The sequence below is a fragment of the Schistocerca americana genome, chromosome X, assembly GCF_021461395.2.
Source record: "Schistocerca americana isolate TAMUIC-IGC-003095 chromosome X, iqSchAmer2.1, whole genome shotgun sequence".
Classification (NCBI taxonomy): domain Eukaryota; kingdom Metazoa; phylum Arthropoda; class Insecta; order Orthoptera; family Acrididae; genus Schistocerca; species Schistocerca americana.
In genome coordinates, this window is record NC_060130.1 from 800,069,673 (window position 1) to 800,141,761 (window position 72,089).

Consider the following 72,089-nt stretch of genomic DNA (forward strand, 5'->3'; position numbering starts at 1 on the left):
GGATTCACTGGTGTTACTGAAACAGCGCCCACCCTGTCCCATACCTTCTGTTGCTGCGCGAGTCACCATCATACGTTTTCACTCTCACTCGCTGCCGCGTAGTTCCCACCGAGAGCAGACTCTCTCCGCACCTCTTGACTGAGGTCAGTATTGGCGAGAGGAAACACGCGGCTGACGTACGGGGCAGACTGACACGGGGCACCAGCAGCAGCAGCAGCAGCCTCGGCGCTGCAGAGGTGGGCGTATTGGTGTCGCGCGGTGACTCAGCCGTGTCCTTGGGCGCCGGGCGGATACTTAAGGCGCGGTTCGCCGCCAGCCGCCGCTGCCTGCACCATGCCGTCCGCGCTGTCGTTCTCGCTGCTGCTTCTGACGCTGGCCGCTGCCGCCGCCGCCGCTGCCGCCACCGCCGCGCCACAGCTCGACTTCCACGACGCTGTCGTTGGTACGTAGCGCCTCCAGTTGGTGTCCTTCCGCGTCTAGCCTGCTCCTTCCCCATCATTTCTGTTTTGAGAATGAAAACATGGTCCAAATAGGCAGTAGTCGGTACAATTAGCCAGTTTCAACCGTGGATCATTTTCAACGCGTGTTTTAAGCTTCACTCTGACCCACGGTTGAAATTGTCTAATTGCACGGATAATCAACAGATTACAGCATACTTGGACTGTATTTTCATTCTCAAAATACATGGTAGCTGACGCCCCCACAGAAATAAAATTTTAAAAATCATTTCTATTTGTTTACCACGAGCGCGAGGAAAAAATTTCTCTCCGTGGCACAGGGATAGCGACGATTTCACTAGAATTATCAGTTTTGTGTTACGTTGGTACATGTTGAGCAACAACGTAACACGAGTGTAAACATCATGTGGCGTAGTTTTGTTTATGTGGTTTCCTAAGACAAAAATGGTTCAAATGGCTCTGAGCACTATGGAACTTAACTTCTAAGGTCATCAGTCCCCTAGAACTTAGAACTACTTAAACCTAAGGACGTCACACATCCATGCCCGAGGCAGGGTTCGAACCTGCGACCGTAGCGGTCGCGCGGTTCCAGACTGTAGCGCCTAGAACCACTCGGCCACTCTGGCCGGCCGAGCGCGAAGTAACTACGTATATCGGAATTATGGCTCAAATACCCACGCGGGATCGATTTCTGGTGCTGATAGCTGAGAACGGTGCTTTTTTCTCCTTTAAATATGAGGTCAAGATCGTGATGTTTCCCTGTTAGTGAGAAGGCATCGCCGGCCGCTGTGGCCGAGCGGATCTAGACGCTTCAGTCTGGAACCACGCTGCTGCTACGGCCGCAGGTTCGAATCCTGCCTCGGGCATCGATGTGTGTGATATCCTTAAGTTAGGTAGGTTCAAATAGTTCTAAGTCTAGGGGACTGATGTTGAGTCCCATAGTCCTTAGAGCCATTTTTTGAGAAGGCATCATTTGAAGCGAAGGTGGCGCTCAGCTTAGGTCAAGGCGGTACGTTGGGGTCGCTACTATTTACGATATACAGGGTGGTCAGAAACAGTCTGTAAAGCTTGTAATGGTGTTGCAGGGTAGGCTATGGTGAGAAATAATTCTTAAGAAAAAAATTCGATGCATTGCGTCGTTTCCGAGTAAACAAACATTGAAGTTAGCCCAATAAGCCGTTGCGAGCACAAATTCAAGCGGCTTGCCAGATACAACTAGTGTCAGTTGTTCTCATAGCATAGATGATAGAGCGCGAGACTGCTCAGCTTTTGAGCCGGGTTCGATCCTTACTACCGTCCCATGTCCAAATTTTGTATCAGAACGCGTTTGGCGATACCGTCTCTGGCAGGCCACTTGAATTTGCGGGTGAAACGGTCCGATTGCCTAATTTCAATGCTAATTAACTCGGAAAGGGAGCAAAGTGTCGAATTCTTTCCTTAACGATTATTTCTCAGCACAACCTTCCCTGCAACACCCCTACAAACGTTTCAGACTGTTTCTGACCACCCTTTATGTGAACGACCTGGCGGGTACCGTCAGCAGTCCCCTGAGGCTGTTTCCAAACGACGCGGTTGTGTATAGGATGTCGACATGATTCGAAATTTGTTACAAAATGCCCAGAGACTTGCAGATGATCAGCGCCTGGTACATAGATTAGGAGCTATAAACAGATGCAATGTAATGCGCGTAAATAGACGAAGGAATCAGATTTCATTTGACTACGCGATCGGCAATCGGTTGCTGGAACCATTGATAAACGTCAAGTATCTGGGAATTTCTGTCCGAAACGATTTCAAAATGGTTCAAATGGCTCTGAGCACTATGGGACTTAACATGGCTCTGAGCACTATGGGACTTAACATCTATGGTCATCAGTCCCCTAGAACTTAGAACTACTTAAACCTAACTAACCTAAGGACATCACACACATCCATGCCCGAGGCAGGATTCGAACCTGCGACCGTAGCGGTCGCGCGGTTCCAGACTGTAGCGCCTAGAACCGCTCGGCCACTCCGGCCGGCTGACATTAATGAGTCACAAATTATCGCCAAGATAACTGTTTCCATTAGAGGTCATTCTGTGATAAAAGACTGCCTTCGCGTGCAGGATACACCGGCAAGGTGAAAGTGGAGGCAAAAACATCGCTGAGTGGTCTCGTCAGAACATGCTGGTTAGGAAAATAGAGAATCACTCTCTCGGAATTAGAAGTCTGAAATAGGACCAGAGGGGAACAGCCTCACGAAAACAAGAGCTTCCATAATCGATATAATCAGCATGACCCTGTAGTTTAGGTGTCATATCTGTAGATGTTCACCTGAACGCTGAAGCCTTATGGAAGGTTTTCGGTTTGTGATGAGCAGTCATTATCATCATCTTATTGCTCGCTAGCCTCGATTGGTTTATCAGTAATAACGATGATATGTGGAAATTATGATTGCCACCAAGCGCGAGGTCATCCATGATGCCATTCAGACAACTCTTGTTATGGCCAGGTGAAACCTCGGCCTTCTGGATATAATTGTGGATTCTTTGACTGCTCTGGGAGGTGGCTCATCTGAACCACAGCATATGAAATATTAGTTCACTTTATTACATGATTGATAAAAAGATTTACATAACTTGATACACTACTGGCCATTAAAATTGCTACACCAGGAAGAAATGCAGGTGATAAACGGGTACTCATTGGACAAATACAGGGTGTTTCAAAAATGACCGGTATATTTGAAACGGCAATAAAAACTAAACGAGCAGCGATAGAAATACACCGTTTGTTGCAATATGCTTGGGACAACTGTACATTTTCAGGCAGACAAACTTTCGAAATTACAGTAGTTACAATTTTCAACAACAGATGGCGCTGCAAGTGATGTGAAAGATATAGAAGACAACGCAGTCTGTGGGTGCGCCATTCTGTACGTCGTCTTTCTGCTGTAAGCGTGTGCTGTTCACAACGTGCAAGTGTGCTGTAGACAACATGGTTTATTTCTTAGAACAGAGGATTTTTCTGGTGTTGGAATTCCACCGCCTAGAACACAGTGTTGTTGCAACAAGACGAAGTTTTCAACGGAGGTTTAATGTAACCAAAGGACCGAAAAGCGATACAATAAAGGATCTGTTTGAAAAATTTCAACGGACTGGGAACGTGACGGATGAACGTGCTGGAAAGGTAGGGCGACCGCGTACGGCAACCACAGAGGGCAACGCGCAGCTAGTGCAGCAGGTGATCCAACAGCGGCCTCGGGTTTCCGTTCCCCGTGTTGCAGCTGCGGTCCAAATGACGCCAACGTCCACGTATCGTCTCATGCGCCAGAGTTTACACCTCTATCCATACAAAATTCAAACGCGGCAACCCCTCAGCGCCGCTACCATTGCTGCACGAGAGACATTCGCTAACGATATAGTGCACAGGATTGATGACGGCGATATGCATGTGGGCAGCATTTGGTTTACTGACGAAGCTTATTTTTACCTGGACAGCTTCGTCAATAAACAGAACTGGCGCATATGGGGAACCGAAAAGCCCCATGTTGCAGTCCGATCGTCCCTGCATCCTCAAAAAGTACTGGTCTGGGCCGCCATTTCTTCCAAAGGAATCATTGGCCCATTTTTCAGATCCGAAACGATTACTGCATCACGCTATCTGGACATTCTTCGTGAATTTGTGGCGGTACAAACTGCCTTAGACGACACTGCGAACACCTCGTGGTTTATGCAGGATGGTGCCCGGCCACATCGCACGGCCGACGTCTTTAATTTCCTGAATGAATATTTCGATGATCGTGTGATTGCTTTGGGCTATCCGAAACATACAGGAGGCGGCGTGGATCGGCCTCCCTATTCGCCAGACATGAACCCCTGTGACTTCTTTCTGTGGGGACACTTGAAAGACCAGGTGTACCGCCAGAATCCAGAAACAATTGAACAGCTGAAGCAGTACATCTCATCTGCATGTGAAGCCATTCCGCCAGACACGTTGTCAAAGGTTTCGGGTAATTTCATTCAGAGACTACGCCATATTATTGCTACGCATGGTGGATATGTGGAAAATATCGTACTATAGAGTTTCCCAGACCGCAGCGCCATCTGTTGTTGAAAATTGTAACTACTGTAATTTCGAAAGTTTGTCTGCCTGAAAATGTACTGTTGTCCCAAGCATATTGCAACAAACGGTGTATTTCTATCGCTGCTCGTTTAGTTTTTATTGCCGTTTCAAATATACCGGTCATTTTTGAAACACCCTGTATATTATACTAGAACTGACATATGATTAAATTTTCACGCAATTTGTGTGCATAGATCCTGAGAAATCAGTACCAAGAACAACCACCTCTGGCCGTAATAACGGCTTTGATACGCCAGGGCATTGAGTCAAACAGAGCTTGGATGGCGTGTACAGGTACAGCTGCCCATGCAGCTTCAACACGATGCCACAGTTCGTCAAGAGTAGAGACTGACGTATTGTGACGAGCCAGTTGCTCGGTCACCATTGACCAGACATTTTCAATTGGTGAGAGATCTGGAGAATGTGCTGGCCAGGGCAGCAGTCGAACATTTTCTGTATTCAGAAAGGCCCGTACAGGACCTGGGACATGCTGTCGTGCATTATCCTGCTGAAATAAAAAGGGTTTCGCAGGGATCGAATGAAGGGTAGAGCCACGGGTCGTAACACATCTGAAATGTAACGTCCACTGTACAAAGTGCCGTCAACGGAACAAGAGGTGACCGAGACGTGTAACCTATGGCATCCCATACCATCACGCCGGGTAATACGCCAGTATGGCGATGACGAATGCACGCTTCCAATGTGTGTTCACCGCGATGTCGCCAAACACGGATGCGACCTTCATGATGCTGTAAACAGAACCGGGATTCATCCGAAAAAATGACGTTTTGCCATTCGTGCACCCAGGTTCGTCGATGAGTACACCATCGCAGGCGCTCCTGTCTGTGACGCAGCGTCAAGGGTAACCGCAGCCATGGTCTCCGAGTTGATAGTCCATGCTGCTGCAAACGTCGTCGAACTGTTCGTGCAGATGGTTGTTGTATTGCAAACGTCCCCATCTGTTGACTCAGGGGTCGAGACGTGGCTGCACGACCCGTTACAGCCATGCGGATAGGATGCCTGTCATCTCGACTGCTAGTGATACGAGGCCGTTGGGATCCAGCACGGCGTTCCGTATTACCCTCCTGAACCCATATTCTGCTAACAGTCATTGGATCTCGACCAACGCGAGCAGCAATGTCGCGATACGATAAACCGCAATCGCGATAGGCTAGAATCCGACCTTTATCAAAGTCGGAAACGTGATGGTAGGCATTTCTCCTCCTTACACGAGACATCACAACAACGTTTCGCCAGGCAACGCCGATCAACTGCTGTTTGTGAATGAGAAATCGGTTGGAAACTTCCCACATGTCAGCACGTTGTAGGTGTCGCCACCGGCGCCAACCTTGCGTGAATGCTCTGAAAAGCTAATCATTTGCATACCACAGCATCTTGTTCCTGTCGGTTAAATTTCGCGTCTGTAGCACGTCATCTTCGTGGTGTAGCAATTTTAATGGGCAGTAGTGTACTATTCTTTGCCGCAGGAGTGCTTGATAATTTACGCCTGTCATTGACTACTAAAGCATCACTTGATGCACTAATCAACAAAGTATTCTCTTGAAGTACATTTCCCTCTGAGACTTGAATAACTCTTTGGTCCTACTCGATGATGAACTGCTTCAGCTGGGGCAACGAGCCGGCCGCTGTGGCCGAGCGATTCTAGGCGCTTCAGTCTGGAACCGCGTGACCGCTACCGTCGCAGGTTCGAATCCTGCCTCGGGCATGGATGTGTGTGATGTCATTAGGTTAGTTAGGTTTAAGTAGTTCTAAGTTCTAGGGGACTGATGACCTCAGATGTTAAGTCCCATAGTGCTCAGAGCCATTTGAACCATTTGGGGCCACGAACTAGGGCGGAGAACTTCCACACTCAGCTCTATATTGACCTCCGTGCGAGGGTGCTGTTGACTGAGAGACAGGACGTGTCTTCTTCAGGGACTCCCTTTTGTCGTTGCGGATTGCAGCGAGACATGGCTAATGTCTGTGGTATGAAGTGTGTTACTGACTCTGGAGTGACGCCGCGATTTTTGGACGGTACCACATTCCTCTGCACCGTAGTCGTGTAGGGCCTACGCACGTGACGGCGGCGGGTGGAGAGGGGATTACTGAATGCGGACGCAGATGATGAAGCGGGGAGGGTAGCTGCTGGTCGGTATTCACAGCGCGGCCGACCTGAAACACCGGCCGTAAAACCAGTCGAAGGGTGCATGTACGTATCCAGAAACGCAGACGCTGTGGTCGACTGGACGGTAAGAGGATCATTTGGACCAGGCTAATAACCTTCCGGGGCGGATCGTCTACGGACATCGGTTCGGGCAGCTGGGAGGAAGTCGGCGCCAGTGACGACAGCGGCTGCGGTGTCGTCGACGGCGATGGAGTACTGGAAAGTCGGAAGTCCTGTTTGGTGAAGGATCATCGGCCTTTGCCTGCTTTGTTCAAGACTGTGAAGCCTGTACCACCTCGGAAAAATTGCAACGTTGTGTTCTGACATTGTCTAATTATCAATATGAGTTGTTGTCAGGCCCACAGCCCAACATTCGAACTCTGACCTGTTGTCCTGGTTGTCGGTCGGTGCCGACACAGCATTTTGTTCGTGTGAGGAATCATGTTTTCAAATCGATTCTCAGGATTTTGAAACTCTTCAAAATTTTCCCTTCGATTTGCGGCGTATTGCCACTACCACAGCTTCTGACGCAGCTTTGCAGGTTGTTTTGCGATGTGTGTGCCATGGGTGGCTACGCTGGGCACCACAGTGGAAGGTGTCCACCGCGACTAGCGGAGAGACGGCTGCGACTGCACGTGAGGACTCAGCGACGTGCTCGTCTGTGGACAACCATTCTGCGGCAGAAGCACTGACAAACTTGTTCGAGCGGCGCAGCTGGTTTTGGTGGCGCCGCAGTAGCCCGGTAGAACCGTGCACGACATAAGATGCGCGTCCGGTTGCTCTGCTGTTTTTTTCCAAAGACTTGGTAAAACACTTCATCCTGCAGCTTTGTCCGACGTTGCGAAACAAATAATTGTTTCCGCAGCGGCAGCAGAAGATGCAACAGGGTGCGGTGCCTTCTACCGTGTAACAATTCTGCCGGCGACTTCCCGTCACGCGGGAAGGAGCGGTAGCAGGATAGAAAAATTTTCATTGCCTGTTCCCGTGTATAGAAGGAACGGAGTTTCTCCGGGTGACTTTTGAATGTCCGAACGAACCGTTCAGCCTCACCGTATGACTGTGGGTGGAAAGGAGCAGTGGTCACATAGCGCATGCCATTGGCCGTACAAAAGTATTGGAAATCAGTTGACGAGAATTGTGATCCATTATCAGAGATAATGACCTCTAGAAGACCTTCAAGACGAAAAATAGAAGCCAAATCGGATATCGTACTTGCAGTAGTGGTGGGTGTTATTGAGACAACGAAAGGAAACTTACTGTAAGCTTCTACCACTTAATAACAATCATCGTGTGTTCCAGAACGCACCGCGAAATCAATATGAATGCGTTGCCACGGACGTGGCCACTCGGAAAATGCGTTGCGGCGGAACTGACTGATTTTCCGCTCAAACTTTGCTACGAGCGGTCATGTGTTCAGTCTGGGCGTCCAAGTACAATGACAACGGGCGAGCTGCTTTGTGCGAACTACGCCCAATGGCCTTTGTGTAATAAAGACAAGACTTCCCGCTGTGGGGATCGAGGAATCACAGCACGCGCATCGTCGTTTTCTGTGTGCAACAGCAGAATTCCTGATCACGTGGAAAGCGCGTGACGATGCAAGAAGTAGCGACGCGCCCCTGGCTAGGGAATTTCTTCCAAACAGCGTAGCCACCCATGGCGCACTAATCGCAAAACGACCTGCAAAGCTGCGTCAGAAGCTGTGGTAGTGGCAATACGCCGCAAATCAAAAGGAAAGGTTTGAAGAGTTCCAAAATCCTGAGAATCGATTTGAAACGTGATTCCTCACACGAACCAAACGTTGTGTCGGCACCGACCGACAACCAAGACAACATGTCAGAGTTCTAATGTTGGGCTGTGGGCCTGACAACAACTCATATTGATAACTAGACAATGTCAGAGCTCAACTTTGCAATTTTTCCGAGGTGGTACAGGATTCACAGTCCTGAACAAAGCCGTCAAAGGCCGATGATTTGTCACCAAATAGAACTTCGGACTTTCCAATACTGGTGGAATTTCGTAACACCGTAGGTAATGGAGAGAGCCACTTTTATAGCTGACTGTAGTTACACTGCGCTTTGTTGAGCATTTTTAAGGCAGAAACAATAGGTCTCTCAGAAGAACCAATCTTATGGGAGACCACTGCCCTGATCCTATAAGCAGGTGCATTCATAGCTAACATGATAGGCTTAGCTGGATCAAAATGAATCAGACATCTACGACTTGACAATGCGTCTTTCATGTGTTGAAATGCATTCTGACATTCTTTGGACAACTCAAAACGAACATTTTTCCAGTGTAGCCGGTTAAGCGGAACAGCAATTTGCACAGCATTAGCAATAAATTTGATACAATAGGTAAACTTCCCCATGACTGTTTGGAGCTCCTTAATGTTGTGGGACACCGACAGGTCTTTAATAGCAGCCAAGTGCGAAGTAGTAGGAAGTATACCCTGAGCATTTATTACGTCACCCAAACAGTTCAGTTCTTCCTGGAAGAAGGAGCACTTTTCCTTGTTGCAGATTAAGCCACCAGCAGAAAGAACTTGAAACTAAATTTACTAAATGTTTAGCAGATCTATAACCCGTGACGACAATATCGTATAAATAGTTTGTACAAGAAGGTACTTTTGCAGTTAATTGTTCCAGGGACTGTTGACAAATTGCAAGGACTGAAGCACTTCGAAACAGAAGTCTTTGAAACTGGCACAAACCTAAGCGAGTATTTAGTACGATGTATTGCATCGACTGTTCATCCAGCGGTAATTGTACTTACGCCTCTCGGAAATCAGTTTTCGAAAAGTATTTGCCCTGTCTCAGTCTGCCCATCAATTCCTCCGGACGTAGAAGACGGAAAGAATCCACTGTTGTTTATAGGTTTACTGTTGTCTTAAAGTCCGCACACAAACGTTTCCCACCTGAAAGCTTCTGCAGAATGACCAAGGGTGATACTCATTGACTTGCAGAAACGCGTTGGAAAACCCCATTATCTTGTCATCTTTGCAATTCCTGAGCAATTGGCCAACGTATTGCGTTGGGGACAGGTCGTACGATCTTGTCACCTTTGCAGTTCCTGAGCAATTGGCCAACGTATTGCGTGGGATATAGGTCGTACGCGAAAAAATCGTGTAACGTGTGCTTAAAAGTCTTTAGCCCGTCCTATGCCTGGTGCAAATAGTTCCTTGTACTTAGTAAAAAAGGCAGAAATGTCAGCGTGAGGCACAGAAACACTGATTTGTAACACATTGTTCTCAATGCACAAACTGAACAGGTCAGATAAATGTAACCCAAAAATGTTTGCACCATACATGAGGTAAAACACACTTTGTCACACCCTGAAAAGTTACTGGCTTACTTCACACCCCAAGAATTGGAATCTCTTGTCTATAATAGGCAGAAAGAATAGAGGTAGGCTGCTGTAGTGGTGGGCTAGTGATTGTGTCATAAGTGTCTTTATTTGTCAGGAAAACATAAGCACCAGTGTGTTCTTTAAATTTTCCACTTGAAATGAACATAAAGTTTGTTTATCACCTGGTGCACTGCGGTAGGAGACTTCCACAATGCGGAAGTGCTGCTTCGGCTCGCGGCCTGAGTGAATGGCGTGGCCCGTTCTGTATGCACCCGTTGACAGCGTAGCTGAAGTCACCATGCGCTCCACTACGGTAGCTGTTGTCTTGGCCTTGCTTGCTCCCAACCACATTGACTGAATGCGCTACGACATGTAGAATCTTTCCTATCATGTTTCGAAAAGCGCTGGGGACATGATTTTCTCCATGAGTGTTGTAACACACACCGTGTGCAATGAGACTGAAAATTTTTCCTTCCACTGTTCTTACTGTTTATCTGAGCTCTATTCTTAATGACTTGAACACTGTTCTGTATATGAGACTGAGTACCTAGTGCACTACAAACAACTGAAATCCATGAAGCCTCAAAGTGAACCTCTGCTGCGTCATAAATTGTTTGAGATTGCACTATATCTAGCTAGAACTGTTTTTAAATCAAGGTTTGGCAGTTTTGAACTGCAAATGGCTCTGAGAACTATGGGACTTAACAGCTGAGGTCATCACTCCCCCCGAGCTGTTCTAGGCGCTTCAGTCTGGAACTGTGCGACCGCTACGGTCGCAGGTTCCAATCATGCGCCGGGTATGGATGTGTGTGGTGTCCTTAGGTTAGTTAGCTTTAAGTAGTTCTAAGTCCTAGGGGACTGGTGACCCTAGATGTTAAATCCAAAAGCCATTTGAACGATTTTTTTCATCAGTCCCCTATAACTTAGAACTACTTAAACCTATCAAACCTAAGGACATCACACACATCCATGCCAGAGGCAGGATTCGAACCTGCGACCGCAGCGGTCGCGCGGTTCCAGACTGAAGCGCCTAGAACCGTTCGGCCACAGCGGCCGGCTTAGAATTGAAGCAGGAATGTGTGTACCAGATACATTCTGTGTGATAGCGTCACATAACATGACTTCATTATAGTTATTTCCACATGTTCACTTACACATGCAATGCCTGGTGAAACTCCGAGTTTTTCTATCTACTGTTTGACAGACTGAGCAGGTTACTGATTCACAAGAAAAAAAATTAAACCATGCAGCTGCTACATGGATCTGACTATCAAAGTGATCATGCAGCAGTTTCACAAGACTGTCGTACTTGACTTTCTGAAGAACAGTTGCGACACATAATTTGACGTAGAGGTGATACACATTGGGACCAACGGTGGACAAAAAGTAAGCACAGCACGCCATACCTGATAGTTTGTAGGCGGCGAAGTGTACCTGTAATTGCACCATTTTGTGTGACCATTCTTTGTCTTTGCTGTGGTTTGGGAAAAATTTAGGAGCATCTACCGACGGCGGTGCTGCTTGCTTGTTCAGTAAACACGTCAATCGGCTAACAGTGAGCAGTAGGCGTTTCTGCTGCGCCCGAAGCTGTGCTGTCGGTTAGAGACATTTCCTTTGGCGGCTCAGACATGGTGAAATGTAATAGGAAGTTCACTAACACAACAGAACAAAAACAGAGCAACAGCCAGAAAAACGTGCACAACTCGCACACAGGGCAACGAAAGAAGAGCAAGTTAAGTGCCAGTTCTTGGCACCATTTGTTATGACCGTATGAAACTACAATCCTCTGGCCATAACTGTGGGTTCTTTGATTGTTTTCTGACGTGGCTCATGTGAACTACAACATATTAAATATTAGTTCACTTTATTTTGACTGATAAAAAGATTTACTTAGCTTGCCACAGGAGTGCTTGATAATTTACAACTGTCATTGACTATTCAAGCATCACTTGATGCACTACTAATTAACAAAGTCTTCTCTTGAAGTGCCATATTCGACATTTACAGAAGTAAATTTCCATCTAAGACTTGAATAAATCCTTAGTCCTACTCGATGATGTTGATTCGTTCAGCTGATGTCACAAACTGGGATGGAGTGTTTCCATCCCCGACTTTTTTATTGACCTCTGTGCAAGGGCGCTGCTGTACTGAGAGAGAGGGTGTGTCTTCTTCAGTCTGTCCCATTAGTCACTGAGGACTGCAGCGAGATATCGCTAATGACTGTGGTATCGATGTGCCGTGTGTGACCCCACGATCTTTGGACGATATCACAACTCTGAATACTCTACTGCAATTGTATCATTACTTGACGATCTCTCCCGATCGCCCCATTATCTGTCTTCACTTCTTGTGTTTCGTATTTTCCAGTTTACCGATAAACGACTGCCGTCCGTGCTGAACAACGTAACCAGTCTTTGTTACATACACTGATGAGCCAAAAAATTATGGCAACTGCCTGTCTTGAGACTGAATGCCACTTGATGACACTGTGCGCAAGTGACACTGTAAGAAAAGTATATAAATGGAGCAAAGACGAATGGTGAACAATTCTAGCGACGATACTGCCATCAAATTGGGAAATTCACTGACATTAGCGACTTTAACAAAGGGTAGTCCGCTCTTGGTAGCTGAGTGGTCAGTGCGACAGACTGTCAATCCTAAGGGCCCGGGTTCGATTCCCAGCTGGGTCGGAGATTTTCTCCGCTCAGGGACTGGGTGTTGTTTTGTGGTAATCATTATCATTTCACCCCCATCGACGCGCAAGTCTCCGAAGTGGCGTCAAATCGGAAGACTTGCACCCGGCTAACGGTCTACCCGGCGGGAGGCCCTAGCCACACGACATTTACATTTTACAAACGGTAGGTTCTTATGTCTAGGTGAAATTGGTCAACTGTTTACGTGCTATTTTGTAACCATATGTGGTGATTGTTTGAAGAACAGTGAAACCACAAATAGGAGATGGGGTGTTGGACATCACTGAACATGGAGGTTGGAGGCATCCCCACTCTGTAATGCAAGATAGGCGGAGATCTTTGGAAGACCTGATAATAGAGTGCTGTGATGGCGCAGGCACAGGTGTTTCAGACCACTGCAGCAGGCGAACCATACGTGGTCCTATGTTGACCTAACGACACCATCACTTACGGCTGCAGTGGGCATCGAGACTGAACCGTGAATCATTGGAAACGTGTCGCCTGGTGATATGAATCAAGTTTCTTGGTACACCAGGTTGACGGTCGTGTCCAGGTACACTGTCGTCCAGGCAGAAGGCAGCTCGAAACATACGCCGCGCCCTGGAAGAAAGTTGGCGGGCTTCCATGGGACCTGTCGTAGTAATCTAAGGTGCAGTCGTGGGCTAAGTGAACATTATTATGGACCACCTGCATCCATTTATGTTTGATATCTTCACTGACGGCTACGGCATCTTCCAGTAGGATAGCTGTCCACATCACAAAGCCACAATTATTCTACCGTGGTTTCAGGAGAATGATGGTGAACTCATGTTTTGGCCACCAAATTCGCCTGATCTGAACCCAATGGAACATAAGAAGGCATTCTGGAAAGTAATGCCTCCGAATTTTTAATCTGGAAACTATTAAAGTTTTTTAAATACAACAAATTCTATCTTCGATAAGGATTAATTTATTATTAACTTTATGAAGAAACTACATATTTATTCCTCATATCTACGTATTCAAAAATGGTTCAAATTGCTCTAAGCATTATGGCACTTAACATCTGAGGTCATCAGTCCCCTAGACTTAGAACTACGTAAACCTAACTAACCTAAGGACATCACACACATTCATGTCCGAGGCAGGATTCGAACCTGCGACCGTAGCAGCCGCGTGGTTCCGGACTGAAGTGCCTAGAACCGCTCGGCCACAACGCCCAGCCGTACGTATTCATTTCTCAACATAGTCACACTGGTGACGAGCACACTTCTCCCAACGAGAGACCAGTTTGTTAATACCATCACTGCACAATGTTTCTACATCTACATCTACAACCATACTCCGCAAGCCAGCTGACGGTGTGTGGCGAAGGGTACCTTGAGTACCTCTATCGGTTCTCCCTTCTATTCCAGTCTCGTACTGTTCGTGGAAAGAAGGATTGTCGGTATGCCTCTGTGTGGGCTCTAATCTCTCTGATTTTATCTTCATGGTCACTTCGCGAGATATACGTAGGAGGGAGCAATATACTGCTTGACTCTTCGGTGAAGGTATGTTCTCGAAACTTCAACAAAAGCCCGTACCGAGCTACTGAGCGTCTCTCCTGCAGAGTCTTCCATTGTCCATCATCTATCAACTCCGTAACGCTTTCGCGATTACTAAATGATCCTGTAACGAATCGCGCTGCTCTCCGTTGGATCTTCTCTATATCTTCTATCAACCCTATCTGGTACAGATCCCACACTGCTGAGCAGTATTCAAGCAGTGGGCGAACAAGCGTACTGTAACCTACTTCCTTTGTTTTCGGATTGCATTTCCTTAGGATTCTTCCAATGAATCTCAGTCTGGCGTCTGCTTTACCGACGATCAACATTATATGATCATTCCATTTTAAATCAGTCCTAATGCGTACTCCCAGATAATTTATGGTATTAACTGCTTCCAGTTGCTGACCTGCTATTTTGTAGCTAAATGATAAAGGATCTATCTTTCTGTGTATTCGCAGCACATTACACTTGTCTACATTGAGATTCAATTGCCATTCCCTGCACCATGCGTCAATTCGCTGCAGATCCTCCTGCATTTCAGTACAATTTTCAGTACAATTTTTTCAGTACAAGCATTTTTTCAGTACAATTTTCATCATCCGCAAAAAGCCTCAGTGAACTTCCGATGTCATCCACAAGGTCAATTATGTATATTGTGAATAGCAACGGTCCTACGACACTCCCCTGCGGCACACCTGAAATCACTCTTACTTCGGAAGACTTCTCTCCATTGAGAATGACATGCTGCGTTCTGTTATCTAGGAACTCTTCAATCCAATCACACAATTGGTCTGATAGTCCATATGCTCTTACTTTGTTCATGAAACGACTGTGGGGAACTGTATCGAACGCCTTGCGGAAGTCAAGAAACACGGCAACTACCTGTGAACCCGTGTCTATGGCCCTCTGAGTCTCGTGGACGAATAGCGCGAGCTGGGTTTCACACGACCGTCTTTTTCGAAACCCATGCTGATTCCGACAGAGTAGATTTCTAGTCTCCAGAAAAGTCATTATACTCGAACATAATACGTGTACCAAAATTCTACAACTGATCGACATTAGAGATATAGGTCTATAGTTCTGCACATCTGTTCGACGTCCCTACTTGAAAACGGGGATGACCTGTGCACTTTTCCAATCCTTTGGAACGCTACGCTCTTCTAGAGACCTACGGTACACCGCTGCAAGAAGGGGGCAAGTTCCTTCGCGTACTCTGTGTGTAAAATCGAATTGGTATCTCATCGGGTCCAACGGCCTTTCTTCTTTAGAGCGATTTTAATTGTTTCTCTATCCCTTTGTCGTCTATTTCGATATCTACCATTTTGTCATCTGTGCGACAATCTAGAGAAGGAACTACAGTGCAGTCTTCCTCTGTGAAACATCATTGGGAAAAGACATTTAGTATTTCGGCCTTTAGTGTGTGATCCTCTGTTTCAGTACCATTTTGGTCACAGAGTGTCTGGACATTTTGTTTTGATCCACCTACCGCTTTGACATAAGACCAAAATTTCTTAGGAATTTCTGCCAAGTCAGTACATAGAACTTTACTTTCGAATTCATTGAACACCTCTCGCATAGCCCTCCTCACACTACATTTCGCTTCGCGTAATTTTTGTTTGTCTGCAAGGCTTTGGGTATGTTTACGTTTGCTGTGAAGTTCCCTTTGCTTCCGCAGCAGTTTTCTAACTCGATGGTTGTACCACGGTGGCTCTTTTCCATCTCTTACGATCTTGCTTGGCACATACTCATCTAACGCATATTGTACGATGGTTTTGAACTTTGTCCACTGATCCTCAACACTACCTGTACTTGAGACAAAACTTTTGTGTTGAGCCGTCAGGTACTCTGAAATCTGCTTTTTGTCACTTTTGCTAAACAGGAAAATCTTCCTACCTTTTTTAATATTTCTATTTACGGCTGAAATCATCGATGCAGTAACCGCTTTATGATCGCTGATTCCCTGTTCTGCGTTATCTGTTTCAAATAGTTCGGGTCTGTTTGCCACCAGAAGGTCTAACATGTTATCGCCACGAGTCGGTTCTCTGTTTAACTGCTCAAGGTAGTTTTCAGATAAAGCACTTAAAAAAATTTCACTGGATTCTTTGTCCCTGCCACCCGTTATTAACGTTTGAGTCTCCCAGTCTATATCCGGCAAATTAAAATCTCCACCCAGAACTATAACATGGTGGGGAAACCTACTCGAAATATTTTCCAAATTATCCTTCAGGTGCTCGGCCACAACAGTTGCTGAGCCAGGGGGCCTATAGAGACATCCAATTACCATGTCTGAGCCTGCTTTAACCGTGACCTTCACCCAAATTATTTCGCATTTCGGATCTCCGTCAATTTCCTTCGATACTATTGCACTTCTTATCGTTATAAACACGCCTCCCCCTTCACTGTCCAGCCTGTCTCTGCGGTATACATTCCAATCTGAGTTTAGGATTTCATTACTGTTTACGTCTGGTTTCAGCCAACTTCCTGTCCCTAGTACTATGTGGGCATTGTGACCGTTATTAATGAGAGCAGTTCTGGGACCTTTCTGTAGACGCTCCTGCAGTTTACTATTAGCACATTAATATTGTTATTCCCTGTTGCACTTTTCCCGTCTCCTGCCATCCTGATTTAGGTTTTCCGTGATTCCCCTAAATCGCTACAGGCAAATGCCGGGATGGTTCCTTTGAAAGGGCACGGCCGATTTCCTTCCCCATCCTTCCCTCACCCGAGCTTGCGCTCCGTCTCTAATGACCTGGTTGTCGACGGGACGTTAAACACTAATCTCCTCCTCCTCCTCCTGTTGCACTTTGCCTACTCCTATCTTGCCGCGTCTCAGGAGGCGTCTTGTCTGGTCTAGCGAGGGAATTCTCTAACGTAAAAAACCCAAATGTGCACTCCACACGTACTCCGCTACCATTGTAGCCGCTTCCTGCGTGTAGTGCACGCCTGACCTATTCAGGGGGAACCCTACATTTCTCCACCCGATAGCGGAGGTGGAGAAATTTGCACCCCAGATCTCCGCAGAATCGTCTGAGCCTCTGGTTTAAGCCTTCCACTCGGCTCCAAACCAGAGGACCGCTATCGGTTCTGGGAACGATACTACAAATAGTTAGCTCAGATTCCACCCCGCGAGCGAGGCTTTCCGCCTTCACCAATTCCGCCAACCGCCTCTGCGAACTGAGGATAATCTCTGAACCCACACGGCAGGAGTCATTGGTGCCGACATGAGCAAAAATTTGCAGTCTGGTGCACCCAGTGCTCTCTATCGCCGCCGGCAGGGCCTCCTCCCACGTCTCGGATGAGACCCCCCAGCAAGCAGAGAGAGTGAACACTGGACTTCTTCCACGACCTTTCCGCTATTTCCCTAAGGGGCTCCATCACCCGCCTAACATTGGAGCTCCCAATAACTAATAAACCCCTCCCCCCGTGTGCCTGCTCGGACCTTGCTGAAGGAGCGGCCACATGTCCACTCACAGGCAGAGCGGGCGATGCCACACGGCCAGCCTCCACATGTTTGACATTGTTGACGGAGCCACGACCTCACTTATGCTTGTATAGCTTCACCTCTATCAAATGAGGTCCTCGTCGGTGTTCTTTAAGTTTGGGACACAGATGAAAATCGGACGGGGCCAAGTCGGTACTGTATGGTGAATGATCGATGACCATAAACTCGAGCTGTCGCACTGTTGCAGATGTCGCAGCGCTTGTGTGTGGACTGGTATTGTCATGCTGAAGCATAGGGCGTTCCATGTGTGGATGAACGTTTCGGATTCGTGTTTTGAGTTTTCTGAGGGATTACAGCACACTGTTTCTCCCAGACCGACACAGTTACGTTACACACCGACATGTTGCACGTTACAATTCGGAGCCCTCTAGCGGCAGAGGGTTGCAACTTGCGTCAGTGAAGAAGGAAAGTCGACCGAGTAATATGTATGACATGTAATACGTCAATCGATATCGAGAACAGAATAAAAAGTTCGATGGCATTACTTTTTAGAACGCCCTCGTTTCTGGGACTCTATCTGGTCTCTCGTTGGGAGAAATGTGTTCGTCGCCAGGGTGACTACGTTGAGAAATAAATGCATAGACATGAAGATTAAAGATGTAGAATTTTAAGAATGTTTGCTTTATTTAAAAACAAAAAAAAAATGGGAGACATTACTTTTCCGCACGCTCTCTTATAGAGACAAGACAAGTCGCTATCGGACATGTTCCCTGTTTAGCTGTATCTGATGGCACAGGGGAAACTACAGTGAGCCCGTGCGTTGAGCCGGCCGGTGTGGCCGTGCGGTTCTAGGCGCTTCAGTCTGGAACCGCGTGACCACTACGGTCGCAGGTTCGAATCCTGCCTCGGGCATGGATGTGTGTGATGTCCTTAGGTTAGTTAGGTTTAAGTAGTTCTTGGGGACTGATGACCACAGATGTTAAGTCCCATAGTGCTCAGAGCCATTTGAACCATTTGAACCGTGCGTTGAGATGTGGTGTTGTGTGTTTCGCAGTGGAGGCGGAGGCGCGCGCGGAGCCCCGGCCACAGCCGGCCGGCCGGCCTGACTGCAGCCTGGAGGCGGCGCCCGGCCGCTGCCGCGGGCTCTTCCACAGCTTCTTCTGGAACGCCACCGCCCGCCGCTGCCAGCCCTTCATCTGGAGCGGTTGCGAAGGCAACTCCAACAGGTAACGCCCCCGCTCTTCTTATCTGTAGCACTCAGTCTTTAGCATCGGTGCTCAGATCTCCATCGACAGAAATTCGGAAGTTGTTCAGTGATATTTTTCGAGAGACTCTCGGTCCCGATGGAGCGTTACGGGTAGCATTCATTTCACGCTAGGTGAGCACGCGTCATCATGAGTTTCACGAGTTGTCCTATCGACTGTTGTGTGCATTCTGTATACATCGACTGTTGTGTGCGTCTTGAATCTGCACTGTTCATTGTTCTTAGTTGATTTACAACATTAAGGCAAAATTAAATGGAACTAGATGGTTTAATATTTCCAGAAACATCCGGAATTACTTCGAACTTCAGTTTCTCAGTTTAACGTTTCTGCCAACATGAATTATGTACAATTCATTGGCTTTTATAAAGATACGAAACACTTCAATTTCTCCCTATTTCACGTTTTTATCCACATGATTTATGCACGATTAATCGGACTAGAATATACCTTGACACTTTCGTTATGGTTATGATTCCTTCATTCAGATATTCGTTATGTTCATGAAACACACAATCACATCCCACATTCTTTGGATTGCAGCTTAATAATTAATTATTTCACGTTTCTATCCACACGATTTATGCACGGTTCATCGATTTTTTTTTTTAAATTGACTAAAAGCTTTTTTTTTTACTTTCGTTATGGTTCTTTCGTTCAGACATTCATTGTGTTCCTGAAACACATAATACCATCCCAAACTGTTGGGATTCCAGCTTAATAATTAATACAACTGGGATGAGCGTAACAGATAACTCCTGTCACTTCGGTTGTACACATGCATTTATATTTAGCTTCGACGTTATCGGTGCAACCGCAAAGATCGATATACGCACTCATGTAGTGGATTTAGGTTATTTACGTCACGATGACGTAGTGTTACGTCACTATGACGAAGGGTTCTCTTCACCTAGCTTGAGATGAATGCTACCCGAGCGTTATGGGCAGGGTAGCCAGGTGTCCAGTTTTAGTCAGACATGTCCTGGTTTTTTTGCCATGTACCAGTCCAACTTGCCCGGCTTTTATTAGGCTGTCTAGCAATGAAGTAGAGAACGCACAACTAACGCCCGTTTCAAGCTAATGGCGTAAGTGCGAGGAATGAGTACACGGAGGAATAAGGAGATATAACGTAAGGTAGGTTGGTTGGTTGGTTGATTCGGGGAAGGGGACCAAACAGCGAGGCCATCGCTCCCATCGGATTAGGGGAGGACGGGGAAGGAAGTCGGCCGTGCCCTTTCAAAGGGACCATCCCGGCATTTACCTGAAGTGATTTAGGGAAATCACCGAAAACCTAAAGCAGGACGGCCGAACGCGGGCTTGGACCATTGTCAAAAATGGTTCAAATGGCTCTGAGCACTATGGGACTTAACATCTGAGGTCATCAGTCCCCTAGACTTGGAACTACTTAAACCTAACTAACCTAAGGACATCACACACATGCATGCCCGAGGCAGGATTCGAACCTGCGATCGTAGCAGTAGCGCGGTTCCGGACTAATGCGCCTAGAACCGCTCGGTTACAGAAATCCAGCGAATCGTTGTCCTCACGAATGCGAGTCCAGGTTGCAAGTGGGACAGAGTCAGGGGTTGCAGTTCAAGATCTGTCGACTGTTGCACGTCAGACTAGCTGGCGGTCGAGATGCTCGAGCTGACGGTCAACGCGTCGCAAGATATCATTTCGCGCCATCTTCAACCACAAGAATCTCAGCAGGCTGCCGTCGATTGTCACTGCGGCGCACACCCTAACATCCAAATCCTCCTGCCACCAAAAGACTGAGGTGGAGGCCTCAGAACCAAATTGTCCTCACTTCGGTTTATCTGAAAATGGCTCTTAATAACCCATTCACTCTTCGCCGTGAATAAAATTCTTCCGAGTAGGTGACCTCACTATCAATGTGTAAAGCTCTCCCCAAGCGGTTCTAGGCGCTACAGTCTGGAACCGCGCGACCGCTAAGGTCGCAGGTTCGAATCCTGCCTCGGGCATGGATGTGCGTGATGTCCTTAGGTTAGTTAGGTTTAAGTAGTTCTAAGTTCTAGGGGACCGATGACCACAGCAGTTGAGTCCCATAGTGCTCAGAGCCATTTTGTAAAGTTCTCCGACTTTTCCGACATTGCTGCAAATGGCGTTTCTCACGGTGTGTTTGCTAGTTAGTATCCGAAACGTCGGACAATTTTACACATTGGCAATGCGGTCGTACATCCAGAAGAATTTTATTGACTGTGACAAAGACTGCGGAAACTTACCCTTGCATTCATTCGTCGTGTATTTCAGGTGTCAAGCGGTGCTTTATCGTCCCCATAATTTGTCGGTTCGGCTGGCGACTCCCTGGCCTTGAGGTCATTTTCATCCATCTAAACGACCACACTCAGTCTTAAGCATCACTTGCGTAACAACTTAATTCATGCTTCGCGTCATCAGTGTAGTGATACCGAACACGTACGTAGTTGGTTCAATCCTAATGGTGGAAGATACTTTCGTCGTCAGCGGTGGACTGTGTAGAGGTGGAGAGATGGCAGCTTACAGTTCCTAATCACCAGATTATTCGCCATTATAACACATTAAATACCAGATCTTTCCGCAGTGTCTTGGAGACAGAACATGCTTTACTCTTGATGGTGATTAATTTGCCGCCGGCTGGGGTGGCCGAGCGGTTCTAGGCGCTACAGTCTGGAACCGCACGACCACTACGGTCGCAGGTTCGAATCCTGCCTCGGGCATGGATGTGTGTGATGTCCTTAGGTTAGTTATGTTTAAGTAGTTCTAAGTTCTAGGGGACTGATGACCACAGAAGTTGCGTCCCATAGTGCTCAGAGCCATTTGAACCATTTTTTTGATTAACTTGTCAGGCCATTCGGGTTATTCGCGGTAATACAGTACTCTAACGTGTATAATGTGGCAAATGTTTTTAGTTAGCTTAAGAAAAAGTGTTCTGGAAACAATATATAGCGACGCATTCAAGGACGGGTAGTTTAGATCCAGATGGCTCCACAAATTATGAGGAAAAAATCTCCCTTTCTTCCATTTCCACAATAACCAGTAACATATCTCGTGGTTTAAGTAATGACCAGCGTATTCCGAGCACTACAGATACACATTTCACTACTCATCAGGAAGAAGGCTATGACAAATAACCCCCACAAGAACAATTCTAAGAAAACAATGTGGGTGTTTTTAATCAAACAGTAGTTTCAGTTCCAATTTGAGTTAATCCCACAACCCGTTTCGATTAGCGACTGCTAATTATCAGGTTACATAAAAGTTGTACCCAAGACGATTGGCACCTGTATGAAGACCACGACCTAGTCGTTTCACCACTCTCTTCTATTTGAGAGATATCTCCAATGAGCCTGACGTCGACTTAACGTCGAGCCTGCTTTCTTTTCTTCCTTGCGTTGCAGTCAAATTCTGCCGACGAGAGGAGGTCTTACTGTGAAAATTTCTCATTATGTAGCAGCAAGCAGAAAGCGCACACTTCACAATGTACGAAAATTGCGTGGCAAGCGGCGAACACTGATTAAAAGAAATAGCCGATTTCCGTCAGTATTCATGTGTTCGGAGAGAGTAAGAATTATATTAAAAAAACTCTGTGACACGTAGTGGACTAAGATATACAAGAAAGTACTTCTGTTTGTAGAAACTCACAGATCAACAGTAAATTCCAGTAGAAGAAGGGAGGTTAGAGCTTAACGTCCCGTCTGCGCCGATGTCATTAGCGACAGAGCACTAGCTCACGTGGAAATGGATAGGGAAAAATTCGGCCATGACATTGTTGAAGCAATCACCTGTAGGAAATTAGGAGAAACTAAATCTGATTTGGGTATCTGATGGAGGTATTCGTCTTGCTCTTCCCGAAACCGAGTCTAGTTTCCAGATTGTGTTCAGATATTACGAAATACCTTTAAGGAAATGACATATTGTGACACAACCAGCACACATTCAGAAAATATGGCTATTGTGAAACGGCATTGGCCTTTTCCGCTGCGGTGAGATCTTTACACAGTTGATTGCGTATTTTTAGATTTCTCTTCACAAGTGGCTTCTAATCAAATGCGTGCCTGTGTATCGTCTCAGCTGTACGACTAGATGGTTAACCGTCTGTCATAAAGATCACAGTTCTTTGTAATTGACGGGAAGTCCTCTAATGAAACAGATGTAATTTTTGAGGTTCCCGAAGGAAGTGTTATGGGCCCTCTAGTGTTGTTAATCTACTGAAATTAAACGAGTTAGGAGACAATTTTAGTAGTCCTCTTAGATTGTTATTTGTTGTTTATCGTCTAGTAAAGTCTTCAGAAGATCAAATCAAAGTGTAAAATGATTTAGACAAGATATTTGTATGGCGCGGAAAGTGACAATTGATCCTAAACAAAAAGCGTGAGGTCCTCCACACGAGTATTAAAAAAATCGGTTAATTTATGATTACAGGATAAATCACACAAGTTTAAAAGTTGTCGGCTCAACTAAATACGTAGAGATTACTATTACGAACGAATAAAACTGGAACCATCACATATAAAATGGGGAAGGCGAACCAAAGACAGCGTTTTATTGGCAGAACACTTAGTAGATGGAACAAATCCACTAAAGAGACAGTGTACATTACGGTTTTACGTCCTCTTTTGGAGTATAGCTGCGTGGTGTGGAATCGTTATCAGATTGGATTGATGGAGGAAGACGAAAAAGTTCAAAGAAGGACAGCTCGTTTTGTATTATCGCGAAATATGGGGGAGAATGTCTAAGATATACGAGAGCTGTGGTTGCAGTCAATAAAACAAAGGGCTTTTCCGCTGCTGTGAGATCTTTACACCGAATTTTAGTTATCAGTTTTCTCCATCGAATGTGTGAATATTTTATTGATTTTCATAGGGAAAAATGACCACCGTAATAAAATAAAACAGAGCTCGCACAAGGTGTTCATTTTACTCAAGTGCTATTCAGGAATGGAAAGGTCGAGAAACAGCCTGATTATGGGTCTACGAACCCTCTGACAACACTTAAGTGTGAACTGCAAAGTAGTAATGTAGACGTAGATGAATTGTTGAACCCACACAGCGGTGATATTAGTGTATATTATGTTTCTAGCGTGTGGATGTTACCCTAGCCACCTTCAATAGAAACAAACGAAGTAGAAATGATGAGTGGGAAATGACTGACGTAACATGGGAGAAGCGCCACTGCACCAACTTACGTCGCGATCATGTCAGATGGATATGTATCAGTGAGGAAGCTCAGGACTCTTGAGTCTCATTAAGATTGTCACAGAGACTCTTTACAGCAGCGTCGTATTGTTACAAAATACTAAATCAGCTGTGAGAGCCCAATGTTATCTCCTTGACGGTCTTGCAGTACCACCCATTGTCGTCGAAGACGTCTAGTGCCACCATATATGGAGAGGCTTTACGGCCTCGAGGCCTTCCGGCGCATTTACGGTATCATAAACCTCCGTGGCACAATGCCTCGTTGCAACGCTTCCTCAGTCGCTGCAAAAGGACGACCTGCCTCCTATTAAATTCTTGCCTCGTGGGCGTAAAGAACTCTTTACTGTTAGTAGCACAGTCTGTTGTACCTTCCAGGTCCAACTTTACATCTACATTTACGTCTAGGTCAATACTCTGCAGTTCACACTTAAGTGCCTGGCAGAGGGTTCTTCGAATCTCCTTCAGACTTTTTCTCTACAGTTCGACTCTCGAACAGCGCGCGGGGAAAATGAACACTTAAATCTGTCTGTACGAGCTCTGATTTTTCTTATATTTATTTCGATGATCCCTTCTCCCTATGTAGGTTGGAGACAGTAAAATATTTTCACATTCAGAGAAGAAAGTTGGTGATTGAAATTTCTTGAAAATATCTCCCCACAACTGAAATGCCTTTGTTTTAACGATTGCCACTCCATCTCGTTTATAATATCCGTGACGCTTGCTCCTCTATTTCGCAATAATACAAAACGAGTTGCCTCTCTTTGGACTTTTTCTATCTCCTCCGTCAGGCCCATCTGGAAAGGGTCTCACACCGCGCAGCAGTACTCTAACAGAGGATGAACAAGAATAGTGTAGGTAGTTTCTTTAGTAGACCTGTTGCATCTTGTAAGTGTCCTTCCAATAAAACGTGGTTGTTGGTTTTCCTTCTTTACCACATTATCTGACAGTATCATCTGCAAACAGTCTAAAGGAGCTGCTCAGATTGTCTCCTAAATTGTATCTATAGATTAGGAACAGCAGAGAGCTTCCTTGGGAAATTCCGGATGTCGCTTCTGTTTTACTCGATGATTTCCGTTGATTACTATGTAGTATGACCTTCCTGAAAGGAAATTACGAATCCAGTCGCACAACTGAAGTGATATTCCATAGGCACGCTATTTGCTTAGGCGTATTTTGTGCTAAACGGTGTCAAAAGCCTTCCGGAAGTTTAGAATTATGGAATCAATCTGAGATCCCTACTCAATAGCACTTATTACTTCGTGCGAATAAAAAGCTAGTTGTGTTTCACAAGAACGGTATTTTCTTAATTAGTGCTGACTGTGTGTCAATATATATCTGCATTTTCTTTTCCATGGTGTTTACCACGTCTAGTACTCTATTTTATTAGAAATATTTTGTGAGAAACGGTGCCAAAAGCCTTCCGGAAATCTGGAAATATGGAATAGGTTTGAGATCTCCAGTCGATAGCACTCACTACTACGTGCGAATAAAGAACTGGTCGTGTTTCACAAGGACGATAATTTCTGAATCCGTGATGATTATGTGCCAGCATTATATCTGCGTTCTCTTTTCCCGAGCGTTTGTCGCGTCTAGTAGGAATCTGCTTTTTCAGGATTTTACACATTTTATATTATTATTTAACTTTGTAGCCGGGTGCCTTTCTTCTAAGGGAAGAAATCGTGCGTGCCACCTGTCTGCGAATCGGGGATCAGCTAAATATTTACCTAAACGATCGTGAGAAACAGTATAAAAATCACACTGAAGCTCCCTGGTATACTAGCCCACGGCCGTCAATCCGTCGCGCGGACTCCATCCGGGTTTCGCTTACCTACCTGTCTGACTGCGCGTTACGATCTGCGAGCAGCTCAACGTTGTATCTGCATTACTCTGTAAATATACCCATTGTCTGAAAGCCTGTAGGTCTGTAGAGAGATCAGGTTCATGCTGTGAAGTGGAACAGCAGTCTATGGGAAGAGTTCTAGTCAGATGCTTGTGTGTTGCAGGTTCGACAGTGAAGAAGACTGCCGCCACGCTTGCGCATGAATGCAACGACGTCCCTTCCCAAGGTAAACTTGTGAATCATTACTTGCTGCTCATTTGCTTTTGCTCTTCTCTGTGCTGTTCAGTCTTATATTTCACGGCCTCTTAGAATCTTCAGCTATAATATGGCAGGGGTTACTGAGAAAAGTTGCTCATTAACGAACACTGCTGGACAGAAAAATGTATTACGAGCGTCACTCCAAAAGAAATGCACACTATTTTTGTAAAAATATAATTCTACATGTGTGAAAGTTTTACAGTGTGTAGATACAGCCTTCCCGCTTGTTTTCAAATTTAGTTCAACCTGTTCCCGTGAGTGGCGCCGTCACAGCATGTCTTCAAGATGGCTGCTACACTTGACGTTCGTCAGAAGCAACGTGCTGTCATGGAATTCCTATACTGTGAAAACGAGACAGTGGGAAACATCCTCAAGAGGTTGAAAAAGGTGTATGCAGGTGCTGCTGTCGATCGCAGTACAGTTAGTTGGTGGGCAAGCACGTTACGTTATAAAAACGGTCACGGTAATATTGAGGATTGTCCTTACAGTGACAGGCCTGGCACTGCACACACTCCATACAATGAGCAGAGAGTTAACGAATTGGTGACTGCTGCAGACGCATCACATTGAACGAATTGTCACACTACTTCGGGATAGGGGAATGAAGTGTTTGCAGAATGCTGAAAGTGTTGGCGTTAAAAAAGATTTGTGACAGGTGGTTTCCCAGGATGTTGATAGTGGCTCACATAGAAACAAGATAAACGGTATGCAGCGAACTTTTGGAACAGTAAGAGAATGGTGGAGATGAATTTCTTGGAAGAATTGTGACAGGTGATGAAACATGGTTCCATCATTTTTCACCAGAGACGAAGAGGCAATCAGTGGAGTGGCATCATGCAAATTCAGCCAAGAATAAAAAATTCAAAACCACACCTTCTGCTGGAAAAGTTATGGTTACGGTGATTTTCGATTCCGAAGGACCCTTGCTTGTGGACATCATGCCATGTGGAACCACCATAATTTCTGATGCATATGTGACGACACTGAAGAAACTTCAAGCTCTACTGAGTCGTGTTCGACCACATCGGCAAAGCAGGATGTTTTGCTGTTGCACGACAATGCATGGCCACATGTCAGTCAAGAAACCATGGAAGCGATCACAAAACTCACACTGAAACACCCGCCATACAGTCCTGACCTGGCTCCATGTGACTATCATCTCTTTGGGAAACTGAAAGACTCTCTTCGTGGTACAAGGTTTGAAGATAATGACTCTCTTGTGCACGCTGCCAAACAGTGGCTCCAACAGGTTGGTCCAGAATTTTACCGTGCGGGTATATAGGCGCTGGTTCCAAGATGGCGTAAGGCAGTTGACAGGGATGTAAATTATGGGGAGAAATGAAAATATTGTTCCTAAAGGATGTGTCTACACACTTAAAACTTTTAACATGTAGAATAAAAGATGGATTAAAAAAAATAGTCTGCATTTCTTTTTGAGTGACCCTCGTATAAAGAAATCATCAGAAAAAAGAATAATATTTAAGCCGTAAATAGCTAATGCTTATACAAACCAGGAAATAAATTCTCAGACTAATACAATTCCGTTACTGCTAACAAATACCGGATACCTAAACGCTGGTCCGATCTGAAACAAGACCTTTCCAAGCATAATGTACTTCCTATGGGCACCGTAGATGTTTGCCTTCTCATCTTTAGATAAAAAGGATTCTAAAAGTTTGATACAGATCTGTTACAAAGATAAAATTTAAAATTATCCATTGTCGGCTGTGGCATTCCGTCGAACGGTAGCCAAAGCTGCGGAATTCGTTCAATAATAGAATCGGGAACTGATCAGTTCACGCGAATGTAAAATGTTCACGCATAGTTTCAAATGACGCATAGATGCTCTCTTCCGCACATCAGTCTGTTGAAATAAGCGTACGTTATTGACTTGTATACAGGGTGTTTCCATGAAAGCATGCAAAACTTAACGGGACATAGAGGATGGTCCACGGAACAATTTGAGGCAGGGAACCTGGGGTCGGAGAAGCCATCTTACGGAGATAATAGGAATAAAATCACACTACTGTGTACCTTTTTATTTACGTTAGTTACCGTCATTGACAAAATACTATATCTTACAAAATGTGCTGAAACTGACGGCCTTCACCCACAATGCAAGCGTGACATCAGCGAAGAAGACTGTGACGCACCCTGACAAATATCGCTGGTGTGTTTCGAATCACATCACAGGCAGCTACAACACTGGCAACTACTTCCACCTCTGTATACACAGGCGACTAATACACAAGTGACTTAAGATATCCCCATAGGGAATGATGAAGGGGATTCAGGTCAGGTGATCTCGCAGGCCATGGAATAGGACCTCTCCTTCCAATCCAGCGACCAGGAAATACAGCACTGAAATGGTTGCGGACATTCACACTGAAGTGAGACGGTGCACCGTCATGCTGTATCTACATCCTCTCACGAACAGCCAACAGACAGTGTAAATACGATGCAACAGAGGCACCTTGTGGATAAGTAAAGTAAACGAATCCTGCAACATAACGTCCCAGTTACCAGGCTCGTCCTCCTTGTTTCCTTGCAGGAAATAATGAATGTATATGTAAATAAACAGCACATAACGTGTAAACTTGAACTCATGTTACTTGTAAATAAGCTGGAAAACAGTAATGCTAGACAAAGCGGTAGACAAGTTTACTTCCATATCTCCTTAAGCTGACTTCTCCAATCACAGGTTCCCTACCTCGAATTGTTCAGTGGAGCATTCTGTATGTCCTTTTACATTTCTGCACGCTCTTACGGAAACACCCTGTACAAAGGAGTCGCACATTCTAAGTATCTGTTCTTACATATTACAAAAGAAAAAAGATTTAAGACAGAGGTAAATATTTTTGGGAACATCCACTGACTGACAACTAAACTTAAGTGACTTTTCTAAAACACGAAAATTTTTGTAGAGCAGAAACACGATGGCACAATTTGAAAACGGTAGGCCCTTAAGAATGATTAATCATTTGATGAACGGGAGTATGGGCTAAAAGTCCTCAAAAGCGAAAATAGAGGTATGAGACTGGCTTTTCCTTCAGTAGAATAGTGTGGATACTTTCAGATAAAGAAAAAGTAATTAGCATATACGAGGAAGAGCTGAAAAGTAATACCTCCGAATTTTTATAAGCAAACGTTATCAACGTTCTGCATCTTTATACTTCATGTCTACATATTTATTTAGTCACCCTGTCGATGAATAAATTTCTCCCGAGGAGAGACCAGTTTGTTGATACCGTCACTGTAGACTGTTGACCTTATTGACGGAGCCACAATATCACCTCTGCTTGCACCGCTTTTTCACTACCAAAGTGAAGTCCTCGAAGGTGTTCTTTGAGTTTTGGAAACAGATGAAATTCGGATAAGGCCAAGTCGCGACTGGATGGAAGATGCTCAATGTCAGTGAACCCAAGGCGTCGAATTATTGCAGATGCCGCAGCGCTCATATGGGTCTGGCTTTGTCATGCTGAAGGAGACGGTGCTCCATGTGTGGACGAACTCTTCGAATTCGAAAGTCGATTACAAAACCCTGTTTCTCACTTACTGACGTAGTTGCCTTACACATACCATGTTACACGCTACAATTCGGAGCCTTCGGGCGGCAGAGGGCTGCAAATATGTTGCCGTGAAGAATAAAGATAAGGAAAGTTAATAACGATGATATTTTCTCTGGTTGAAAATTGAGTCAATGAGTTGTTCTCCGGCAACGTTTCAGCAAGTTTTTTACTTGCCATCTTCAGGCGAAGTCTGCTCGCGTTGGTAGAGATCCAATGACTGTTAGCAGAATATGGAATCGGTGGGTTCAGGAGGGTAATACGGAACGCCGTGATGGATCCCAACGGCCTCGTATCACTAGCAGTCGAGATGACAGGCATCTTATCCGCTGTGGCTGTAACGGGTCGTGCAGACACGTCTCGATCCCTGAGTCAACAGATAGGGATGTTTGCAAGACAACAACCATCTGCACGAACAGTTCGACGACGTTTGCAGCAGCATGGACTATCAGCTCGGAGACCGTGGCTGCGGTTACCCTTGACGCTGCATCACAGACAGGAGCGCCTGCGATGGTGTACTCAACGACGAACCTGGGTGCACGATTGGCAAATCGTCATTTTTTCGGATGAATCCAGGTTCTGTTTACAGCATCATGATTGTCGCATCCGTGTTTGGCGCCATCGCGGTGAACGCACATTGGAAGCGTGTATTCGTCATCGTCATACTGGCGTATCACCCGGCGTGATGGTATGGGGTGCCATTGGTTACACGTCTCGGTCACCTCTTGTTCGCATTGACGGCACTTTGAACTGTGGACATTACATTTCAGATGTGTTACGACCCGTGGCTCTACCCTTCATTCGATCCGTGCGAAACCCTACATTTCAGCAGGATAATGCACGACCGCGTGTTGCAGGCCCTGTACGGGACTTTCTGGGTACAGAAAATGTTCGACTGCTGCCCTGGTCAGCACACTCTCCAGGTCTCTCACCAACTGAAAACGTCTGGTCAATGGTGGCCGAGCAACTGGCTCGTCACAATACGCCAGTCACTACTCTTGGTAACTGTGGTATCGTGTTGAAGCTGCATGGGCAGCTGTACCTGTACACGCCATCCAAGCTCTGTTTGACTCAATGCCCAGGCGTATCAAGGCCGTTATTACGGCCAGAGGTGGTTGTTCTGGGTACTGATTTCTCAGGATCTATGCACCCAAATCGCGTGAAAATGCAATCACATGTCAGTTCTAGTATAATATATTTGTCCAATGAGTACCCGTTTATCATCGGCATTTATTCTTGGTGTAGCAATTTTAATGGCCAATAGTGTAGAATTTATCCAATAGCATTTGGCGTGTAATGCCCAAGGGCATCTGCCCTGCTTCCACTAAAAGAGCGTTGATGGGCGTCGGACGCATGGTTCCAAGAGAGATACGAATGACTCTGTATTGAAGAGTACCTAGTTTTGTGAGATGAACCTTTGACGCATTGTGCTACAGTTGACAGCTACAGTCTCGCCGAGATCGAATAATCCCCTGGTACATGGTTGGTAAACTACTCTGGTTCGCTCTCCACCATACACGGGTAAGTGATCGAATTACATTTAAACCTTCTTCACACATGACAACAATGGATCGGATGTGAGGTGCCCAGCTTAAGTGACCATCAATGCGAGCCGATGTCGACTTATAAAAGAGGACGATTACTGATTTCTCAGCCGAAATCTCCAGCCCGTTAGTAGACAGCCATTCATCATTATAAGCAATGGTTGTGAGTACTGCCATTTTGGCCTGACGATACGAAGCGGCAGTGAAATATCACAGCCATCGTCTGCATACTGCAGTATCTTTGTGTGTGGGGGTGATTATTCGCTCTAGATCACGCGCATACAGAATATACAGGAAGGGACTTGAAATTGCACTCTGAGGCAAGTCCTGGGAGACAAGAAAAGGTCCGATCATGTTTCCTTTGTAACGGACGTAGATGGTTCTTTGAGCGACCATGGTATTGATGCCATAAATAATCTATGGAGGAATTCCGAATTCCGCCAGTTTGTCCAAGATAACTGGTATATGAAAGCGATCGTCCAGAAAGGCAGTGACCACTGTTTGTTTCATTTCAAAGGCTGACTTAATATCCATAGCAAACGAATAGTGATTGTCCATAGTCCCTTTGCCTTTTTGAAGCCGTATTGAGTCCTAGGTATCAATTGCGATTTTCAAGCCACCATTCCAATCTGCTGTTAACCATTCGTTCCAGAGTTTTGGCAACACACGACGACAAAGCAGTGGGTCGATAGTTAGAGGCCACATTTGGATCTTTACCACTTTTCAGAATTGGAATTATTACCTGCATCTTCCATGTTGCTAAGAGCTACCGATTAAAAGTGTATAATAGCAAATGTTTCGCTTCTGTGGGCAGATTCGCAAGCATAGAATAAGGGCTTTGTTAATAAGGAGCTCAACCTCGCTCTAGCAAGTCACGCTGCAGCCAACAAATGCGTGTCTGAACTGGCAAGAAACAACGAGAACGCGTTTGGGTTACACAAATGAGCGGCGACGTCGCTTGCTAGCAAGAGGAGGGAATGGTTTGCGATGAAACTGTGTCTTGGCAACGACGCGTGGGATTTGAGAAGTTGCATGCAGTGTTCCGTCACGAGGTGGTGGCACAGTTCCTGCATCTGTTACAATACAGGCATATGAGCTTCTACAACAGGGCCGGCCACGGCCTGCCAAACTTCACGCGGGCACGTTGTGCGGGGCACAGTTCGACCTTTCTCGGCTGTGCTCTCTCCTTCCCCGAAGTACTCGGTACAGCACGAATTTTCATTTAGTGTTGCGGTGTGGCAGTTTCCGGTCGTCACATCTCTCTTCACTTCGTCAGAATTTCGGTGTAAGCGCTGTTTGACTGTGGTACGAAGGACGTTCACATGTTCAGTGGATGCTTTTTAATTAAAAAAAAGGGGGGAGGGGGCAGCCTAGCGATCTATCGTCGCAAGCCTTTAAGAATGAATGGGAATGACAGAAAGGAGGGATAAGAATTCTCAGTATCTGTTATGCAGTCGCGTAAGTGACGGATACTGCAGATTTGCTGCGAAATGATCGTACAATACCATGCAGAAAGAATTTAAACTTTAGTTGACAATGAACGAGCAAATAATTACAAAGGTCGACAGATGGGATTCATTCTCAAATACATCAAGGAGCGCTTTGTTCTAAATTTTCAGGCACACGGCATGTGAAGGAATTGGTAGTATGAGTAGTAAAATTTATGAATTCGTCTGCATTATTGCACTGTCATCTGCAACAGTTTTCGACAGAACTGAACGAAGAGTATGGAACCTTTACATATTACTGAAAAGTACGTTGGTCAAGTCAAGACAACGAGCCCAGAACGATTTTTTGAGTTAAAACTTGTTATTGTTGAATTTATGAAGGAAAAGGGATTACGGGAACGAAAATTAGAACGTCCGGAATGGGTTGCAGACCTCACATTTTAAGTGGACTTGACTGCACACTGCCGACAGTAAGACGCTACAAGGTGAGAAACTAATTCTGATTCGATTTGGATGCGTTTAAAAAGAAAATCCCGTTATAGAAAGGACACTTTCTGACAAGGCCGGTTCCTTAAGCTCACTGCCGTTAAGGAGAACGCCAGATTTGACAAGTTGCGTGGAGTGTTCCGCTAGGAGATACTGACACCGTTCCTGCGTCTGTTATAAAACAGGCTTATGAGCCTCTACAACAGGGCCTGCCGAACTTCAAGATCGATTTCTGGGGATGATTTTTGACTCTCAGTTAAACTGGGCGCCTCACATCCGATCCATTGTTACCAGGTGTGAAGAAGGCTTAAATCTAATTAGATCACTCACCCGTGTGTGATGGGGGGCCTTGAGTGAAATACAAGGATAAATTTCCAAAGCTTTTGTGGACACTGTGAATCTTACACCTGTTTTAGAGACCATCCTCCGTCTCAGTTGAAAGCGCCCCTGTGCACGCGCAGATGTAACTGATTGACCTCCAATGTAATTTCAGTTTTAATGACAAATATTATTACCATTTTAAAGAACATAGTTCTTATATAGAAAAACAGCGATCTGTAATTATTGTAAATAACTTAGAAGCAGTCTCGATCGCTTAACATTTTTAATGGTGACTGGTTTCGATCTTTTTATCAGATCATCTTCGGACCATGAATGTCTGCCAGAGGCGGTGGCGCATGGCAATCCTCTTGTTTGTGGTTTGTGGTGTACCGCTTTAGCAGCCACACCACCAGAAGGGGGTAGAAGACCGCTTCTAAGTTATCTATAAATATTATTACGTTAAAAGTGTCCAGGGCGTCTACATTGCTTTCCTCGAGCAGAATTTCCATGTCTCCACAATGAGATTGTAAAGGTTCTATAATATCTCTATCGACATGCTGATGTGAAAGAACTTTTTTCGATTCTGAAACTAAATAACTCACGATTACATGGCAACTTGGGTGCGAAAATCCGCGAAATTGAATGTGTCTATCAGTATGCCTACAGTTCGCAACATGTAAAAATTATATTGTCTTTAGAGCGCCAAACATTGTTAAATAATACTGAAAAATTGTTTTGTTTGTGATCTATGTTGTTAGAAGTGCGATTTATGAAACCAAGTCGTGTTTCATGCGACGGCACTGCTATTTAAATGCGGTGCGTTACCAGATTTCCCCCGTTCCCCCTTCACGCCTTAAACAGCGTGGCTTGGCGGTGGGGGAAACGTGCAACGAGGCCCAGCATTTTGGCGCTTGGGCCCGGGCACGGTCTGCGAGCCGAAATCTTGGCCGCCCCTACTCAGATAGGTAAAGTCGCTTTTCACTTGCATAAATATACTGTTGCTGAGTCAAAAACGTATTCTCTGGGAATGAACTGATGCTAGATATAAACTTGAGTACAACAGAATGTAGCTTACCCAAGAATGAACGCAAGCATGACTATAGTTTTCATTGTGTTTGTTGCATCACGTCAGATCGTAATAAGACGACATTCCAACTGGATTCCATTCCAGAAGAAGTGATTTGTTCATTTAGTAGTAAAAATTATTATAGTCATTGCACTCACCCAAAATTTAATAAGTCGCTTTCACATGGTACTCTTTTTCACATGGTATCCTTCCAGACAGACTAAAGTATGCCACTGGTAGACCGTTCTTTTATGACATATAATAGGAGAGATCGTGACGACTATCGATCCATTTCACTACTGACAACCAGTTCGAAAGTTTTAAAATAGGTGATGTTTTTTTTTGTTTTTGTGGGGATTCGCAGCCTCCAAATGCTTAATAAAAGAAACATAGTTGGTAATGGTTCAAATGGCTCTAAGCACTATGGGACTTGACATCTGAGGTCATCAGTCCCCTAGACTTAGAACTACTTAAACTGTTGTGGGTTGGCAACACCGTGTTATTAGAGGAAGCCGAAAGGCACGCGTTTTAGCTCACGCAGGCTGGCGTGAGGTCCGGAACAGGTCAAGGAAATTTGAATTTAGAAAAACGGACGTAGCTGGTGGAATACTTAACTTTAATCCATAAATGGTGAACGTCGCTCTTGACTGTACATTATTCACAATATCAATAGTAACTGAACATGGCGCCTGGCTAGGTCGTAGCAAATGACATAGCTGAAGGCTATGCTAACTATCGTCTCGGCAAATAAGAGCGTATTTTGTCAGTCAACGATTGCTAGCAAAGTCGGTTGTACAACTGGGGCGAGTGCTAGGAAGTCCCTCTAGACCTGCCGTGTGGCGGCGCTCGGTCTGCAATCACTGATAGTGGCGACACGCGGGTCCGACGTATACTAACGGACCGCGGCCGATTTAAAGGCTACCACCTAGCAAGTGTGGTGTCTGGCGGTGACACCACATAAACCTAGCTAACCTAAGGACAACACACACATTCATGCCCGAGGCAGGATTCGAACCTGCGACCGTAACAGCAGCGCGGTTCCGGACTGAAGCGCCTAGAACCGTATGGTCACAGCGGCCGGCCATAGTCTGTATTAGGCTGTAATGTAGACGATCTTTATTTAGATAGTGCGAGGATGACTTGTAATTTTCAAACACATGTGTAATGTTACGTATTACTTGTCGTAACTGCCAAATTATTTTACACTACATACAAAAACTAGACATTATATGCCATCCTTACAATGTGAATCGATTCACATTAATGTGACAACATTAAACATCAAACTGCAATTCCACCATTTCACTCTCCGTGTGTCAAAATATCTGAATACCCTAATAGTAAGGCGGCCACTAGCGCTGATTCGGGTTCGAGTCCCGGTCTGGCACAAAGTTTCATTGTCAACTTCGTATGATACAGCTGACGGTCGTCCATATTTGCAACTGCAAATACGTTTCATGCATTTCATAACGAGGAACTTAGCATCGTCCTTCGTAACAACTCGGGCACTGCAGTATCTTATTTATCCGCTGCATACGTGCATGGGATTTTCAATTAAAACGTACGGGAAAATACAGAACGGATCTACGAATGTAGGTTGATGACATGTGGAAGTATAGGTGTGGCAGTGAGTCGTGCTCGGATAGCCTGATGGTAAGGCGACCGCTCCAGATAATCCGGGTTCGAGTGCCGGTCCGGCACAAATTTTCATTGTCTTCATTCCATTATACAGTTCATGGTTGTCCATATTCGCAGCTGCGAATACATTTCATGTATTTTTACATGAACACCCATCGATCAGCTCAGAACAATATCAAAGTCAGAATCGAAGTGTTACATTATAAATAAATGAAAAAGATCAAAGCTATTTTTTACCGACGCTTAACATAATATCAGAGGTCTATGAAACGTTGTTTCTCGTTGCACAAATAAAATGTCACTTCACATTAGTAATAACTGTAACACGTTTTACACTTTTGCTTATAAGTTCATAACAAAAATGGCAAAATACATTTTATTAATACATGATTTTCATTCATATTTGTATTATTCATAATTTTACCATAAAAGTGACGCTACAAGAGACGTATGAAATATTATTGAATTATTATTAACCACTTAGTTTGGGTTAAAACTAACATTTGATTTTCGCTAAAGATGGCCGGGACTATAATAATATTCCCTTCTTTTTATTCACAAAATTTATTTACCAGTAAAAGTTTAGTTCTGACGATCATGTATTCAAACACTTCGTCTATCGGAGTCGCTAAATTCAGTTATCAGGTCCATTAGTAGACTACATGAAATCATGCACTGATGAACCAAAACATTATGACAACTGCCCACCACGAGTTGGATGCCGCCTGGTGACGTCGCGGCCACGTGACGCGGAAAAAAAAGGTACGTAAGCGGAGAAAACACGGACTGGGGATCGCCCTAACGAAGATAAGGGCTGAAAATGGGGAAATCCATTGACGTAAGTGACTTTGACAAAGGGCAAATTATTATTACGCTCAGCCTGTGAACGAGTATTTCGTAAACGGCGAAATTGGTCGAATATTTACGTTGTACTCTCGTGAACATGGGTGGAGAGAGGTAGAAGGACAGTGAGACCACTACTAGGTGCTAAACGGTTGGACGTCCATGACTCTTCACAGAACGTGGGGTTCAGAGGCTTGTCTGCTCTCTAAAAAAAATGGTGATTTGTAGCATTTCTGCCGAAACAGCGCAATGCTGGTGCACTCAGAAATGTTTTTGAGCACACCGTTCATCGTACAGTATTGAACCAGACCTCCGCAGCAGACTACTCCTACGTATTCACTGGTTGACTCAACGACATCGTCAATTACGACTGCAGTGGGCACAGGGCCGTAGGGATTCGATCGTCGATCAATGGAAGCCGCTCGGCTATTCGGTTGAACCACACTTTTGCTACGCTAGGTCGATGATTGTCTCCACAAACGCCATCATCGAGGTGAACGGCGGCAAAAACATGCAGCGCGCCACGGACGTAGGTTGGTAGGAGCAGTAGTACGCTATAGGAGACTTGCATGGGGCCTGTGGTAATAATCGAAGACACGCTGACAGCTGTAAACACCCTGCGTCCCTTCATGCTTGATGTCTTCCCCGACGGTGATGTCATCTTTCAGCAGCATAATTGTCCGTGTCTTGGAACCATAACCGAGCTACAGTGGTATGAGAAGCATTATAGTGAACTCAAGTTGATGCCTCGGCAACGAAATTTGCCGGATGTAAACCCTATCGTACCTACATCTACATCTACATCCATACTCCGCAAGCCACCTGACGGTGTGTGGCGGAGGGTACCTTGAGTACCTCTATCGGTTCTCCCATCTATTCCATTCTCGTATTGTTCGTGGAAAGAAGGATTGTCGGTATGCCTCTGTGTGGGCTCTAATCTCTCTGATTTTATCCTCATGGTCTCTTCGCGAGATATACGTAGGAGGGAGCAATATACTGCTTGACTCTTCGGTGAAGGTATGTTCTCGAAACTTTGACAAAAGCCCGTACCGAGCTACTGAGCGTCTCTCCTGCAGAGTCTTCCACTGGAGTTTATCTATCATCTCCGTAACGCTTTCGCGATTACTAAATGATCCTGTAACGAAGCGTGCTGCTCTCCGTTGGATCTTCTCTATATCTTCTATCAACCCTACCTGGTACGGATCCCACACTGCTGAGCAGTATTCAAGCAGTGGGCGAACAAGCGTACTGTAACCTACTTCCTTTGTTTTCGGATTGCATTTCCTTAGGATTCTTCCAATGAATCTCAGTCTGGCATCTGCTTTACCAACGATCAACATTATATGATCATTCCATTTTAAATCACTCCTAATGTGTACTCCCAGATAATTTATGGTATTACCTGCTTCCAGTTGCTGACCTGCTATTTTGTAGCTAAATGATAAGGGATCTATCTTTCTATGTATTCGCAGCACATTACACTTGTCTACATTGAGATTCAATTGCCATTCCCTGCACCATGCGTCAATTCGCTGCTCTTACTTTGTTCATTAAACGACTGTGGGGAACTGTATCGAACGCCTTGCGGAAGTCAAGAAACACGGCATCTACCTGTGAACCCGTATCTATGGCCCTCTGAGTCTCGTGGACGAATAGCGCTAGCTGGGTTTCACACGACCGTCTTTTTCGAAACCCATGCTGATTCCTACAGAGTAGATTTCTAGTCTCCAGAAAAGTCATTATACTCGAACACAATACGTGCTCCAAAATTCTACAACTGATTGACGTTAGAGATATAGGTCTATAGTTCTGCACATCTGCTCGACGTCCCTTCTTGAAAACGGGGATGACCTGTGCCCTTTTCCAATCCTTTGGAACGCTACGCTCTTCTAGAGACTTACGGTACACCGCTGCAAGAAGGGGGGCAAGTTCCTTCGCGTACTCTGTGTACAATTGATCTGGTATCCCATCAGGTCCAGAGGCCTTTCCTCTTTTGAGCGATTTTAATTGTTTCTCTATCCCTCTGTCGTCTATTTCGATATCTACCATTTTGTCATCTGTGCAACCCATATGGGTTGCTATAGGGCGCTATCACAGCGTATGCAAATTAGCAGCCCGTCATTGACGCGAATTACATGGCCTTCGCGTAGACATTTAATGCCACATACCCCTCAAAACATACCAACAAACTGTCGGTTCCATGATCCGCAGAATCAGTGATGTGTTTCGTTCCAGAGACGGACACACAAGCTATTAAGCAGGTGGTCATCAGTGTAGATATCGCAAGTACTTACTCAACAACACGATCATATACGTAATCCAGTGTATTAGATATGTCGATGGTTAATACGGTCATGAACGCCACAATACAGTTTAAATTGATCGCCTGAGTATTGGTTCTCACTCAGCCCATGTTTTACTGTACGTTTGGTCGCAGTTTGTCCATATCCATTCTTTGATTAGATGTTACATGCCAATTTTACGTTCCGTGAAGAAGTTTCACCCGTAGAATATTACAACTCGAAAACAGGATTCACAATGAACATGTATTAAATAACGAAAAATTAAAGACAGACGAATTTCTCAAAACAATCATCTTAAACATACGCATCTTACCTCTTTTTTGTCATTACACGTTTCAGAAAACTTTACATTATACACACAAAAGTTGGAAATTTGTGGTAAGGACTATGGGACCAAACTGCTGAGGTTATCGGTCCCTAGGCATACGCACTACTTAATCTAACTTAAACTAACTTATGCTACGGACAACACACGCACCCATGCCTGAGGGAGGACTCGAACCTCCAAGGGGGGGGGGGGGGGAGGGAGCCGCGCGAACTGTAACAAGACGCCCAAGACCCCACGGCTACCCCCGCGCGGCCTTATACACACACCAAAAAAAGTTTTGCATCACCACGGTTCCGAGGGTTACGGAACCTGTACAGACAACTGGAATAGAGATCAAGATAAACACCATTTCCTCCCTTTTTATTGCTCATGAAAACGACACATTGCATGTTGTACCACCATACAGCGAGACCTTCAAAGACGGTGGTCCAGACTGCTGTACACACCGGTATCTCTAATACTCTGAAGCACGTCCTCTTGCATTGATGCATGCCTGTATTCGTCGTGGCATACTATCCACAAGTTCATCAAGGCAAGTCCAGATTGTCCCTCTCCTCAACGGCGATTCGGCGTAGATCCCTCAGATTGGTTGGTGGGTCACTTCGTCCATAAACAGCCCTTTTAAATCTATCCCAGGCATGTTCGATAGGGTCAATGTCTGGAGAACATGCTGGTCACTCTAGTCGAGCGATGTCATTATCCTGAAGGAAGTCATTCACAAGATGTGCACGATGGGGGCGCGAATTGTCGTCCATGAAAACGAATGCTTTGCCAATATGCTGCCGTTATGGTTGTACTATCGGCCGGAGGACGGCATTCACGTATCGTGCAGCCGTTACTGCGCCTTCCATGACCACCAGTGGCGTACGTCGACCACACGTAATGCCACCCCAAAACAGAAAGGAGCCCCCACCTTGTTGCACTCGCTGAACAGTGTGTCTAAGGCGTTCAGCCTGACCGGATTGCCTCCAAACACGTCTCCGACGATTGCCTGGTTGAAGGCATATGCGACACTCGTCGGTGAAGAAAACGTGATGCCAGTCCTGAGCGATCCATTCGGCATGTTGTTGGGTCCATCTGTACCGCGCTGCGTGGTGTCATGGTTGGAAAGATGGACCTCGCCATGGACGTCGAGAGTGAGGTTGCGCATCATGCAGCCTATTGCGCACAGTTTGAGTCGTAACACGACGTCCTGTGGCTGCACGAAAAGCATTATTCAACATAGTGGCATTGCTGTCAGGGTTCCTCCGAGCCATAATCCGTAGGTTGCCGTCGTCCACTGCAGTAGTAGCCCTTGGGCGGCTTGAGCGAGGCATGTCATCGACAGTTCCTGTCTCTCCGTATCTCCTCCATGTCTGATCAACATCGGTTTGGTTCACTCCGAGACACCTTGACACTTCCCTTGTTGAGAGGCCTTCCTGGCACAAAGTAACAATGCGGACGCGATCGAACCGCGGTATTGACCGTCTAGGCATGGTTGACCTACAGACAACACGAGCCGTGTACCTCCTTCCTGGTGGAATGACTGGAACTGATTGGCTGTCGGACCCCCTCCGTCTAATAGGCGCTGCACATGCATGGTTGTTTACATCTTTGGGTGGCTTTAGTGACATCTTTGAACATTCAAAGGGACTGCGTCTGCGATACAATATCCACAGTCAACGTCTATCTTCAGGAGTTCTGGGAACCGGGGTGATGCAAAACTTTTTTTAATGTTTGTGTATACTCGTTGCACAGCTCATAATTTACTTGCACCTTTAATGTTTGACAGGCAAATATTCGTAAGTAATTTGTAACAGAGTATTATCTTCTTTTTCAGATGACGTCAACAGTCGCACAACTGCACATTAGATAAGGTGTCACACTGAAGTATAACGCACCTACATTGAATGGAAACGCCATTATTCTGGGAGCCTTTGGACCCTTCTTTCACATCTGTGGATCATTCTTAATCAAGACATGTCATATGGATATTTCAATTTACATTTTCAGTATTTATGTGTTCAGTGTAACTAATTACATCTGTTAAATACATATAATTGTTGTTATTTCCTGTATTTACCTTACAAATGGTTGGAGAAATAATTTATGAATGTCAAGCACAGTCTTCATTCGACATTGTGAATCTACGTTATGAAGACAGGAGTAATTCTGAATTATTTCAGTAGAATGAATATGTGTCGATACTTGTGTGCGAACGGTATGGTCAACATGATCCAATCCACGAGAATATACGATTTGGTATAGTTAGTGTAACTGTGTAATATCTTAAAAATGAGTTGCTTTAGTTTTCAGCATCTTACGATCAGTGAAGTTTGTACGAGTTAGTAAAGAATTTTGAAGTTCCTATGTTTTGCAAGTGATTTAATACGTCTCCTTGTTGTTGATGTGCATGTCTATGACTTCACGGGTGTACAGAGAACTTTATACACATACCAGCTGCGCCTGAAAGATAAAAATATTCTTCCCGTACAAGATTTCGAACTGGAACTGTGATGTTAGAATTGGGAAACGGTTATTAAAATACGTTGTAGTTCAAGAACTCAGTATATGATTTTTACATAATTTGTTTGTACGTTTTATTGTTCTAATTTTACTGTACGGATGCTGACATTTTTATTTTTCCCCTTTGGTATGGCTGATTTAAACACAACACGTGAAGCGACATTGTCAGCCTTCAATCACAAATACTTCTTCTCATGCTACACTTGACTATTTTTGTTACAGAACCATGGTCGATTTTTGTGATATTCTGGGTTTTTTGGGTTTATTTTTTTGTGAAGCTTACTCTTATTTTCAAGCGGCAGCTTTGTGCTGCTAATAACATGCAGTAATTTTTCCTTCGATTGAAACAATTCACACTAAAAATGAATGTTTTCCATTACTTTAAGCCAATGCTGTTATATATGAGTATGAAAGTCGAATAAAACCTACATTCAGAGTACCACACTTACTTTATTAAAATGTTCTTCTTAGTTTTACAGATTTATCAGAACATCCCTGGAAAGATAATAAGCGTAAAACATAGGTAGAAAGAGGGTTACTGCTCTGTTGTTTGAGATATCCTCTAACGTTTACTACCGCGCATTGGCGTCTGTGCTGATATGAAACTTCCTGGCAGATTAAAACTGTAGCCGGACCGCAACTCGAAGCTGAGTCCCCGGTTCGAGTCCCGGTCTGGCATTCAGATTTAATCTACTAGGAAGTTTCACGATTTTATATTTTTGTAGATTATTGGGTTGAGAGTTTGAAAGTAAAATCTTGGCTAAAGAACGTCCTTGTTTCTTTGTATGTTCCAGCTTATGTTTTTGGCATTGCACGGTTTAAATGTCCATTGTGGCTGCCAGGTAGTTTCTGGCTATCAGTGGAGGCACATGACAAAGTCACATTTCGAGAATTGGCATTACATTTTATGGTACTCTGCAATCTCTGTTTGACCAGAGTAATCTTCTGTTTCTGAAACAATACTGTAATGTTTTCATCTAGTGAGTATACTCCATATCTTTCCTTATCGTGCAGAGTAATCATGTTGCTGAGAACAGTATGAGGGGCAGTTTGCGTAAATCTCAGAGCTGTAGTCGATTCATGAGTAACAGGTGACCTATTTCACGACCTACTACTTATCTGCAGTTACAAATTGTCAACGCTCCATTGTTATCAGAGCTAATCGTTCCGCTAAAAGAAATTAGTTCTTCTACTGCAAACTCGACTTACAACAACAAGTGCTCAGTATAAGAGAACTATCGTCTAAACACGCTATATTCGTGTGGTCGACTTTTTGTACATTAAATCACAGAATTAAATAAATACACCGTAAATTCACTGCATACATTCACTACTCAACTGTACTGAGGAAGGTGCCGCAGTGGGTGAGATTACGAACTTTTATTCGCAAAGAACTGAGATCATATCCCCTTGCAGCCACTCTAACTTATGTTTTTCATAGTTACTCTGTATCAAATGGTTCAAATGGCTCTAAGCACTATGGGACTTAACATCTGAGGTCATCAGTCCCCTAGACTTAGAACTACTTTAACCTAACTAACCTAAGGACATCACACACATCCATGCCCGAGACAGGATTCGAAACTGTGACCGTAGTAGCCGCGTGGTTACTCTATGTCACTTAAGGTGTGCGCCTCCATAGTTCCTTATACAAAGTTTCAGCTAACTTCAAGTCTCATTTTTGTTCAGTCTGAGCTTGTCTCCCGTCTCTATTCCTGTTTATGTCGCGGAACGATGAACTATAAATCCCCTTCCTTTATTGTTGGCAGCAATTGACGAAGCCTAATCTGTAGAAATATTGCGGTTAAGCTGTGCTAAAAATCCGAAAATATGCCTTCTAAAATTGCACTCCCGCTTGTGCTTGCGTTTGAATGTAGCCGGTTGTTCGCCTGTAGCGACACACAGATCACCTGACCAATTTGTCACTGCGTGTACAGTTTGTTGTTAAATATTTATTTATAATGAATGTGTATAACACCATTTACAAGAAATGAATTTTAGGAGGATTCTATAATGATTTGTCATTTTCTGTAAGTATTCCAATGCATATTTCTCGTGGTCTTCTGGCATCCTAGAACGAATAGTAATAAATTCGTACAGCATTGTTGGCTGGGGGATATCGAAGGATAGGTTCAGCCGCCTTATTTGAAAGGCTTTTGTGTTCTTCGCTCACGACGTCACCTTTCCTTAACGAAGTAAGCGAGTTATACGTTTAATTTTATCTGATAAGTGTTACTGTAACGGGCGTATATATATATATATATATATATATATATATATATATGGCGAGACATTCAAATGTTTCGTAACAGTCCAGCTATATAAGTTACACGCAACAACGCAGAGCCTACGCTAGTTGGCAGTAACTGACAGTCCGATATGTATCGTAACGGCTTCAAAAGCTGACAGCTATTGCATGTAAAGCATAGAATTTGGTACTCACGCTCACGAACTGATTATACTTCTCAGATGTGTGTGTGTGTGTGTGTGTGTGTGTGTGTGTGTGTGTGTGTGTAGAGCGGTATCCTGTTTGTGTTGTATGATGATGAGAGAAGAGAGAGGGTGAAACCCGGTGCCACCACATAACCTACTCCTGTCGAGTAGCACAGAGGATTAATTATTTATTTCTAATTTCTGCTACCAGTTACTTTTTTATTTTATGTTTAATCTAACATAATACAACGCGTTTCGAACATGTTCTGTTCATCTTCAGGCGTTTATACATACAGAGAAATGTTACTTAAAAATAAACAGTCTTGAACTAGATTAATCTAGAACTCTTTGTCCATTGTTTGTTACTGTAGCGGCTGGTGTGGCATTTGGGGGGGGGGGGGAGGGAGGGAGGCAGTGGATGGCTAGAAATCGAAATCAGTGATGTCTTCTGCTGATTTTCTTCCTTGTGGTTGACTATTTATGATATCACAGCGATTTCATCATCTTGCTGCTTCACTTGCATCACTGGTGTAATGGCGGAGTTGCTGATTAAAATTATACTATTGCACATTGTATTTTGTCACTAACACAAGATGGCGGACCTATGGCCGAGAATAAATAAGCACAGAGGGGCCGCCGAGCGTAATGTCCCTATCCGGTGGACGGACCACTATCAACAGTGTCATATATCCTCACGCAGTGATGTTTGGAATTCAGAACACTGGCGCAAAGACTGGCGATCATGAATTCAATGTCAACACCCCTGCTCCCTCCAAAGGGAAAGCAGTCAGCAGCACGTGGCGTACCCAAGCGGTTGCCCGTCCAAGTACTGGGCACGCCCGACGTTGATTAACTTCGCTGATTTGACGAGAACCGGTGTATTCAACGAGACAAGGCCGCTGGCAGAATAGTAATTACGCTTATTTTAGGTTCATATCTCAAGACTTATGTGCCAGTGTTTTGGCCTAAAATTATAGATAACTTCCAGGTAGATTGGTACTTTTTTTTAATAATGAAGAACGAATACACAGCGACAGACTCTTAGTTTTCGAACAGGTGTAGTTTGTTAGCAGTACAAGCGACATTTGATGTCAGACGTAACACGACAGCACAATGTAATAAGGGTTACGACAGAGAAAACGTTTAGCAAAAGATAATCTCTTTGTGCAGTGCTAATGTCACGGTGACCTAGATTGGTCATGGCGAGACATTCAAATGTTTCGTAACAGTCCAGCTATGTAAGTTACACGCAACAACGCAGAGCCTACGCTAGTTGGCAGTAACTGACAGTCCGATATGTATCGTAGCGGCTTCAAAAGCTGACGGCTATTGCATGTAAAGCATAGAATTTGGTACTCACGCTCACGAACTGATTATACTTCTCAGATTAACGCAACCACATAATGTGATATGACACTGTAACGAAAAATGGCTCTAAGCACTATGGTTCTTAACATCTGAAGTCACCAGACTTAGAACTACTTAAACCTAACTAACCTAAGGACATCACACACATCCACGCCCGAGGCAGGATTCGAACCTGCGACCGTAGCAGCAGCGCGGCTCCGGACTCAAGTGCCTAGAACCGCTCGTCTGCAGCGGCCGGCTACAGTGCAACATTTCTGAACAAAAGTGGACCCATACTTTCAGGTGCATGTTAAAGACGAAGTACCAGCTCAATCCGGACAAGGGTGGTGAAGGAAATCGGCCCTGTCCTCAGCGAAAGAAGCATTCCTGCGTTCGTCTGAGTTACTAAAGAAAACCGCGAAAGACTAAATCAGAATAGCGGGACAGGGATTTGAGCCCCATACTTACTTAATGCGAGTCCTCTGTCTTAGCCACTGTGCTATAGTAGCAGAGACTCGCAAAACCCCTTATACGTAAAAATTTTTAGTTCTTGTCATGGAGTGCAGTTTAAACATGTTCGCCCAGTTACAGCTGCCGGAGAAAGGAATATTATCATCTCTCAATATAGAATACACTGGTATTCAAAGAACTTTGCTCGCATAGAACAATACGAGCAGAACAGAATCCGAGTCGGTGATTATGCAACTACTGATACGAAGACTGTATCAATGCGTCTGATAGTGTGAGAATATGTATACAGCAGCACGTCGAAGTACTGACTTTACATTTTCAACAGCTAGCAGAGTTGGAAAACGTTGCCAGCAGACTTGGTGAGCGGTAACACTGCGTTTAAAGACTCAAAAGTACTAAGGAAATTGCTGTTGGTGAGGAATCCCTCATCGTTAATTGAGCACCTACACTGGAGCGGCTTAGACTGATTCCTTTTATATCCTGGAACAACACAAAGTCGAACTGACTGCAAGACACCACCCCTACTTTAATACGAGCCATGGCCGAAATCAAACGTTAACCCGCTAATTTTCGTCAGCAGGATACTTCCTTCCACGTTTTACGATTTCCACTGTAATGCGTGCCAGATTCTGTTCAACACGATGAACGACTGGAACGGATAACTTTCATCTGTGACAAAGTAAGATTGCAACTGTCTGCATTGTGCTTCTGGTAAGAAAGTCATGGATTCGTTTTCTTTACCAGCACTATTTTTTTCAATCTCAAAGAAGACAGTTGTTTCGTCTGGACTGACAGTTTTATTAAGACTGATTAGCCGTCAGCAGTGGTGTGTTTTCGTTATCTAAATTTCTCCATTGTATGGATCCAAGTGCGCAGTCGGTTTGACTGTATTTACTATACTGGACCGCTTTTCCAAAAATATGTCGTGCGAGTACCTGGTAAGTGATTGTAAGGCAGCATATACACTGATGAGCCAAAAACATTACGACCACCTGCTTAATACACTCCTGGAAATTGAAATAAGAACACCGTGAATTCATTGTCCCAGGAAGGCAAAGCTTTATTGACACATTCCTGGGGTCAGATACATCACATGATCACACTGACAGAACCACAGGCACATAGACACAGGCAACAGAGCATGCACAATGTCGGCACTAGTACAGTGTATATCCGCCTTTCGCAGCAATGCAGGCTGCTATTCTCCATGGAGACGATCGTAGAGATGCTGGATGTAGTCCTGTGGATCGGCTTGCCATGCCATTTCCACCTGGCGCCTCAGTTGGACCAGCGTTCGTGCTGGACGTGCGGACCGTGTGAGATGACGCTTCATCCAGTCCCAAACATGCTCAATGGGGGACAGATCCGGAGATCTTGCTGGCCAGGGTAGTTGACTTACACCTTCTAGAGCACGTTGGGAAGCACGGGATACATGCGGACGTGCATTGTCCTGTTGGAACAGCAAGTTCCCTTGCCGGTCTAGGAATGGTAGAACGATGGGTTCGATGACGGTTTGGATGTACCGTGCACTATTCAGTGTCCCCTCGACGATCACCAGTGGTATACGGCCAGTGTAGGAGATCGCTCCCCACACCATGATGCCGGGTGTTGGCCCTGTGTGCCTCGGTCGTATGCAGTCCTGATTGTGGCGCTCACCTGCACGGCGCCAAACACGCATACGACCATCATTGGCACCAAGGCAGAAGCGACTCTCATCGCTGAAGACGACACGTCTCCATTCGTCCCTCCATTCACGCCTGTCGCGACACCACTGGAGGCGGGCTGCACGATGTTGGGGCGTGAGCGGAAGACGGCCTAACGGCGTGCGGGACCGTAGCCCAGCTTCATGGAGACGGTTGCGAATGGTCCTCGCCGATACCTCAGGAGCAACAGTGTCCCTAATTTGCTGGTAAGTGGCGGTGCGGTCCCCTACGGCACTGCGTAGGATCCTACGGTCTTGGCGTGCATCCGTGCGTCGCTGCGGTCCGGTCCCTGGTCGACGGGCACGTGCACCTTCCGCCGACCACTGGCGACAACATCGATGTACTGTGGAGACCTCACGCCCCACGTGTTGAGCAATTCGGCGGTACGTCCACCCGGCCTCCCGCATGCCCACTATACGCCCTCGCTCAAAGTCCGTCAACTGCACATACGGTTCACGTCCACGCTGTCGCGGCATGCTACCAGTGTTAAAGACTGCGATGGAGCTCCGTATGCCACGGCAAACTGGCTGACACTGACGGCGGCGGTGCACAAATGCTGCGCAGCTAGCGCCATTCGACGGCCAACACCGCGGTTCCTGGTGTGTCCGCTGTGCCGTGCGTGTGATCATTGCTTGTACAGCCCTCTCGCAGTGTCCGGAGCAAGTATGGTGGGTCTGACACACCGGTGTCAATGTGTTCTTTTTTCCATTTCCAGGAGTGTATCTTGTTTGTTCGTCTCTGGATCGAAATACATCACTGATTCTGCGTATCAGGTGTCCGACAGTTTGTTGGTAGGTTTGTGGAGATATGTGGCATTAGATGTCTATGCAAAGGTCATGCAATACGCGTAAATAACGGGTCGCTGATTTGCGTACGCTGTGATGACGCCTGATACCGACCCAGATGGGTTCCATAGGATTTACATCAGGCGAATACGGTAGCCGAGCCACTAACGTGAGTTCACTATAGTGCTCCTCAAACCACTGTAACACGGTTGTGGTTCCTACCTATGGACATTTATGCTGTTGAAAGATGACATCGCCATCGGCGAAGATATCAAGCATGAAGGGATGTAGGTGTTTCGAAGCTGTCAGCGTGTCTTTAATTACTACCACAGGTCTCATGCAAGCGCAGGGGAATAGCTCCCATAGCAAAATATTGCTCCCACCAGCCTGCGTCAGCGGCATGTTTCCAACCGCCGTTCATCTCGATGATGGCGTTTGTGGAGACGACCATCAATCTAGTGTAGCGATATGTGATTCACTCGAAGAGCCGAAACGTTTCCATTAATCGACGATCGAATCCCTACGGTCCCGTGGTCATTGCAACTATAATTGGCGTTGTCGTTGAGTCAACATGTGAACACGTAGGAGTGGTCTGCTGCGGAGCGCCATGTTCGACAGTGTGCGATGAAGAGTGTGCTCCGAAACACTTGTGCGTGCACCAGCATTGTGCTCTTTCTGCAGAGATGCCACAGATCACCATCTATCCTACTTTACAGAGCAGACAAGCCTCCGAACCTCACGTTCTGTGAAGAGTCGTGGACGTCCAATCATTTAGCACCTAGTGGTAGTTTCACTGTCCTACCTCTTTCCGTAGATGCTCAGGACAGTAGCACGTGAACATTCTATCAGCTTCGCCGTTTTCGAGATATTCGTTCACAGGCCCTGCGTAATAACAATCTGCCCTTTGTCAAAGTCGCTTATGTAACGGATTTCCCTATTTTCAGCCCACATCTTCGCTAGGGTGATCCCCCGTCCGTGTTTGCTCCGCTTCATGTGCCGCCAACGCCACCAGGCGGTATCAAAATTCGCTAAGGGCAGTGTTCATAATGTTTTGGCTGATCATTGTAATTACTTCGTGTAAGCAGCGTAGAGGAACAGTTCATTTACCTGCGAGCAAATAACATAAAATAATTTTTCTTGAATACTTTGTGGAGATGGTAGGTGGAAATTTTATTAAATATAACATTGGAAGACAATTTGTTTTCCATAAGCGACGATCAATAAGTTTCCGTTTTCAGGCGTTGCTGCGACATACAAGAAACGTTGTGCGAGTTCTATGCGGATATATAAACACCGACATGGAGGCAAGAGATTTGTGTGGAATTCGTGTCTTTCTGACGTACGAACGGTAAATGAGGAAACGTGGACTATGGCGAATTTACTACCAAATGCTTCCAAGCAGGACAAAGGTGCTGTTAATCTTTTCTTGGCTGCCGAAGGACAAACACCGGTAGACACATATCGGAAAATGAAGATTGTGTATGGGACAGCATGTCTGTCGAAAATAACCGTTGTGGAATAGTGCTGCTGCACGTACACATATCGCAAATGTCGAAACGCAAAAGTTATCCCAACTCAAGTGGTATACACTCGAGCTCCCGTCCTATAGTCCTAATCCCTTCCATGCGAGTATCACGCCTTGGGTCCCTTAAAAACGGTCTTGAAGTGTCGACGATTCCTGTCGGACGAGGATGTGCAGCATGCACTTAGGGCTTCTTGTCGCAGTATGACAGGGTGATTTACCAAATGGGTGTATCTTCAACCTGGTGTGTCGGTGGGGCGATTGTCTCAATGCTCATGGCGATACTGGACTGCACGGCCTTCGAGCGGAAAATTTTTGACCGGACCTTATAATTCAGTAACAAATTACATATCCTTCTCACAGAGAAAGTTCCATCTTTCGAACGGTTAACGCCCAATGAAATGATGTTACTTCATTTATGTTGGATCTTCTGAACTCCGCAGCCGCTAATGATAGTTAATGAACGACGCAACCAGCCACAAATACTTGTTGAGTGTTTTGTTTTAGTGCTATAGCCGGTTCCGGGCTACCATGCCCATCTTCAGATGGCTAATACTTTTAGTTACACAGATGTTTTGACCAACAGCATGTCGTCTGCTCCCCCACAGCAAAAGAAGATTTGAGTATTTGGTGTTACTTTATAACTTGTTTCAGTAGTAAAAATATTCCAAAGTGCTTGCATTGAATTATATACAACGCAAAATAGTTGCGATCACTTAAATAAGTCTCATGTGATTTTCTAGGTCGATTCATATGATGTAGAGTTCCACACAGCACACCCACCGTAAATAAATTACTGTGGCACATTTCATAATATTCTTAATGTAAGTCTTGAGCCTCACGTTTGTGCTATGGAATTGATGTTTTTGTTTACAATTCAAATATTATCATTAAGTAAAGATACAAAATAGCGTTCATTTCACAATGTCAAGATTATCTTCAGCAAAGATACAAAGATATCGTTCATTTCCTATTGACCAAGTATGTAAACAGAGGAAAGATGATGTGTGATATATGCAAAACATAACATATTTAGTGCTACAAAATATTTGCTCTCTAAGAGTAAACTTATTACTAAAAAACAGTAGGAGAAACAGTTTTTAGTAGGTTCCTTTTTTGCTATCAGTGGAAATTTTTGACAAAATACTTTAAAGCTAGCTGGTTGCATACTATAAATTGGACATAATAAGGATATTTGATTATCGTTACTGATTATAAGTTAGTTGCAGCAAATAGAAAATTAAAAAGCTTAAAGATTTCATTACCAACTTTTACATATTTGAAGACACCTTCTCTATCAGAAATCCCCCAACAATTTATTAATTATGTACGTGATGTGCACATACCAGAAAGTATAAGATCCGCATCCATGAACATTGTAAGCCTGTACACATATAAAACTTTCCATGAAACTAATAAAACCATTAAGTGCAATTTAATAAAAACAAACAGTTTTGCAAGGCAGAGATGTACAAACTCATAAAGATGTTAGAATTATTTGTAGCACATAACTACTTCACATTGAACAAGAAAGTCTATATGCAGCCAGGTGGCCTAGCAATGGGAAGCAGTTTTGCAGACCTTTTAGCTGATATTTACATTAACCATTTGGAAAATAAATTTTTCAGGGCCAATGCCTGTTCAAAAGGTAAACTGATTTATTAAAAAGCTATGTTGATGACCCAATCATCTTGTTCAAAAATGAAATAGAATCATTTGCAAATGGCAAGAATAACGTGAACCCTAATATCAAACTCGCTGCAAAGCATCAGACGGAAGAGGGTGTCCATTTCTTGATCGTAGAACAAAAAAGTTGAATTAAAACCATGCTTTTGAAGTTCATAGAAAACTTACATCGCAAATGTAATTATAAATAATTCTTCATGCTACCCTATGCAGTACAAAATGCCTTATTTCAGGTCCATGTCAAACAGTATAAATAAAATTACCCTCAGTTCATCTGTCAAGAGAAAGAAATCAATATTATCAAAATTGTAGCTAAAGATAATGGTTATAAACCACAAATAATTAACCACTTGTATAATGAAATTAAAGATACTAAACTATCTACAGTAAATTCACAACCAGCAACAGAAAATGAATTATTTGGATACATTTCATTCCTAGGCACAATCACATACCAAGCTGCCGATCTTTTCCGAAGGACATAAATTCAAATAAATTTCTGTACCAATAACACTATACAGTATAACATTATCCACAGCACCAAAACCACTAGCCTAGACCTAGAAAAATCAGGAATTTACAGGATTATTCGTATCAGTTTCCCCAGTTTTTATCTTGGACAGATTGGCAGAAGCATCAGTATAACGTATCACGAACTACTGAAATAAATCTGCAATAGCCACTTACATGAATCAATTTGGACACACTGTTTTTAACATTAATGACAACTTACAGATATTACATACCGCTTACAAAGGCAAGAAAATGGACCTCTTAGAGGAACTAGAAATATATATTCACACCCTCATCTCACCCTAATACGTTCTAAATGAGCAGCTGGAGCTAGCCAACAGACATTTTCTGTATAATTTCCTTGAGCTGTTCACAGAAATCAAACAAAAACTGGACCCTTAATAGTCACAGCACTACAGTTTATGGTATTAGTATGCAATTGTATAAATATAAACTACTATGATGAAGAAATGTGTTGCTCTCATCCCACCTTCCAATGTTTTAAATTTTGTATTTCCTGCAACTAACTTATAAACAGTAATGATAATCATATATCTGTATATGTAAATGTGTGTAAATATATGTCTGATTTATATTAAGCAATCAGTTGGCTTGAAAGTATTTCGTCAAAAATTTCCACTGACAAAAAAGGATATCGCTGAAAATTATTTGTTCTACTGTCTTTTAAAAATAATTTTCCTCTTAGTTCAAATGGCTCTGAGCACTATGGGACTTAACATCTATGGTCATCAGTCCCCTAGAGCTTAGAACTACTTAAACCTAACTAGCCTAAGGGCAGCACACAACACCCAGTCATCACGAGGCAGAGAAAATCCCTGACCCCGCCGGGAATCGAACCCGGGAACCTGGGCGTGGGAAGCAAGAACGCTACCGCACGACCACGAGCTCCGGACTTTCCTCTTAGTGCGCAAACATTTTTCTGTTAGTAACATGTTACATTTTGCACACCCCACGCGTCGTCTGTCTTCTGTTTACATCCTTGGTCAATACGAAATGAACAACATCTTCGTATCTTTGTTTAGTGATAATCTTTGCATTGTAAACAAAACCATCACGTGTCTATCACTTGTGTGATGCTCAGCACTGACATTAAGAACATTATGAAGCGTGCCACAATAATTTATTTACGGTAGGTGGGATGTGTGGCATTCAACAACATGGAAAATGACATGGATCACAAAAAACAAATCGCCATCTAGTGGACCTTATGTAAGTGATCATAACTATTTTGCATCATATATAAATAAATGATAGTGCTTTAGCATATTTTTATTAATGAAACAACTTATAAAGTGGCTCTAAATACTCAAATATTCTTGTGCTGTGTGGGATCAGACGATATGCTGTTGGTCGAAACATTTGTGTAGCTAAAAATATTAGCCATCTGAAGATGGACATGATAGCCTGAAGCTGGTTATGAAACTAAAATAAAACATTTAAAAAGTATATGTGGCTGGTTGCTTCATTCACCAACAAATAAAACAATTTTAAAATACGGAGAGCTATGTGTTCTACCACCCGTGGAAGTTCATTTATTTGAAAAACCATTTATTTTTGCCCAAGAGATGTTTGAAGGTTGATGAATGTAACGACTACAGAAGAAAACGTCAGTGGACGAACAGCGCTGTGTAACAGACCAGCAGAAAAGTACTGCATGCTTCAACGTATATTGGTTCAAGGAAAATTTTAGTTTTTTTGCGAGATACTACTTTGTATACGATTCTCGTGAATGAGCTGGTCATAACTGATTGTTGCACGGTATTGTGTTTTTCTAGCCTTAAATACATTAAGATTAAAACATTTATTGTATGCAGCTGTAGAATTTTGCTGATAAATGAGGTTAATTGGTGATAGAACAGAAAGTATATGAAAATCATTTTTATTCGGTATTAGACATTCGAGTTGGAATACATTCTTCGTCAGAATGGTTAAAATACAATTGTTCAATTAATGTAGGTTAATTCTTACAAAGAAGAAAACAGCAACCAGCCACTATTAATACTACTATTTATTTAGTTAAATAGCGCCGTTACCGGTTTCGAACTGGCAAGTTCATCATCAGACGGCTGTTCACGTGATTTTCAAGATACACTTTACATTACCGTCCGTTTTCAGTTTCTATTATTCCACTGTGGCGAAGTATTTTTGGTGTGTTGTTGCCCTACGGTAGAAAAACAGTGTTAGAAGCGCCCTATGTGAAAATAACTAACCTCCAAATGATGAAATACAGCGTAAATAAATGTGTGAGGTTAAGTGGTTATGGTACTTACGTCGAAAATTCCGCGCGGTTTTGTTGCGAAGTTGCAGGATTGTATTTTTCGCATATTCCTAAATATATCCCGCACTTACGTAACTTTTACATCACCATATTGTGCAAAGCACCACACACACACGCACACACACAAACACACACACACACCAAAAATAATTTGCCACATGTGAAGTTATCACAGAGATTGCAGATTTACGAACACAACAGTGTCAGAGACATTCTCTCTTAGAGACATCGCAATATACAGGTTGCTTTGATTTCACAGAATGATTGTTTTTAAAAAACAACATAACTTAATGAAAATTAAAACACAAAGATAAACCTTACATTATGAGCGTATAATATTACAAATGAAGTTGACAGATGTAGTAACCAGCTTGTGTGAATGCTACTTGTATGGTATTATGTAAATACTGTGCTATATACAAGGACTACATAGAGGTGAGATAAAATGAATAACATGCTAGTAACAATTGTATTAACATCTATCTATGGTGCACTGAAATTTTGAATCAAGTATAGTAGCAGTAATTATTTTTTTTCGAGAATCAAGGTAGTATTACAAGTATTTATGTTATAAAGAATACCATATTCAGTGAGCATTAATTACAAATAAATTGGGGAAATGTGATGGCCAGTTGTATGAATGTTACTTATATGGTATTGTGTAAATACAGTGCAATAAACAGGTGACAACATATACACGAGATACATGAAAAATGTGACAGTAGTAATAATATAAATGTAGTATGGCACACCACTTTTATTTTTAAATCAATTTTACAGTCGCAGTAATGTGTCATTGAGCAGACAGCTATTTATACTTTCTTTGGATTATTGATTGCATATTGTTGTTAAAAGGAGTAGTGTTTATTTATGTTTTAGACTGGATAATAGGTGAGTGAAGCTTTGTAGAAAGGTTGCATTGGCTAGCTCTGTCTGTTCATTAAGAATATGATGTGGTGATTTGCTTTTATGTGTATATATTTCTATTTCTTCAAGCAGATTCATGAGGCTACCTTTCTCAACATGATGCAATATTTGAATGTAGTCTTCAATTGAAAGGTAGCCTCATGAACCTACTCCTTTTAACAACATTATGCAATATGTGTGGTGCTTTGCACAATATGGTGATGTAAAAGTTACGTAAGTGCTGGATATATTTAGGAATATGCGAAAAATACAATCCTGCAACTTCGCAACAAAATCGCGCGGAATTTTCGACGTAAGTACCATAACCACTTAACCTCACACATTTATTTACGCTATATTTCATGTTATTTTCACATAGGGCGCTCCTAACACTGTTTTTCTACCGTAGGGCAACAACACACCAAAAATACTTCGCCACAGTGGAATAATAGAAATTGAAAACGGACGATAATGTAAAGTGTATCTTGAAAATCATGTGAACAGCCGTCTGATGATGAACTTGCCAGTTCGAAACCGGTAACGGCGCTATTTAACTAAATAAATAGCAGTATTAATAGTGGCTGGTTGCTGTTTTCTTCTTCGTAAGAATTAAGCTACATTAATTGTACACAGCCACGGTCTCACCATGTAAGTTTTAGACAAAATACCATTACAATTGTTCAACATCTTTCCCATCATGCTGCAGATGGCGAATTTTCCAATTATGAGGCCTTTAGTGAAAGGAAGTTCGTTTCACAGTACTGTTGAGTCATCCATCAGCTTTCTTTTCGCCTCACTACACTTAAAGCTGTCGACTCATGTATGAGAGTCGCGACAGACAGAGAGAGAGAGAGAGAGAGGAAATGTTTGCACTTAAAGGTCGAGTATTTCACTGGTATGCCCTCGCGCTTCCGGCTCACGTAGTTTACACCCGTCTTTACTAACAGCAACACCGCTGTTTGCATAACTCGACAGCCGCGTTAGCGGTGATATGACGAACAATTTCCTGAAGTGTCATTATGCTTTCACTTCAACACCGTCAGCTGTGTGTTAGAAGACACACCTATTGTTGGTATTTACTGCGACTCTTGTCTGGTTTTAAATCTGGTTACAGAGATGATACTGAATGAAATAGACTTGCACCACAGATTTAAACAATATCAAAGCTTCACTGACAAAGAAAAGCTGTACGAAGACAAAAATGGGCCTATGAAGGGCAATGCGAAAAGCATTCAATGAATTGGTAAGTAAAATATTGTCGACCAATTTAACAAAAAATCCTAAGGAGTTTAAGTATTGGTAAAGTCAGCAAACGGATGAAAAACACCTAAAGGTTCACTCAGTATCATAATAGCAGCGAAGCGGAAGTTGGCAACGGTGAGGACAAAATGTTGAATTCGGTCCTCCGACATTGTTTTACTGTGGCAGATCTTAATTAGATTCCTGCTTTCAATCATCATACGAACGTCCAAATGATGGAGATTTCGATAAATGCTACTGGTGTAGCAAAGTGACTACAATCGTTCAACAGACGCAGAAAAACTGGACCTGAAGAGATATGCGTACTATTTTTCATAGATTATGTGAAAGAACTTGCTCCCCATCTAGAAGCAATTTATTGCTGGCCGCAGGATCAGCGAACGTTACAAGCGAATGGAACATATAGTGCGCAACTCATTCCTGTTTTCAAGAAGACTCGTTGTAGAGAGGCCTATATCGTTGATGACGACGTGTTGTAGAATTGTGGAACACGAGCTATGCTCACGCACTATGATTCCTTGGAAACGAATATCACCCTAGAGATTAACAAGAATTTCGCAAACAAATCATGTGAAACAAAAATTCGCTTTTTTTATTAAAAATGGAACCCCTCCAGCTGTATTTAAGATTTTATATTTATTTGGCTACTAGTTGTGACGTTGCGTCAACGCCATCTTCAGGCCCGTACACATTGACGAAATCAATTGTGTGTGGCTGAGTACTAGAAGTCCGCCACACACAATTGATTTCGTCAAAGTGTACGGGCCTGAAGATGGCGTTGAGGCAACGTCGAAACTAGTAGTCAAATAAATCTAAAAATCTTGAGTACAGCTGAAGGTATTCCATTTTTAATAAAAATTATGCCAGCTGTGTCCCATCATCATCCACCTTACATATGGATGTACGAAGATTAAAATTCGCTTTGTTCGTCCGTGAGATTCAGGGGGCAGTAGGTTGATACAGTGGACCTAGACTTTCGGAGGGCATTATATACAGTACCGCACTGCTATGTAATTAACAACTTATGAGTTTTGGGAATGTGGGACTAGTTTTTCGACTGCATTAAGTACTTCCTAATACATACAACACAACACATCATTCTTAACGGGCCAAAATCGTCATGTGTACCGCAAGGAAGTGTTACAAGGCCATTATTGTTTACAATATAAACAAAGGATCCGGTGAAGGCTACTCCTGGATGATGCTGTTGTATAGGGGGTGGACAAAAATATGGGAACACCAAATATACAACACATGAGCATGTAAATACAGTGTAGTAAAACAGTCGGCATTCAAAACAGCTTCTAGTCGTCTAAGAATGAATAAATATACGAAGGCAGTTCAATAAGTAATGCAACACATTTTTTTTCTGAAACAGGGGTTGTTTTATTCAGCATTGAAATACACCAGGTTATTCCCCAATCTTTTAGCTACACAACACTATTTTTCAACGTAATCTCCATTCAATGCTACGGCCTTACGCCACCTTGAAATGAGGGCCTGTATGCCTGCACGGTACCATTCCACTGGTCGATGTCGGAGCCAACGTCGTACTGCATCAATAACTTCTTCATCATCCGCGTAGTGCCTCCCACGGATTGCGTCCTTCATTGGGCCAAACATATGGAAATCCGACGGTGCGAGATCGGGGCTATAGGGTGCATGAGGAAGAACAGTCCACTTAAGTTTTGTGAGCTCTTGCGTTGTCATGAAGTAGGAGAAGTTCGTTCAGATTTTTGTGCCTACGAACACGCTGAAGTCGTTTCTTCAATTTCTGAAGAGTAGCACAATACAATTCAGAGTTGATCGTTTGACCATGGGGAAGGACATCGAACAGAATAACCCCTTCAGCGTCCCAGAAGACTGTAACCATGACTTTACCGGCTGAGGGTATGGCTTTAAACTTTTTCTTGGTAGGGGAGTGGGTGTGGCGCCACTCCATTGATTGCCGTTTTGTTTCAGGTTCGAAGTGATGAACCCATGTTTCATCGCCTGTAACAATCTTTGACAAGAAATTGTCACCCTCAGCCACATGACGAGCAAGCAATTCCGCACAGATGGTTCTCCTTTGCCCTTTGTGGTGTTCGGTTAGACAACGAGGGACCCAGCGGGAACAAACCTTTCAATATCCCAACTGGTGAACAATTGTGACAGCACTACCAACAGAGATGTCAAGTTGAGCACTGAGTTGTTTGATGGTGATCCGTCGATCATCTCGAACGAGTGTGTTCGCACGCTCCGCCATTGCAGGAGTCACAGCTGTGCACGGCTGGCCCGCACGCGGGAGATCAGACAGTCTTGCTTGACCTTGCGGCGATGATGACACACGCTTTGCCCAACGACTCACCGTGCTTTTGTCCACTGCCAGATCACCGTAGACATTCTGCAAGCGCCTATGAATATCTGGGATGCCCTGGTTTTCCGCCAAAAGAAACTCGATCACTGCCCGTTGTTTGCAACGCACATCCGTTACAGACGCCATTTTAACAGCTCCGTACAGCGCTGCCACCTGTCGGAAGTCAATGAAACTATACGAGACGAAGCGGGAATGTTTGAAAATATGCCATAAGAAATTTCCGGTTTTTTCAACCAAAATTGGCCGAGAAAAAAAATGCGTTGCATTACTTATTGAACTGCCCTCGTAGATCCTGTATGGTTTTCAAGGGAATATTATACCATTATTCACGCAAAATAGAGGCAAGTTTAGTTAACGATGATAGAGGGGTATCGCGCGACCTTCTCTCCAAAGTAGGCCACAAGGGCTCAATAATGTATAGATCTGATCACTGTGGTGGCCAAGAGAGATGTGACAATTCATCGATGTGCTCACAAAACCATTCCTGGACGATGTGAGCCGTATGAATAGTGGCCTTGTCGTCTTGGAACACAGCATCACCATTGGCGAACAAACATTCTATCATGGGATGCACCTGATCTGCCAAAATAGTTACACAATCCTTGGCGGTCATATGGCCTTGTAGAGTACCCAAGGGACCTACCGAATACCACGATATGCCTGCCCAAATCTTCACTGAATCTCCACCACGATTCACTCTTGGGACGTAAACTAGGCCGTAAGTTGCAAACAGTGTGAAGCAAGACTCATCCGACCAAATGTCTTTCTGTCATTGCCCCACAGTACAGGTTTTATGGCTTCGGCATCACGTTTTCCTATTACGTGCATTTTCATCACTGATTTGTGGTTTTGGACTTCCAGCTAGCCCTGCAATCCCCAGCTTACGGAGCCCTCTTACTGTTGCTTTGGTGCTGACAGTGTTCACGAGTGCGACATTCAATTCTGCAGTGACTTTTGCAGCTGTCATCCTCTTATTTTTCGTCACAATCCTCTTCCACGACCGCCCGTCACGATCACTCAACACACACCTTCGTCATTGTGACTTGGCGGATGAAGTTTTTCCGCTTTCCCTGCATGCTGTATAAATAAGCGATATGATGCCTCTTGAAATATCAAATATTTCGCCTACGTTGATTGCGGAAGCACCTATCATACGAGTACCAACAATTGCCCACGTTCTGAATCACTTAACTTTGACATAATGTACTCATAACTACACAGAACACCTTTCTGACCACGATTGAACACTTGCAAAGTATTGAGGACATTGTACGGGTGCCGTTCGCGGTCAAATACAATAGCGCAACCTACTGGATGACTAGCATCTGCATTTATGTTCAAGAATGCATTTCTCGCTATTTATTCATATTTTTGTCTAAGTAGGAAAGTTTCGAAGCCAGAAAACTGTGGCGAAAACCAGGAACACTTTGCAGCGGATCGAGGTTTGGTGCAGTGATTTACGGTTACCTCGGAAAGAAATATTATTGTTCGCTTGTAGCCTTACACTATTGGTGATCAATCAGTGGAATCCGTAAAACACGTAAAATGCTCAGGCGCATCCAACTGGAGTGACCTAAGATTTCCAGTCGGCTTTTGATACCGTTCCTCACAAGCGACTATTAATCAAATTGCGTTCGTATGGAGTATCGTCTCAGTTGTGTGACTGGATTCGTGATTTCCTCTCAAAGAGGTCACAGTTCGTAGTGATAGAAGGTAAATCATCGAGTAGAACAGAAGTGATATCTGGCGTTCCGCAAGGTAGTGTCATAGGTCCTCTGCTCTTCCTGATTTACATAAATGTTCTAGGTGATAATCTGAGCAGCCTCCTTAGATTGTTTGCAGATGACGCTTTAATTTACCGTCTAGTAAAATCATTCCAATTACAAAATGATCTAGAGAGAATTTCTGTATGGTGCGAAAAGTGACAATTGGCACTAAACAAAGAAAGGTGCGAGGTCATCCACATGGGTACTAAAAGAAATCCGTTAAATTTTGGGTATACGATAAACTGCACAAATCTAAGGGCTGTGAATTTGACTAAAAACCTAGTAATTATAATTACGAGCAATTTAAACTGGGAAGACCACATAGATAATATTGTGGGGAGGGCGAAACAAAGACTGAGCTTTATTGGCAGAACACTTAGAAGATGCGACAAACCCACTAAAGAGACAGCCTACATTACACTTGCCCGTCCTCTGCTGGAATATTGCTGCGCGGTGTGGGATCCTTACCAGGTAGGATTGACGGAGGACATCGAAAAATGCAAAGAAGGGCAGCTCGTTTCGTGTTATCGCGCAATAGGGTTGAAAGTGTAACTGATATGATACGCGGGTTGGGGTGGCAGTCACTGAAACAAAGGCGGTTTTCTTTGGGGCGAGATCTATTTACGAAATTTCAATCACCAACTTTCTCTTCCGAATACGTAAATATTTTGTTGACACCCACCTACATAGGGAGAAGTGATCATCATAATAAAATAAGAGAAATCAGAGCTCGAACGGAAAGATTCAGGTGTTCCTTTTTCCCACGCGCCATTTGAGAGTGGAATGGTATAGAAGTAGTATGAAAATGGTTCGATGAACCTTCTGCCAGGCACTTAAGTGTGAATTGCAGGGTAACCATGTAGATGTAGATGTAGAAGATGAAACGATCGTTTAAAACTAGTCATAGGAGAGCATATATCAGGTTAAGATGCGCTGGAATACTCAATCACACAAAAACTGTTCCTTATAAAACCGTCGTCTGACCAACTGTTGAACATTGCTTGTCAGTCTGGAAACTTTACCAGGTAGAAAAAAAGATAAAATAGAGAAGATACAAACAAGTTCGGCATGTTTAATCATGGATTCGTGCCGAAAGTTCGAGAGCGCCAAGGAGATGCTCATCAAAGTCCAGTGGCTGATGCTGCAAGAAAGGTGTCGCGCATCACGGACAGGTTTACTGCTAAAATTCCGAGAGCGTACGTTCCAAGAAGATTTGCGCAACATACTACTTCTCGCGAAATAACCATGGTAGGAAACCAGGGAAATTCGTGCCCATGAGGAGGTCTACCGACTGTCGTTCTTCCCGGGTGCCGTTCGCTAAGAAACAGGAAAGGCAGAGGATGATGGCGGTACCAGAAGAATTCCTCCCACCCCCTGCTCTTGAAGTAACAGATTTGTAAGAGTCCATTGCGTCCTGTGACGCCAACTGCTGCCGAGATTGCTGCTACAGATGCAGTACGATGCGCCAGAGTCACACACCGAACACGATTATCTTCCCTCTCGGCCGTCCGGGCCCCGGTCTTCTGGCGACCGTACAGTCACGTGACCACCGCTGCCAGCAATCATGTACGATGACTACATTTCTGCCAAGTCTTTCTGCAACATCACAGGAGGACTATCTAGCTCGTAGCATTATTATACGACCTCGTTCAAACTCAGTGAGATGCTGATAATGACGTCTTTGTCGCCTTAAAGGCACTATTGACTAATATTTCATCACGTTCTCTCTCCAAGGTATCTAATGCTCACGACTGTTAGAGGATGCACTTACAGCAAACCTGATCTTCATCCTCATAATGATGCTACTAGCACCACCCTTACGCTAATGGCGCGAGGTTTGAACAGACATCATCTTTCAGGTTGTAATGGTACTTGAAATACGTAACCATTACGGTACCTCACCTCAACCTCTCGATGCCAGCAATATTCTACTGTGTTTCAGTAAAATAGTTAACATATTTCTGTGACGACATTCAGATTTGATTTCATTAATGTGGAGGTACCTCGATACATCGATATGTATATGTTGCAATGATATTATTCTTACGTGTATTCTTTCTTTTGTTACTATGATCTTTGACGTACTTGTAACATTGATTTTTGGGCGCGTAAGCGGTTATTAGAGAGTCAAGCTTTGGTCGTCATGTTAAAGAGACGCAAATTGTAGTCAGTTTATGAAATGTGAACTTTAACAGTGAGGAAGATATTTTCAAGTATGTTTTATATTGTGAAGTGATGTTATGGAACGAGTTACGTGATATTGCAACAAAAGTAATAAAAAAGAAGTGTAACTTAAATTCGGAGTGCTGATTACTTTTTTTACATCACCATTGCCCTGACTTGCAAAAGTTTAATCTTCAAGAATGGTTTATGGAACACATCTATAAAACTTTGGAATATCACAGAATAACACCTAGGCGTCTTTGCATCCTTGCTTGGAATCATCACTACCTAGATTTTCGACGATTGAGCCATGAGTTCACAACGAGACCAGCGTGGAAAACACGAAAAGATGAGTGCCTAGTTTATCCATTATTTCAAGAAATGACTTTACTAACTGTGCTCTAATGATACCTGTCACATAATATAACTTTGTTGTTGCCCGAAAATTCAATGTTTAGCAGCGTGAGCAACACCACAATCATAATTAATTTTTGACTTTTGTTGTGGTAGGGTTGTTAGAAGATCCAGAAACACACCTACCAACTTTCGTTTATGTCGTACAAATCCTTCTTGGTATTGCAAATTTTTTCCCGTCAGTGTATTTTCAGTATCTCCACAGTGCTAATCGGTATTTTCTTCTTACGGCTTTGAGAATCGCTAATGAATTTAACGCAGCGTCCATTTCTGGAAACAAAATTATGTGGTGCGCGTCAGATGTAGCGGACAACTGTCGCGGATTACGTTGGCAAGGGCGGCCCGTGTGACGCTGGTTTATGGCTAGCCAGGGAGTGCAAGTAATGGCGCTAGACAAAGAAAATTATACAGGGTGTAAACGATAACTGTTTATAGCGTACCACGGTGGTGTAAGGGAAGTCGAGGCGAACGATTTAATAAAGGACGCTTACTGACTATCAAGCTGTGAAACAACCTCAAACTGGCCTACAGAAACCCTTTAGCTACAGCCCATGTGCGAGATTTTCAGTATCCCCTCGCTCTCTTAGGTCACCGTCTTAATCGTCTATTTCGTTAACATTATCAATTTAAATTTTCTTATTGAGGCTAATCAAAGATAAAAGACTTTTGTAAAAGATATGAAAAATCTACCCGTAATTTGTTTACAATTCGATCTAAACTTAAGCCTTAGAAGCATGTTAGTTTCGTACTTGCAAGAGAAACTCCACATCGCACCCCTCTCAGATGTAGTGGAAAGAGGGTCCAGCAGACAGCTGTCAGAAACTGAACACAGATCAAGCATGAAAACGGGAGGAAGGTGTACTGGACTGTGAAAAAAAAAAAGCAAAATAGAAACAGTGAACGGTTCAAGAACAAGAAGTGCAACATAGAACAGCCGCGAACACCAGTGGCGTTGTGGTTATTTAGCTACCATCTTTAATAAAAAACTGAGTGAACAGATCAACGAACAACCTGAACGAGCGTCATTGGACGTCCGCCACGAACAAAGTTACCGAACTATAGAGAACAAAATGAGATTAAAAAAAAAAAAAAAAGTGGTTACGGCGTTGGACTGCCAACTACCCGAGCCATGTTCAAACCTCTCGTGCCAATTTTTTAATTTTTTTTTTCACTGTTTGCTTTATTCAAATTTGTGTCTCTGTCGTGGTGTAATATCCGTTTGCAACAGCGATGTGTAAAGTAGGGACCTATAATGACAACTGATCCTGCACAACTACTCTATTAGCAGCCGAAAGGAAGGGGCTTTCGAATGGGAATCTCAAACATTTGATGACAAGGCGACAAGTCAACCGGATCCTCCACCGGAAAACAGGTCTGATGTGTCATACACGGTATTAGTGACAGTACGTGTGTCATATGATAGGAATCTCTTATCCAAGCACTTAATTTGTACGACTGGTAAGAGAGTGAGATACGGCTCCTTGAGCGATTTAGATGTTCGTATGAATGTGAATGTGATCTCTCCCAAGGAAATGATGAAAACATAATAGTTTGTGATATAAGCTGCAACAAATGAACGCAACAGTTTCAGAGTCACTGAGTTTCTCTGTGCTCTGTCAAAATACATGTTTTCAAAGTTTTTGAAGTTGCGTTCCATTTTGGAAGACTTGACTTTTTAATTCCTTTGTTGTAACATTGTTCACACCCGTTTATTTGTTGTTTTCAGTTTTGTGAGACGGCTATGTGGTACCTCCCCTGCTCTCAATTTTCGCGACATTTACTTGTGACGGTAACGCATTCTTATCACATGACTCATATTCTATAACCAACATTTAGTACGTCATCCGCCAAGACTACAGAAAGAGAACAAATATTTCCCTGACGTGACGGACAATTCATAAAGTGGTGGGAAAAGAAAAGAAAAACTACTCGCCCGCTTGGCAGTCTAACACCGAGATCACTTACTTGATGTTTTTGGCTGCTCTTTGTTGCACTTCTTGTTCTTGCATCGTTCACTGTTTCTATTTTGCTTTTTTTTTTGTCGCAGTTCAGTACACCTCCTTCCTGTTTTCATGCTTGGTCTGTGATCAGTTTTTGGCGGGCTATCCACTGGGCCATCTTACCACTAAATATGACGGGGCGCGATGGGAAGTTTCCCTTTTTAGTAGGCCAGACAAATAAAACGATATAATTGTTAATTTTATGCTCTTAAAATTCACGCCAGCCGCTGTGGCCGAGCGGTTCTAGGGGCTTCAGTCCGGAACCGTGCTGCTGCTACGGTCGCAGGTTCGAATCCTGCCTCGGGCATGGATGCGTGTGATGTCCTTAGGTTAGTTAGGTTTTAGTAGTTCTAAGTCTAGGGGACTGATGACCTCAGATGTTAAGTCCCATAGTGCTTAGAGCCATTTGAACAATTTTTTTTAAATTCACAATATTTTGAGATAAAATTCACACAATCGTCAATTTTGCATTTGTTAAGTGCAAGAAAAAGGAGTTTTTAATATTCATAGATGATTTAGCGAAAATTCCCACTGCTCGCATGTGCTGTAGCATATGTGGTTTTTGCAGGCCAGTTTGAGGCTGTTGATAGACTAGAAATGTCTTGTATCAATTTGTTAGTCTCGACTTCATCTATACGACTGTGACACGAAATGGTTAGCTGTAAATACTTAACTGCGAACTCCTAGCAAAAATTCTAGAAATCAGCCCCACCTCTATAACATGAATATGCAAAAATACAACTAGTAATGAAGCAGTAGTTATAAAGGATAAACAGTTATTGCAGACAGTATATAAATGCTAAGGTTAATCCGAGTGACTCAATATTTGAGAATTACCTGTTGTTTCAGTTCTTGTAAAAGCACTTTATTTTTGTGTTACATTTCTTAGTAGTGAATTAGATCAATGTGCTTATAATTGGAATGATATACATAATGTCCCCGCAGCTGATTCTGTCTGTACGTTTGAGATTATCCCGCCAGCTGCTGTAGGTTTTCTTTAATGGTTTCCACTAACAGATAGATTAATGGGGAGGGTTTGTGTATATGATTTATAAATATTTCGTGCAAACTGGCTGAATTAAAGTCCTCCATCACTGTGAAGACGATGCCATTACCAAGTCGGTGAGAGCTACTGTTACTGGGTGGCCGGTGTGAGTTAGGAATCATTCATTGCATCGCTACCGAGAGGCTGGCACGAACTATCGCCAACTTCCTAAACGTGCCGTGATGTAGGACCTGGTAAGACAGATTTTTTGGTGTAGAGACGGTTTTCGCTACTAGACAGACTGATTCAAGAGGAAGTCAGTGTAACAGTTCTTTTAAACTGGCTGAATTACGACGAATTAAAGTTCCTCTCCTATTGTGAAAACGATGCCATTGACATTTAGCAGTGCCGCCGTGACTTCCTAAACGATTTGTGATGCAGGCCGTATTAGATATTAAACTGATAAGAAAAGATTTTTTTATATAGAGTTAATGTTGAAGGGGTGTGAAAGGAAATGTGGGGAAGGATCACACGGAAAATGTAGCTCGCTTTGGTCCACTGGAGTCGGGCGATTGGCAATCAGCCAAAGCTCATGCCGAACTCCGATGCGGTTGGTCACGTCACGCCGCACTGGTGTTGCAGTTGGCCAGCCGGCAAATGGCCGTAAGCCCGCGCCGAACTGGCGCTGTAGTCTGACGGACTGGGCAGTGCGGTAGCCCGTAGCTAAAAAATGGTTCAAATGGCTCTGAGCACTATGGGACTTGACATCTATGGTCATCAGTCCCCTTAAACCACTTAAACCTAACTAACCTAACGACATCACACAACACCCAGTCATCACGAGGCAGAGAAAATCCCTGACCCCGCCGGGAATCGAAACCGGGAACCCGGGCGTGGGAAGCGAGAACGCTACCGCACGACCACGAGCTGCGGACGGTAGCCCGTAGCTCCCATCACTGAAGAAGTTCACAACAACGAATCCGTGCCTACAGCGACCTACTGGGTAAGTGCAGTCCAAAGGGCTCAACTTCGCTGTGGCTCTAAAACTGGTCCCTACAAACAAAAAAGGTAATAGACTCAATAGAATCATCACTTCGCTACCGACCCCAAGCAGAAGTAGAGGATGTTAGGCAAGAGACGGTCAGGACCTTAGTACATGCAAAGTTACCACGAACTAATATCTCCAAGTGAGAACGATATGACATGTTAGAACTTAGGAACAATTCACACATTTTTGTGTTAGAAGCTGGCAAGGGCAATACGTTGTTCCTCTAAGACACTGTGGACTATGCCCTAAGGATGAGGTACAAAATCAGTAAGCCCATTACGCTACTATCAAGACAATTAGACATACGCTGGTTTCAGTTAAGGAGTCAAGATTGCGAAGTGGCCTAGTAAGTAGGTTCACCCATCAAGTTCTCACAGCACCGAGGACCTATCCCTTATGTGATTATATACTAATCATTCACAGCTTGTGGTCCCGAATAGCTTCATGAAAACCAGCAACATCTAGCAAATCACTCCATCCAGAGCAAGAACGAAAATGTGGAAAACCCAGGTAGTAAACAATCATCGTTAGCCTCAACTACCGAAAATCTCCGTCCTGGTCACCAAGGGAAGTGAACTACATAGCGTTCTTCTAGTCACCTACGCTCTGGAGTCAGCTGTAATCTCCCAAAATGGGTATCCAGTCGCCTGTACGAATTGCAACAGCAGAGAAAAAAGCAGACGATGAAGTCGCTCTGCCGACACGTCCGCCCTGCGTCCTCTGCCGAGGAAGACCTGCTGCAAGCAGCTTCAAATGATCTTGAGGTTACCTACTTTCCGTCGTCCATGGTGTAATCTTCCATCTGTTTAAACCCAGACTTGTTTACTTTAAGTTTCTTGCTTTTTTTGCAGTTTATTTTTTTCCGCTTGCATTGAATCGATACTTCTCGTATGAACAAAACAAGCCCGGCTGTAGATAAATGTTTTTAGCATTATGTCACACTTCAAGCTGAGATAACCTTTCATTTCTTGTATTTTATCCCCGAGCCCACATTCATAGCTGAGTGGTCATTCCTGCTTCACGTGTTGGGCCAGTAGGTTGTCTTAGTTCCCCTTCTAGCGTAGAGCCGCATATGTTCCTTGTATTTCCTTCAGTGTGGCGTGGGTCCTTGTGCAAGTCGCATAGCTGTTTGTCATCTAGTACCTGGTGTTTGTGTAGACCCTCCCGACGCGGCGTTGTCTTGCACTATGGTGTCAAACATGCTTCCCACCACTATTCACGTACAGGTACTGTCAGTTTCAGTTTTGGTAAATCCATGTGGCACGTGCAGCTCGAATCTTTGAAGATACACGGCTGGTTGATGGTCAAGATTAAATTTGCTGCAGATCAGGTGCATACTAGGTACTTTGATTTGGATTTATATGTATTCTTTGTTAAATTTTCTGACCCGCTTCAGGTTGACAGGATAATATTACGCCACGCTTCTCAGGACACTTTTACTCATCACGATGGTTCCACTAGGTAGTTCTCTTGGTCAATGCAGAAATGGTCTGTACGAATGTTCGGGTTTTTAATCTTCCGCCCAAGGTATATGACTGTTTTCTGATGTTCAGCCTGCTCCCTTAAGGGGATATGTAACATATTCGAAGAGAACACTGGCCTGCTCAGCACAGCTTACAGGTGTTTAGTGCTGTTCGGTCGGTAGAAATGCTGATTAAAAGAAATATTCTCTCCCACTTGCAGGTATTTGGTAATCGGGTTCATATTACTTATCACCGGCCAGAAAGGAACCTGCTTTATTTGTAATCAGAGCGGCCACCTCCGTACCAGTTGTCCTCATCGTGTGGTGGTATTAAAACCCACTTACGAAAAGCGTAAAAATGGACTTCAACGAATCTTCTCCCACAGGAATCTGCAGCTGAGCCAACCTCGGTTATTAAGTCAGAGTGGGCTTTCGAGGGATAATGTTCTTGATTTTCCCCGCTGGCCCCGCGTAAGGACATTACCGCCGCCAGTTCCGTAATGCCGGCTCCGGTTACTCAAAACAAATGACGTGGAATGCAGGACAAAGATGCAATTGACGAGCCTTTTCCGTTGGCTGGCCCTTCGGATAGCCCTCCATTGAAGGACCCTCTTCCCCGGCCTGTGTTTAAGGACAATGGTGCCATGGGTGCGGCGCGGGGTAGCCACGCGGTCCAAGGTGCCTTGCCACGATTGGCGTGGCTTCCCCCGTCTGAGGTTCGAGTCTTCCCTCGGGCATGGGTGTGCGTGTTGTCCTTATTGTTAGTTTAAGTTAGACTAAGTAGTGTGTAAGCCTAGGGACCGATGATCTCAGCAGTTTGGTCCCATAGGAACTTACCACCACCACCACGCCATGGGTAATACCGCATCAGATCAGGTGGTTACTGGTAATTCACCTGGTGCTCCTCCAGTCATATGGGCCACCGCGTCGGCACCGCCTGTTAAGGAATCTGTTTCAGTAACCCACTTGTCGCCCCGGCTCTATTGGATATCTCTCCTTTTGTCTTAGCTTCCCAAACTACTCCTGCGCCTTCTGTCGCGGCCTCCGTGTCACACCCTCTTGATGCGGATAACCTGATTGATTCCCAAGCGCAGGAGAGCCCAGTTGTTACTAAACAAATCTCCTTAAGCGAACCCCTGTCCGTCGATAAGGAGGGTGCGACAGTCTCCCAGTCTCAGTCTGAAACGGACTTTCTTTATGAAACTCCCACTCACCCCACACACAACTGCATGAGGTAGTGGCAGTTCCGATGAGCCGCAGTAAACGCCATATACAACCTGAGAGAATCGTGTCACAGAAGAAGAAAAAAGCAGTTGAAAGATCGGGGAGATGTTTGTATTTTTGCTCCCTCCATTTTGTCCATTGATCCTGCCATAGTTAGTTGTACATAGCTTCGTCAGATGATGGTTTTGTAATTTTATGTGTGAATATGTGTGTGAAATCTTATGGGACTTAACTGCTAAGGTCGTCAGTCCCTAAGCTTACACACTACTTAACCTAAATTATCCTAAGGACAAACACACACACCCATGCCCGAGGGAAGACTCGAACCTCCGCTGGGACCAGCCGCACAGTCCATGACTGCAGCGCCCTAGACCGCTCGGCTAATCCCGCGCGGCTGTAATTTTGTGGTTTGTGCTCCAGTTCAATTATCTCTGGATGCATATACTTTTCTCACTTTCAATGTCAGCAGGATTGACTCTAAATTCCGGCTCGCCTCCGTTTAGTAGATTCCCTCTTTTAACATATGACGTATATACTTTGCCCACTAGTTTAAGTTAATATGCTGTGTAAGTGTTCTCTCATTTTATTCCTTAAATTATTTGTAACTTTATGCAACTTCCTGTACTGGTTGTATTGTTATGTTAGTACATATTACCACTGCATATAAGACTTGCATCACGCCCCCTTTTTTGATTATCTATTTCATACTGGTACCATTGTTGTCTATACATAGGACCTGGAGATGGTATAGTAATTCACCGTAACTGCTAGACAAATAAAATAAGTTTGGAAACTGGACGCCTGAAAGGTGTTTAATTTGGCATCCTACATCTCGTTTATTTTCCCGTCGCCAAACGATCAGTATGACTTCTCGCGTCAATGTTGAACGGATGGACCCTAAATGACGACATATCCGCTAATATTTTATAATTTTCAGTTACTTACGTGCTGATGTCCTTTCAAAGACGCAACTTATTACCGGAGTCTTATTATCGCGTTGGGGTGAACGGTCTTATCTCTCCCCTGTTGAAATAGCTTCCCTGTTAACATCCTGGATAACTCTCTGATCTCGTATCAGTCTTCTTATGTTACCGACGGAGATCGCTTCGTCGTGGTACAGGATTGTTACCGACTGGCGACTGTGTTTCTCGCATAGGTCTTCGCCCAACCGATCAGCGTCACAAATGTCATCACACTGATACCTTACTCCAGAGACTGACTCTTGTGGACGGCATCATTGGCTCTGAATCCGTCGACAACTACACTATGTGACCGAAAGTATCCGGACACCCCCAAAAACACACGTCTTTCATATTAGGTGCATTGTGCTGCCACCTACTGTCAGGTATTACAGATCAGCGACGTCAGTAGTCGTTAGACATCGTGAGAGAGCAGAATGGGGCGCTCCG

General features: G+C 44.0%; 1 long non-coding RNA gene across 1 annotated transcript; it reads left to right on the forward strand.

The window, feature by feature from the left end:
* Positions 1–338: 338 nt before the first annotated feature.
* LOC124555771 lies at positions 339–41,866 on the forward strand. Its single transcript, XR_006968584.1, has 4 exons — positions 339–442; positions 18,789–18,960; positions 26,195–26,257; positions 41,652–41,866. It is a non-coding gene; the product is annotated as an uncharacterized LOC124555771 (long non-coding RNA).
* The last annotated feature ends 30,223 nt before the right edge of the window (positions 41,867–72,089 follow it).